The following is a 72,089-nucleotide window of genomic DNA, read 5'->3' as shown; positions in this document are numbered from 1 at the left end:
AACCTTTACATGAGATTTTTTCATATTTGGCTCAACCACAATCAAAGCATTACCTTTCAAGGCGCAAGCATAACCTTTTACAGATTTTACAAAATATGTGAAAGAATTTCTCAAGAGAAAAATATATGATAATATAATGATACCAATTATTCTTTTGAACAAAAGAAAGTTACAAGAATGAATGAATGAAATACTCAACTCTCTTATAAAATCTGATTTAGAAACATATACATGAAATCTCACCAGATAATTACTCAAAGTGAAGAAAAAATGAATCATGAAGAATACTCATTCAAGCACTTGAAATTGGCTTGAAAAGAATTAGGCTTGTTGTGTTTAGATTAGCTCTATGTTATTCGAACATAAGCTTAGGATCATCAGATCAGCAACAACCATTCTATCTTTCAGTCATTGCGACAGCAATGGCTCTATGGAGCACTTGGCCTTTTATAAAAACTTGAGACTTTAATATAGCATTGATACTTGCACATATTCACAACTTATTTGATTTAACTAATAACAATCAAATTTGTTAAAAACCATATGCATAATATACGGATAAATCATTTAGCACATAATGCATAATCATATTTATCAATCTTTTATAAGAGAACAAGGTTAGACTTCATAGATTAAAGAATTAAAACTCTAATGATCAAAACTGTCATCTTCTTGTTCTTTGAGTAACGATTATAAATTTCAAAAACAGATATTAGTTACTCGACTAACTCATAGTCTTACTTGACTAATATAGAGGCATACTCAATTGGATATATTAAGTAATCGATTATATAGAAACCTCACTCGAGTATGACCAAGTCATTACTCGACTGACTCAAAAGCTACATAGACTTTCCATTAAGCACTCGACTGCCAAACTAAGCTTACTCTATTAACGAAAACATATACTCGAGTACAAACATTTGATACTCGATTACATTTAAGACCAAAGACTTAGCCAGATTCCATCCAATCTTTACTCGACTAACATATATAGATACTTGATTATAGAAATAAATTAGTCGATTGATGAAAAATATATTTGAAATTTTGATACAAGAAAGATACTTGATTAAAAATATTCCTTACTCGACTAGTTTTAGAAATACAGAGAGCTTATATAATATACTCGAGTAGAAAATCTTAATAATCGATTAAAAATAATTTTGTTGAAAACACTTAATCAACTAATTTGAAAAACACACAAAGCATTACTCAATTGAAAATATGCTTTAGATCTCATAACTATTAAAGATACTCGATAAACTTAAAAACTTACTCTAGTGATGAAGAAGTAATACTCGATTATACAAAATACGATACTCAATTATAGTTTTAAGAAACTTAGCGTTTGGTAAGAACATACTTGAGTAGGTTTTTGAGATAGTTGACTAAATGACTTCAATACTCGATTGATTCAAAAAGCTATTTTTTTATTTAAAAAAGTGTAGAAGCTTTAAAATAATACTTGAATACTTTACCTTCAAAAATTTTAATAATATGAGTATATATTCAAAAGGCTTTTTCATACATAGCCGATTTTCAAAGAGTTTTTCTCTCAAGCATTATGCATATACTAAGAGAAAACCATACTTGATTATTTTGAAATATATATATATATATATATATAAGAAAGACTGAAGTTCTCCAATTTAAAATAATTTATAGAAAAATTATAACGACCTGTTGTTGAGGTCAGGATTTAATTAGCATGGTATGGCACTCATTTGCATGAGCGTGTGGGTGTTTGTGTTTTGGATTTAAGGGCCAGAAGATGGTACCCGAATACATGCTTAGTTTTGGGCTTTGGTATTTGAATAGAAGCATGAGATATCCGAATGGGTGTGCTTGTTTTGGCCTTGGTATCCGAATAGGGCTTGTTATATTCGGATATGCTAGAGTTTTAGAGAGGCATCCGAATACCTATAGGGCTATTCGGATATTTCCTTTGAAATGGCATGGTATCTAAATACAATGCATGGTATTCGGATACCCTAATAGATTCTTGGGTCTCATAATTGGATAGGAAGTTACGATATTCTGATACCCCTATGGACTCTTGGGTCTCATATTTGGATAGAAAGCCATGGTATTTGGATACCCTAAGGAATTATTATCTCTTGTATTCAGATGGTTGCCCACATATTCGAATATGCCTTCCCATATTCAGATATCACCTATTATATTCGGATGAGCTTTTCTATAAATGACTTCTCAGACCATTTCCTTATTCAAATTGACCTTTAGTCAGTGGTGAAGACTCTACATCCGATCTTATCAAGTGTTTACATCTATTTTCCTCTGCCTCTTGCTATATAAACCAAGTGATCGTCAAGAAAAGATGAGATATTTTCAGAGTGTTCGGTCGAGAGCAGGAAGAAGAAGAAGAAGAAGAAGAAGAGAAAGTATGAGAAGAAGAAAAAGAAGAAGAAGAAAAAGAAGAAGAAGAAGAGGAAGAGGAAGAATAAAGAGGGTTCGGCCAAGCTTCTAGGGTTCGGTTTCCTTTTCATTTCAAGCAAACTCTTACCCCTCTTAAATTCTATAACATCCAATGTTTAGCTTGTGAGAGACTCCAACACTTCAATGTTCAGTTATTTCCTTAGTATTGAGTTATGGGTGGTTTTATTCGAGGATTTTCTAGTCAGATAGGCTTGTTACTTTCTAGTGTCCCCTATCTTGGTTGGACCCTTGCTTAGTTGGTGGGTCTTTTCTAGTGTGCTTTAAAGGGTTCGATTCCCCTTCTGTTTTGTTGTCATAATGAAGCTAGGTTGTTGCGTGGGTAGGTTCTCGTTGGGGGTAGTGCAAGGATGTTGTTGTGGCCGAGAGTATAATGCATGTGATTTTTTTGTAATTTTCAATACTTTATCATTCCAAATGCATGCAGGGGCTTGGGGTTTATGCATTTGGGGGAATCCATGTGACTTGTGTGCTTGGCCACGAGCATACTAAGTTGTTTTAATACCTAGGTTAGTTGGACACGAGCACTGCATTGAGTGTGACTTCCTATATGCGCAAGCAGAGCTTGATGCATGGTTTTATGGGGGCTATGTATCATGTTGATTCTCATTATGCCACTGGATTATATTTGTGCATTGCATGGTTCCTAGCGTCGTTTGGTTGGAGAGTAGTTGCTTTTCGGGCGGATATTCCATGCCAAGGTTTGGTTTATGGACGTGGTTAACGTGTTGTTTAGGATTTCGATAGCGTCAGCCCGAGGGAGCTTTTACTCGATGAGTTGCTTATGTTGCCTTTCATGGCAGTGACAGGTTTGTGATGGATACTTGGGTGTTGTGTGTCTTATGTGGGTCCTAAGGATCGGTATGTGCATACTTTATTATGCGACGTTTCTCTATATTTGTCATGTAATTCATGGACATGTGATGTATGGTTGTTGCACGTGAGGTGCAGGTTACTCTTTAGTTTCCATACTCTTATCAACATTTCATTTCTTATATACTTGCTGAGTCTTGTGACTCACTCTTGCTTCTCTTTATTCCAAGTAAAGGCGAAGCTAAGTGTGGGGGTGAGTCTAGCAATACTTGAGTTATTCCGATAGATGGTGTACATGGAAATCCTAACAGATCCTATTTTGATGTGTATCTTGTGGTGTCGTGCCATGGTTGTTTATCTTTTGAGTATTTGGCATTGTTCTGTATCTCTTTCTCTCTCTCTATATATATACCATGTAACTCTATGGGCCAGTTACCTTTTCTATGCATGCCTAGTATGTGAGCTATGCTTCTGTTGCTTGTTTCTTTTGTATGTGTTCAGGTGATCCTAGTTGAGCATGAATGGCAGACCAGGGTGGCTTCTCTTCTGTTTCATTTCCTTTCTAGGGCTCTTGCTCGGGTTCTTTAGCTTGGTTGGGGTATCCGGACAAGGGTTCTACAAAAATATTTTGGAAATCATCAATAAACCAAATTTATGAAAATATATTTTTTAAAAATATTTTTCTCCATAAATTAAAATACAAATTTCTTAACACTTATGCTACACCGCAAATAAGGTTTATACTTCCCCAAGCTCCTTTCTTGCACCCCAAAGGCACGCTGGCATTATTCTTTGAAACAATCGTTCTTTATTTTTGGGACCTCAAGTTGTACCTTCGAATCTTTCATTGTAAGCCCGAAACATTGAAAATTGAGTAAGGGGGATCTCAAACCTTTTTGTTAGTGCGACGCCATGAATCCTCAAAAAATGGGTTTGTCCATCAAGTTAGGTGGATGTGCGAGAATGACATACCCTTTGATTTGACTTAAAAGTCAAAGCAAAGAGTATGGGGCTATTATTGTGCCATATATTTGTTAAACGTCCACTTGATAATATTTTTAATTAATAAATACAAGTGGGTATATTTTTTTCAAGAATAAATTATAAATAAATAGTAAGGAAATAATTAATAATGTTAATAATATTAATAATCATGATTTTGAGGGTAAAATTATTTAAGAGAAAAAGTGGCCATTCAAACTATAAATAGCATAGTAATGTGAACAGTAATGGGACTTTTTTTGATAGGGGAGAAAGGAGAAAAGACGAAGCCAATGTTTCCAGAAGTTGAGATTTTTTTCCCGAGCAGTTTGTCTTTATTCCCAGAAGAGTCTTATTTCTTCCCGGGTAACCTCTCCCCGGACTCTCATCTTTCTCGGGCAGCTTATTCCTTGAGAGAGCCTCTTCTCGAACTCTCCTCCTTCCCGAGCAACTTATTCTTTGAGAGAACTTCTCCTTGGACTCTCATCCTTCTCGAGTAGCTTGTTCTTGGATATAGCTTCTCCTTGGACTCATGTTTTTCCAGGACTTAGCTTATTCCCAGGCTAGCTCCTTCCCATAATCTTTTCTAAGCCGTCTCCCTTGTTAGGCACCTATTTCTTCCCGGATTGCCACGTAACGATTTTTTCTTCCCGAGTTACCATGTGGTAACGCGTTGTGAAGCCTCCAGTCCCGCTTCAGGATGCCATGTGGGGCCCCCAAAATGGTCGCGCTCTTGACTTGAACCTGTGACCAACTGCTTACTCTTATTTGCGTGACCACTCCATCTGCAAGCCTCCTTATTTATTTATGCCCAAATATTAATCTTATACTAATCCAACTCTCAATTTTCAGAATTACATTTAGACCTCAGAAATTACCAAACACTCCCAATCACCTCCATCTCTCGCACATTGCAACCTACATGCATGTAATCCCATATGGGCCTTCTTAGCTAAGCTGCGTGGGTGCCCCTAGGCTCTCATATTTTCAATTAGGTTGCATGTGGAAGCTTCATGTGTTATATAACATCCTGCAATCTTTACTTGAGCTTAACCCCTCTCGAAAACATCAGGCTAAATTTAGAATAATAAACAACACCTGAAGGCATCCTTTGACAACCCAAAATGTTGCCCAGGTGGCCACCTAGAGCCCAAGAACATGCTCTAGCAACTCGCCGCAATGCCCACATTCTTCCAGAGGATTCCTTAGGCCACTTAGTCCTTTGTGGGAAGGGGGGGATTCCTCTTAAGTCCATCTAAATTTCACTAAAGACCGTAGTCCTTATCCCCAACGCATGCATGTTCATCCTTGACATCTAGTAAAAATACTATAAATAACTCATTTCTAGTTAGAAATGAGTACATTTTTTATATTCATTAAATTACATCCTTTATTTACTGCGCACTTGATAGAATCTCTACTAGTACCCCCGGATAACTATTTTCTTTCACATACTATCTTAAGCATCGAAGGGCACACGTGAGGTGAGGAATCCCCGGCCTTCTAACTTATTTTTGTGAGTGCAGTTACTCCCTAACACACTAAAAGATATTCCTGAATGGATTAATCCTCTATTGGAAATGCACCCGAGAGCTTATTCGAGACTCCTATCAGGTAATCGAAGACCGGAGCCACCCGCCATATATTTCCATGAGCAGACACCTACTAGTTGTTTGCCTCGCTCCACCTCGGCTGCAGCATTCCCTTACTATATTCTCACCCGCCACATATTTCCATGAGCAAACGCCTGCTAGTTGTTCGCCTCGCTCCACCTCGGCTGCAGTATTCTCGTACTATAAATCTCAATGTTGTATTTTGACAACAACAATTTTATAAAAGATTATAGATATAATCTGTCTAGGATTTGCTTAATTAAATGGTGGCTAACAGTATTATAAGATGATGATATTTTAAAATAGAAATTACCTACAGATAAGCAGTAAAAAGCAATTAGCGGCGAGTGCATAGGAAACAACTGATCGAGAAAAGGAACAACCGACGACTACTAGAGAGAGTGATGACCACAAGATCGAGACTCGATTGACGGTGACACGAGCACCAAGCAGCAAGAAATAATCGGTGGCAAATGCGAGAGGGAACGACAATGAAAGGAAACGACTAACTAAGAAAAGGAATGACCATGAGAGGGAATGATGATAGTGAGACCGATGCTGGATCAACAGTGACACGGGCACCAAGCAAACAAGAAGCAATTGGTGAGGGGTCAATGGTGACTATGTTTAGAATTTGGAAACAAAAATAGATTTAGGGCTAAATTACTAAAGGAGAGACAACGTGAATGTGAAGAAGACTAAAGAAGAAAAGGTCCACTGTTTCAGAATGATATGTTATATAGTGGCTGGTTAAAGATAGAAGCAATTTCGTCTCTAACCATAATCGATAGCCAAAAATACGTTTTCGATGATTTTCTATAATTTGTGAAACATCTTCAAAATGTTTTATAAATTATAAAAACGGCCCAAAAAAATTTGGAGTCATCTTTAACGTTTTCGGGACAAGAAATATCTCAAAAATACCAAAATAATATCTTCAAACCCTTTTTCAAAGGGTAACTTGATAGAGCATATATAGATAGACAATTTATTTTTGTCCCTCGTTGCAACACAACATTTTTTTGTTTCTAAAGTTGCGTTTGTTTTGAGGTATTTTCTAGCTTTTGGAATCATAAAAATACTCAACTTGAAGACATTTTTGGGTCAACAAAAAACACCTTCCAATTTGCTTAATTTCGAAAAGCAATTTACCCTTTTCCTCAATACTCTGCCTCCTCACCTCCATCGCCGTCTGGCTCTCGCCGGTCTCCCTCTCCGTCTCCCGCTCGCCGGATCTGCCTCTCCGTCTCGCTTTCTGGCCGGATCTGCCTCTCCGTCTCGCTCTGTGGCCGGATCTGCCTCTTCGTCTCTCTCTCGCCGTGCCTCTCTGTCGCCGGCTCTCCCTCTCCGTCTCGCTCTCTCGGCGGCTCTCCCTCTCTATCTGTTCGGCTCTTCTCCCTCTCTTTCTGTCTGTCTCTCGCTCTGTTTCCATTAACAGCAAGGCATCGGAGTGTGAAGGTTACAGTCAAAACATCAGAAAACATGGTTTAGAAAAATTATTTTCTGAAATTTTGTTTCCTTCAAAATTGCATTCCCTCGTAAAAACACTTTTCTGCAAACAAACTGAACCCAAAAGAAGTTCTGGAAAGTTTGCTCAACGAAAACGGATCTATTTTCCTTAACTCCCTTCAGTCATTGCCCAGGAAAAATAATAAAAAACTGGTACTGATGCAGCTGAAATAGGGTGTTCATTGACTAGTAAAATGGTTTACTTGTTGGTTAACATTGTTTTATCTTCTTTTCTTCCAATGTGGTGTTCTCTTATGTTATACCTGTCATGTGGGTTTGCTCATTGTGAATTCTTTTTATTACAGAAGATCAAAAGTTCTTTGTTGGTGGATGTTACGATATGGCAAGAATAAGAGACAGAACCGAAGATTTTAAAGATGCAATACACCGAACAGCTTTGTCTATGGGATATAATGAGGTCTGTTTGGCTTTTGTAACTGGTATTAAGATACTAATTAACCTTTTATAACTGTGAATCTTCTTATTATCTTGTTGGACATAATGGTTTTATTGAAAGGCCTTCTTCAAGGATGCTGGAACTGTATAATATTGTTGTTATCCTCTATAGATTTTTCTTTGAAATCTAGTTTCCTGCTTTTGTTTTTATGTGCATCTCTGGTGATGAGTTAAAAAGTACCTTTTAGTGATTCAACAACAGGCCACCCTAAGTTTGACACTTCGCCCACCTAATCCCAAAGATAACAAAATGAGTCTCCCCAGACTTGGTCTTTCTGAGAGGTTGAATTCTTCTGAAGGATGGTAGAGTAATTGAACCAGAATAGGTGATTTAGCTAAATCACACAATGAACAAGTCACCTTTATGCTTTCTTTAAAAGAGGCAGATTGTGAACATGCCTTTGATTTTGTATTTAATATATGTCTGTATGTGTATCAACATTTTGGTGGTATTACTTTGTTTTTTTTCTTTCTCACACTGAATGAATATAAAAACAAACATGAAACTGTCACGGTTTTATCTGTGACTTTCCTTAGTTTGGGAGAATTGCTTTGCTGAAGATTCATATTTGGGAAAAGAAATTTGAGGTGAGAGGAGAAACATTACATGGGTTCAAATCATGACTCAACATTACTTCAAGAACTATATACCCTTCCCCTCCATTTGATTGCATAAGGTCAAAAATAGAGTTTCTAAATCTCCTTTGGTTGGTTCATGGCAAGACCTATGCTGTCTGGGGTTACCAAATGGCATGATGAATCCTGTCATGACTACTAAAAGCACATTTAATGATGCTGACGGAAAAAAAGGCATGCTGGAAGTTCATGTTTTTTTCTTTTTTTAGAGGGGGGTGGGGTACTGGATAATCTAGCATCCTTTACTTTTATATGTTTCTGTGGGTTGCTTGATATTGAATCAATTTTGTCTCGTGCTATCAAGTATTAGGTTTAATGTTAAAACTTGGGTTGAATTGGTATCACTGTTACATTTTGTTATGTTTTAGAGACTAGAACACATCATCATCAATTGCACCTTATCCTTGTTGGTTCCTTTCTTGTGTATAGACTCTTTTCAGATATATTTGTATTTGAATGCAAATGAGATATGCAATGTAGCCAATCAACAACAGCAAGCAATAAGAGGATCCAGAAGAAGATTATAGTGGTTGGTGTTTGCATGCTTATGTCGACTCTGCACCACCTTGTCTTCCACTATCAACACTTCCACCAAGGTTTTCCAGAAGCTCACATCAGAAACTTGTTACAAACACCTAGATTTGATCAGTCTCTAGGAAGCCAACAATCCAAATAAAGATTTATACAATTTATACAAGCTTAAAGTACACACTTGGACAAATTTATAACAATGAAGAACAATATCGAACAAGGTAACAAATCTTACTGAAATAAATTCTTTAAAATGCTGGTTGATCAAGACTTTAAAGATATTTCTTGAGTCCCTTAAATGCCTTGGTTGCCTTGATTCACTTTGAGAGATTTATACTTGAGAGCTCTTTGATGCTTGAGAGTCAATAGCCTTTAACGTGCATTCAATCTTTTTCTTGTGTTTATGAAGTTGTATTTATACTTTTAAGACCTCATTTTGAATGTTTTCAACAACCACAAGTGCATTTAATGCTTGAAAGAAACTCCTACACAAAATCTTAACATGCAAACAAACTAGCCGTTACAGCAAGGTAGTTGACTATTTTTAGAGTAGACGACTATTTTAGTATCCCTTAATTTGAATTAGTTCGCCTAATCTTGGAGTAGTTGACTATTCTGTTCCCTTACTTTGAGACAGCATGTAAACTTTTTCACCTATTCCAAATTAGTCAACTATTGATTCCCCTATTCTTAGACAATGTGTAAATTGGTTCATCTATTCTAAAGTAGTCGACTATTGGTTCCTCTATTTTGGGACATCGTGTAGATTTGGTCGCCTACTCTATGGTAGTCAACTGTTTAGTGGTCTAAGGATTTAAACGAATGGAATAGAGAAACACTTGTTAAATGTACCTATAATGGTGTTCAATTATTTGAAACAATTTCTGAAAAATCGGTTCATTGATGGCATTTGGATAAAGATCCTATTTCCTTTCTGCCTGATGTCATAGACTGAGGGTGTGATTGTAATTAGAGTCAACCAGTGGCATTGATGTAATAAAATAGTAAAGGAATAATTCAAATTCCTTTAGGCGCCAGGCGCACACATGGGCAGTCTTTAACTGCTGCGCCAACGTGTAACACCCTATAAATACCAGAAGGTCGAGGATGGGGAATTATGTGAGGATTATTCCACAGTTTCCTTTCCCTCTCATTTCTTAATTCTCCCTTCTCTAGTTCTATTCCTTACTTTCTCTCTATTCTCTCTCCTCAAACCTTTCTTGCCACAGTTCTTTTTTCCAAATTTACATAAGAACTCTTACTGTCAGATTAGTGCTTGACACCTGAAACTTTGGCATAAATTTAAGCCACAATGTTCTTATATAGATCAAATGAAAAAGAAAAAGAAAAAGAAAGGGGAAAAAGGTGATTTTTGTTTTTCCTAGTGTGGGAAAGCAATGTTTTAAAAACCAGACCAGACCAGTTTAACTAGGAACCGGTGGCCTATCCAGTCCGGTTTGCCTTAAAAAATTGGATGCCTTTCAACCCGATCAAAATGCGGTCGGACTGGTGAACCGAGTTGACCCTGATTTTTTCACTCCCATCACTCATTTTTAAATTTTTAATTATTAATTAATTCTTTAATAACATATATAACAATTATATATAAAATATTAGTTGTATATTAGTTAATAATAACATTTCTCATAATAATATATAGAATACTAGTATTTTAAATATATATTAGAATATATATTATTTAATTATAAAATATATATATGACATCATCTGATCGGACCACTCCAGTCCAACTGGTCAGACCAATTGACCTGTGACCCAGTTAATTGGCCAGTTCACTATCCGGTCTGGTTTTTAAAACATTGTGGAAAAGAATGAAAATTTGGCCACCTACTTCTAGTAGTCAACTATTGGTTCCCCTATTTGAGGCAAAATGCAAAGTTGTTTCCCTATCCTATGTTAGAATGATATTTTACTCAACTATGATCCTGTAGCTCACTGTTTCTTCAACTATTATCCTTTTGAAAACATTTTCAAACATATATAACCACAAAATTTACAATAAAACTTTGTGTTTGGATCATAGTTACCTAATACGCCCCTCCCCCCCAGGAACCACGTTCCAGTACGCGCGCACTGGAACGCGGTGCGTTTGTGTCTTGGAATGCTTGGGGACGCATCCCAGTTCCCCTGTAATGAAGACCCGGATCTTTGATGCCATTAATTTTGGCCTACACTCAGGCCCGCCATTAACCCTTCCTCAGACCCTCTCTCGCTCAAGCGCTCGCCGCCCACCCCTTCTGCCCTTCTCCTCTCTCGCTTCGCTCGTTGCTGGCTGCGGGCTGCCGTCTCTCGCTCTCACTCGCTTCAGCCTTCGTGCCTTCGTCGGACGACTCGGACCGTCGCTGAGGTCGCTGACTCGCTCGCCCTCCTCGGTCGCTCGCCTCGCTCAATCGCTCTTCCTTGCTGCCTCTCTCTAGCTCCGTCGCTCGCCTGCGCCGCCTCGCCCTTGCCCCCCTTGCCCTCGATCATCGCTCGCCCTCGCCGGCCGTCGGCTCTCCCCTCGGTCTCTTGCTTGCTGCCTCTCTGGCTCTCTCACTCCGTCGCATCAGCTGGTGGAGACTCCCAGTTGCATCAGCTGGTGGAGACAATAAAGCTTAGCCTCTCTCTAGTATTGTGATTTCATTTTTTGGCTAAAGCTGGGACTCCACATCTCATTCTATTTTTTTAAATTTTATAATTTTATAATTATTATATTAATATTTATTTATTTAATATTTTTATTATTATTAATATATTTAAAAAATTAAGTGACGAACCGGCGAATCGAAGAAACCAACCCCCCACGTACCACGTTTCGGGAAAAGTGGCGTACCACGTTCCCGTACCGCGTTCCGCGTACCGGACGTTCCACGAACCAGGTAACTATGGTTTGGATCATATTAGTTTTGTAAATCATTAAAACTTAAGGTCAATTGTCTTAGAACTGCAAGTTGGCTCAATAATCCTAACCAAGTTAGGGTTCGTGGCACAACATTCATAATGTCAATTGACAACTTTTAAAAGTCACATTGAGAATACAAATTTATGTAAAAGAACAATGTGGCAAAATTTTATGTTACATGCTTTTCTTAATGCAACCCTCTTGCGAGGGAATGATGAGGAAAAGTTGTAACACTAACTTCATATGGAAAAGTTTTTTGAGATAGCGGTGAATGAATTTAATTGATGTAGTTATGTTTCATCATGTGGTTGATATTGTGAATCCAACCTATACAACATGGAAACATGACTAACTTCATATCCTAGAACGATTGTACAAAATCCTGTTCAGGGCATTGATCTGACCTGATCATGCATTTCAATTGCAATTTTTAGATGATGAATGTATTTGATGTACTCATTACAACAGTCATGATATTATGATGAAGAACTATATCTCATGTTAATATGACTTAGATCCGACACCATTCTTTTAATATTATTATTTCATATGTTAGTATTAGTATATTAACTTAGCTGTGTTGTGATTACTCTTGACAGTCCAAACTGGCAGCTGTATTGGCATCTTTCATCATGCATAAACCTCGGCAGAGGTCATCTTTTACCATAACTGCACTAAAGACGGTATATACTTTCAGCCTAAAAAGCCAATTTTCCGGGTTTTTTTGTTGTTGTTTTTTGATAGTTTTAAATGTGAGAAAGTAAGCTAGAAATGATGTTGCCACACACTCCTAGTGGAACACTTCGCCTTTGATCTTTCTATTTATTTCAGAAGAGTAAATATATGTACAGTTAGTTTTGCTGGTGGATTATACTTCTCTTCTTTTTTCAGCTCGAAAGTATTAGAGCTTTGGAACAGTTCTTGATAAAGCACAAGAAGGATTATGTAGACCTGCATCGCACCACTGAACAGGAGAGAGATAGCATTGAGCATGAAGTAAGTTTTGGGAACGTAGCTCTTGTGGGTCTTTGTGTTATTTAGACAAGCCATCATTTGTTAATAAATGATTTTATATTGCAATTAACAACAATCTTGAAAATAAATCATGGTTTTAGTTTATTAATTTTTGTTGCAGGATACATGTAACTGGTTTCTAATATTAATCATTCACCTTGTCATTTGATATATTTTACTTGTTAAATTGTTTCTGGCCAAAAGAGTAAAAAATAGTGCAGTGGTAAAATAAAATGTTTTATCTGTGTTTTTCCCTTTGGAAATGATCATGAAAAGCTAAGATGGAGGTTTTGACATGGTCAGACGGTTACTCTGTCTTGTGTTCTGTTGTATATTTGGCATGAACGGCGTAATAGGGATTTTGAGGATATATAAAAAACAAAAAAAAACTTTTAGTCTTGTATTGCAGTGTAATAGTGGCTAAGGTGAGGCTGCTATGGCTCATTTGTGGGTTTGCCTGTTTTTGGCATTTTTTTATATTTACATAATTGTTGCTTATGGAATGAAAGAAAGAAAATCTTCATGCTTCTTTGTAGAATTGAGGAAGGATGGTTTTTGCACATTCAAAGCAGAAATTTATCTCGTAATTTTTCCACCATAGTTTAAAGCAGTTAAATGAAGGTTTCACAACACCCCCCCCCCCCCCCCCCCCCCAAGCACACACACAATATATATATATATATATATCATTCTAATATTGTAAGTCCTGCATCATTTTTCCACACTGTTCTTTTTTGCTAATCCCAATTTTTGCAGGTTGCAGTTTTTGTTAAGGTGTGCAAAGAACAAATAGATATTCTCAAAAATAGTATAAACAATGAAGAATCAAACTCAAGGGGATGGCTTGGCATAAAGGGTGACCATTCTAATGCGGATACTATTGCACACAAACATGGAGTGGTAAGATTACACGCATATCTTTATCCTCTCTAATCCATGGTTTATAGGGAGGAGGAGGAGGAGAAGAGAAACATGGCAGAAAAAAAGAGGGAAGAATTCAATCCATTCTTGAGTTTTGTTTGAGAGGGAAAGTGACACTAAGAAAGGCGCGATAAGTATGCAAGTTAGTTGTGTATTTGTACCTTGTGGATGAAAGATTTTGCTTGTTTTGTTGGGAGACTACTCTTTTTTAGATATTGTTTCCTTTTTTTTTTGGATTGAGTTTTTTATGGTATGGGTTATTTATATAAATATAGAGTTTTTACGGTATGTGTTCATATATGTATGGTTGGCTGATAGGGGTATTTTTCTATTTTGATTTAAAAAAGAAGATTATTAGGTTTTATCTTGTTCTGTTTTGACTTATTATAGTTGTTTAGCTAATAGAATTTTATTTGATTTAGGGATTAGATGGAGTTATATTTGATTTTTGTTAGCAAATGAGTTGATTTGTCCTGATATTATTTCCTTTTCTTGGTTATATTATTTCCTTTTCTTGGTTGATTGATTGTAAATTGTAATCTTTTATTTGATTGTAAATTGTAGATTAGAATCTTTTATTTTAAGCAGCTTCCTAATTTGTTTAAGGAAGATTGCTAAGTTAGAGAGTTGTCTAACTCATTTAGGCTAACTTAGGAAGGTATCCAACTTAGGAGATATCCTAAACTTGGCAACCTCTCTGTATATATGTTGTGTTCGGTTTTGCTATGTTGAAAAGATTGGAAGTTTTTCCTGGTCTTTTGACATGGTATCAGAGCCATAGGGTTTCGGTGATTGTTTGTAGCCGAGATACCTTGATCCATTTTTCCTTCCAACCATAGTATGGGCGACGTTGGAGAATCGGAAGGTACGACCGAAGTCACAGCCATAGGTGCTGTTACGGGGGAATCCAGCCATGGGATAAGTACTGGAGGAGAGCTTCCGATTATTCAAGCGGCTTATAGGTTGAGCGGAAAAAATTATCTCAAGTGGTCTCAATTAATCAAGACCTTCTTGAAAGGCAAGGGAAAATTGAGCCACTTGGAGGGAATCGGGCCTTAAAAGGAGGATCCCACGTACGCTGCATGGGATGAAGAAGACTCATTAGTCATGTCATGGCTTTGGAATGCTATGAATCCAGAGATTAGCGATACCGTAATGTTTCTAACTACGGCTAAGGAGATATGGGATGCTATGAGGGCTACCTACTCCAAAATCAATGATGCTGCACAGATTTATGAAATCAGAACAAAAGTGGCAGCAACAAAACAAGGCAATCGATCTGTTACTGAGTACTCTAATCTGTTGCAGATTTTGTGGTAAGAATTGGATCACTATCAGTGCATCCAGATGAAGTGCAGCGAGGATGCAGTCATTCAAAAGAGATTTGTGGAGAAAGAATGGATCTATGACTTCTTAGCTGGGCTAAACTTGGAGTATGATGCTGTTAGGATCCAAATCCTAGGTAAATCTGACCTACCTTCTTTAAATGAAGTTATTGCTATTATTCGAGGGGAAGAAGGTAGGAGAGGAGTGATGTTAGAGAATCCACAGTTAGAGGGATCAGCATTACTCACTATAAAGGGGGCTGGTCGTGGAAGGTGGATTAAAGAAGATAGAAGACAGGTGGATTCAAATGGAAGTACCACAGATAGAGATAATTTGTGGTGCACTTTTTGCAAAAAACCGAGGCACACAGTTGATAAATGCTGGAAGCTCCATGGAAAACTAGTTAAAGGAGGACAACATCCACAATCTAAGCCTAATGGGCAGTCATATATGGCTAACAGTTAGCTGGGATCGGGAGAGATCAATGGCCGACAACAAGTGGAAGGCGAAGGCATTGAACAAGCTGAGTTTATGGGGCTGAAACAAGAAGAAATTGAGAAGTTGAGGACCCTATTAGGCTCACTTGAGAAGGAACTAGGAGCAAGTTCTTCAAATCTTGCTCTCACAGGTATTACTCTCAATTCTTCCAACTTAAAAGTTTCAGATTTAAGTTTTAAACCAGATTGGGTTCTTGACACTGGTGCCACCGACCATATGATCTATTCCTCCCAAAAATTCCTATCCTATAAGCCTTGTCCAAGCACCAAAAAGATTGTTTTGGCTGATGGATCCCTAACTACTGTTGCTGGAATAGGGGACATCAGTGTGAACAATCATTTGATCCTAAGAGATGTTCTTCATGTTCCTAAACTTTACACCAACCTCATCTCTATTAAAAAACTGACTCAAGATGCTAATTGCCTTGCTATCTTCTCTCAAACCTCTTGTGAATTTCAGGAAAGGAACTCGAGGAAGATGATTGGGCATGCTAAGGTGAAAGAGGGGCTATACTATCTTGAAGGATTTAGTAAACTGAAATATGTTCCTCCTATGTCTTTTTTAGCTAAATCCAATAAGGATACCCTATGGCTTCATCATTTTCGCTTAGGGCATCCATCATTTGTGGTTCTTCAATCTATGTATCCCTCTTTGTTCAAGGGATTAGATAGTAGGGAATTTCAATGTGATATTTGTCAATTTGCTAAGCATAAAAGAGCTTCATTTCCTCTTAATAATACTCGAAGTGTTCTTCCTTTCAATTTAATTTATAGTGACATATGGGGTCCTTCTCCTATCCCTAACATTTCGGGTGCAAGGTGGTTTGTGTTATTTGTTGATGATTGTACCCGTGTAATGTGGTTATACCTTCTTAAAAACAAATCAGATGTTTGTTCTATTTTTCAAAATTTCTACACCATGATTAAAAACCAATTTGGTGTTGAAATTAAAAGAGTGAGAACTGACAATGCCAAGGATTTTTTCAATCAAACTCTCTCCCATTTCTTTCAAGAGAGAGGTGTGATCCATAAATCATCATATGTTTATACTCCTCAGCAAAATGGGCTAGCTGAGAGGAAGAATGGTCACTTATTAATCGTTACAAGAGCATTGTTGTTTCATAATAATGTGCCTAAACACTATTGGGGAGAGGCTGTTCTAACTGCAGCTTATCTTATCAATAGGCTTCCTTCAAGAAACCTTGGTCTCAAAAGTCCAATTTAGCTTCTTACTCAAGGATTTCCAAACTTTGTTCCCACAGATTTGTGTCCTAAAGTGTTTGGCAGCTTAGTTTTTATTCATAACCATTCTCCTCATAGGGGAAAATTGGATCCTAGGGCCTTCAAATGTGTCTTTGTTGGCTATTCTCCTACTCAAAAGGGTTATAAATGTTTCCATCCTCCATCCAAAAAATTCTTTGTCTCAGCTGATGTTAAATTTGTGGAAGATCAGTCATATTTCCAGAATTTCTACACTCATGGGGAGACTGATTTCTTAGGTGGAAATGCAAAGGAGTTATATCTTCCTACTCTTCCATGTTCCTCTTCGACTTGTCCTAGATGTTCCTCCACTCTTTCAGCTTGTCCTAATCCTCAGGATTGTGCTAATACTGATGTAAGAGAAACTATTCAGTCACATCCTAAACCACTGAAAGTGTATACAAGAAAAAGAGCCCCAGAACTTCCATCTAAGCATGCTGAATTATCTAACTTAAGTGCTGATCAGTGCAGTCCAACATCTGACTCCCACCAGAATTCTATTCCATCTTCTCCTGAAGCTAAACCTACTTCACCAGCATCTCTTCCAGTTGACCATCAGCCATCTACACTCAATTTAGATGATCTAGATGTCCCAATTGCCCTAAGGAAGGGAACCCAAGCCTGCACCCAGCATCCATTACACTTGTTTCTCAGTTATTCTAATCTGTCCCCAGTTTACAAGGCCTTCTTAACCAATGTCTCTTCCATACCAATTCCAAAAAACCTATCTGAAGCTTTAAGCAGTGAGAATTGGAAGGAAGCCATGAGAGTTGAGATGAATGCTCTTGAAAAGAACCATACTTGGAATCTAGTAGAACTTCCTAAAGGCAAGAAACCAGTGGGATGTAGATGGGTTTTCACTGTCAAATACAAATCAGATGGCTCTCTAGAAAGGTACAAAGCTAGGCTGGTGGCCAAAGGTTATACCCAAACATATGGCGTGGATTATCTTGAAACATTTGCTCCGGTGGCCAAAATGAACACTGTTCGGGTTCTATTATCATTGGCAGCCACTTTAAACTGGCCTTTGTATCAATATGATGTTAAAAATGCATTTTTACATGGTGACTTAGAGGAAGAGATTTATATGGAGGTTCCTCCTGGATTTGGGTTTCCTAATCAAGGAAAAAACTTAGCATGCCGCTTGAACAAAGCTTTCTATGGATTGAAACAGTCACCAAGAGCTTGGTTTGGGAGATTTGCCAAAGTAATGTTGGGTTTGGGCTATAAGCAAAGTCAAGGGGATCACACATTGTTTATCCACCACTCTCCAACTGGTAAACTAACTGCTTTGCTAGTGTATGTGGATGATATAATTGTGACAAGTGATGATCAAGATGGAATTGTAGCCTTGAAGGAGTGTTTGACTCAGGAATTTGAAATAAAGGAGCTTGGGAACCTAAAGTATTTTTTGGGCATTGAAGTGGCTAGGTCTAAGAAAGGTATTTTCATTTCTCAACATAAATATGTGTTAGATCTCTTGCAAGAAACCGGTATGCTAGGCTGCAGGGTTCTTGATACTCCAATTGAGCAAAATCATCAAATTGGTGAAGACATGGAGGGAGGTGCTGTTGATAAAGAGTCTTACCAACGGTTAGTAGGAAGGCTAATCTATCTCTCTCATACTCGGCCGGATATTGCATATGCTGTGGGAGTAGTAAGTCAATTTATGCATAGTCCAAAGGAGGGTCATCTTAAAGTTGTGCATTGTATTCTTCATTACCTTAAGAGTGCTCCTGGTAAAGGTATTTTATTTAAGACGGGTGGCCCTATGTCTTTGGAAGCCTATACGGATGCCGACTATGCTGGTTCCCTTGTTGATAGGCGGTCCACCTCCGGTTATTGCACATTTCTAGGTGGCAATCTTGTTACTTGGCGTAGTAAGAAACAAAATGTGGTGGCAAGGTCTAGTGCTGAAGCTGAGTTTCGATCTATGGCATTGGGAATTTGTGAGTTATTATGGCTCAAGATTATTTTAGATGACTTACGGATTCGGTGGACAGCTCCTATGAGATTATATTGTGACAACAAATCGGCCATTAACATTGCTCACAACTCGGTTCAACATGATAGGACTAAACATGTTGAGGTGGATCGACACTTCATTAAAGAGAAGCTTGACAATGGCTTAATTTGTACTCCTTTCATTGCTACTGGTGGACAGCTTGCTGATGTCTTTACCAAAGGCTTATCGGGTGGTGTTTTTCACAAGATCCTCAGCAAGATGGGAATGTATGACATACACTCTCCATCTTGAGGGAGAGGGTTAGCAAATGAGTTGATTTGTCCTGATATTATTTCCTTTTCTTGGTTATATTATTTCCTTTTCTTGGTTGATTGATTGTAAATTGTAATCTTTTATTTGATTGTAAATTGTAGATTAGAATCTTTTATTTTAAGCAGCTTCCTAATTTGTTTAAGGAAGATTGCTAAGTTAGAGAGTTGCCTAACTCATTTAGGCTAACTTAGGAAGGTATCCAACTTGGGAGATATCCTAAACTTGGCAACCTCTCTGTATATATGTTGTGTTCGGTTTTGCTATGTTGAAAAGATTGGAAGTTTTTCCTGGTCTTTTGACAATTTTAAAGATTATAATCATATTTTGATCAGTTGTTATCTTTAGATAAGTTATATTTTAATTGCCTATAAATAGTCAACATAATATAACCTTTTATTCTGCTTTAGATGATTGAATAATATGGTTTCCCCTTTCTTGAGTTTCTCTGTCTCTCTCTCTCTGTTCTCTTCTTCCTGCTTCTTCTTCTTCTTCTTAATCTATCCTGTTTCTTCCCTACTTTCTGCAATGGCCGCACAACAACATTCCTTCATCAACTGCCATGCAGAGTCCATGAAAGCCACCATCACCATAGCAATGGCTAAGAATCACAATCGTCATCACTAAGCCATCAAGCCATGGAAACACAAGTTTATCTTACTTCAAGTAAGTTGATGATGACAACAATACTCAACTACTAATGGCACAAGTCTAGATTCAACTCAAGGACTAGTTTTTCTCCCAACCAGGGAGAATGACAGCGATACTTTTCTATTTTGATTTTAAAAATAAGATTTAGATTAGGTTTTATCTTGTTCTATTTTGATTTATCATAGTTATTTAGATAATAGAATTTTATTTGATTTAGGGATTAGATAGAGTTATATTTGCTTTTAAAGATTATAATCGTATTTTGATTAGTTGTTATCTTTAGATAGGTTATTATTTAATTGCCTATAAATAGGCAACATTATGTAACCTTTTATTCAGCTTTGGATGATTGGATAAATGATTTCCCTTTCTTGAGTCTCTCTCCCTCAGTCTCTCTGCGTCTTCTTCTTCTTAATCTCTTCTGTTTCAACCCTACTTTCTGCAATTCTCTCTCTCTATCTCTGCTTTTCCTTCTTCTTGCTTCTTCTTCTTGGCTTCTTCTCTTATCTGGCTTCTTCTTCTTAATCTCTTATCTTCCTATAGTCCCACATCATTGGCCCTCCTTTTGGCCTTCATTAAGGGTGTAAAAAATGGAATTTTCATTGTTCCTAACTTTTTTTTTTTAAATGTCCTTGAAATGTAAACAAACAAATGAAAGAGAGGAATTTTGAAGTTTTTCCCTTTTCCCTTATTAAAAGCAGCATAAATGGAATTTGAAAAGCCATCAAGTCTCTGCATTTTCCATTTTACTCAATGTGAGACAGTACATCAATTTCGTAACCTAACAGAGAGAATGCGTATATTCCAGCTAAATTTGTTATAGATCAACCCCCAGTTCTGTTGCTTGATTAACTTTGATTTATTTAATTGATGATTTATTATTTCTAATTTGGAGACTGTTGGTTTGGATAGACCACAACTTTAAGAAATCCTGTTTGGATTAGGATGAGAAAACCATAAAATGCCTTTTTGAACCAAACCTTTTATGTTTGCCCTTGATTATGTTGTCCAAGGAAGTAGTTATCCTGATTATTTTTGTACCACACTTTGCCTGTAACTTGCCCTGGTCAGGTTTGGTTTGCTGAACTGTGCCAAAATGCTGTCGAGATAACTTACCCATTATGTCCTCAATGATAATCCTCAAAGGGCAGTGTCAAAAGTTCATTGCTATAAGGATCTGACAGTGGTAGGGGAGAAAAAGGAATGGGATACTGGGCTTGGTCTGGCATTATTTCCACATTTAAGCTACAGTGCATACAAAATTAATTGGATTTTTTTAAAAACAATTATAAGGATAATGAGATATCACAAGCTTGGAACAAGTGAAGACTGCAAACTTTAATCTGCGAACTTGCTAACTAAATGCATGTGAATTAGACTTGTTCACACATCTGCAGAATTTCATTTTACTATACGGTGATATTTGTGAATAATTCTTTTGTTCCCTGAGTCTAATTTTCAGGTGTTGATATTAAGTGAAAAGCTTCATTCAGTTACATCTCAGTTTGATCAGCTCAGAGCCATACGCTTCCAAGAAACCATCAACCGAGCAACGCCAAGGAGAAAACTGAAACGGACTCCTGCATCTCATTCTGTGAACAACCATGATTCTAACAATATTGAGCTTAAGCAAACTGACAACCAAGAGCTCAGGGAACCTGCTGAGGTTCAAACTGACCCAATTAGAGTCCAGCAGCAATTTTTGGATGATGAAACACGTGCCCTTCAGGTAGTTAACAGCACATTGGTTGGCTGAAAAGTTCTCTTCCAGTTTATGCATCTGGTTCAACAAGTGATAAATTATTGTTAATGGGATCCTAATAAACCAAAGCCACTCCTTGTTGCCTTTATACAGGTGGAGTTGACTAGTCTTCTAGATGCTGCTCAAGAAACTGAAACCAAGATGGTGGAAATGTCTGCATTGAATCATCTCATGTCAACGCATGTTCTGCAACAAGCTCAACAGATAGAGCTTTTGTATGAGCAGGTCAGTCTGCTAGTGTGTGTTAGCTTCTGCATACATTTCATCTCTCTCTTTCTGGAACAAGTACGGATGTCCAGGATTGATTTATTTTGCAACTCCACTCCACCACATCTTGTCTCAACTATTGCAGTTAGCGACCTAGTATTGCCTATCTGAACAATATACTTCTTAGCTGCCTTTGCCAAAGCTACGGGGTGGAGCCTAGATCCTCTATCATGTGTCTTGAACAACCAAAAACAAGTAAGGGAATTGTTAAAAGTCTACAGTAAACAAAAAAGAAAAAGGAAAACGAGAAACAACTATTGTCAACTTTCTTTAGCCAATGATTGTAATAAGCTAAATTATGCCCGGCAAGAAGTGGTTGATCAGTAACATACAAGTTCAAGTGAAATCAGGGACGATCACTATTTTATTTTCCTACATCACCTGCCTCGGTGTACACTGAATGTTTTCTGGGCTCTTATAGAAAATATATTGAGCAAATCCTTTTGTTCTTCCTTTCACTATTGCATTACCATTGTACTCAATATCGTCAATTGTTTTTAGACGAGTATCAAGCACTTGATCCAGGATGAACGTATTCCAAGTTTATGAATTTGCATGACTTAAACTGAAGGCAAACACACATGTTTAGGACAGCACATTGCCTGCACATTCTAATAAGCAGGTGAAAGCATGAATTTTTCTTCTCAGAGTCATTAATGGTGAGAGTTAAATGCAATGTCAACTATATTTTCAAGTCTACACTGTCACTTTATTAGAGGGCAAGCCTTGGTAACAATAGTAAGGCTGCTCTTACTGTGACTAGAATGTCATGGTTCAAAATTGTGAAAACAATCTCTTTGCAAAGTAACGTAGCGTTATGTACCAAAAACGATCCTCCCAACTGGGTTACCCCTTTTCATTTCCACTTGTTAAATTTACCCTTGATTCATATATTCTTCCTAACACCGCTCATGTCAACAGGCGATTGAAGCCACCAAGAATGTGGAACTTGGAAATAACGAGCTGGCGCAGGCCATCCGACGGAATAGCGGTAGCAGGACTTTCCTCTTGCTTTTTCTATTTGTACTTACGTTCTCAATCCTTTTCCTTGATTGGTACAACTAGATGGAGGCAATGTAAAGAATAACTAGGCCCATTGGGCGAATGAGTGAGTGTTCAAGTTCTCCGGCCAGAAACTGCAGCATGGGAATGCTTGTAGATTCTTCATTTGTTGAATTTTAATCACTGTACTGTACAGTGTACAGATCTTGCCATAATTTTAAAGGTTTCGTAAGATCCAGAAAAGTTATAGACCACAAGCCAGCCAGCCAGCCAGCTTCTCTGATTGTATCTGGGAAGAAACTCAACAGTAGATTGTTGGTTTCCAATGGGAATTTGAAGTTGAAGATGTTCAATGGAAGTAGATTTTCAACTTTTTGTTGGGTTTCATTCCTCTTTGCTTTGTTATATCCGTGACAACTTTTTGGGATATTATTTAGGTTGTAATACAATATGAAATAAAAATGGGAAAATGATGTCTTTCAAATTCAAAAAAGTAGAAAACAGAAATGTGGAAAAAATGAGTAAATAAAAAAATATAGAGGTTTTTTTATAAATATAATTTTTAACGTATAAAATTATAAAAAAATAATTATTTATTTTAAAAATAAATATAAATTTCATAAATATTTAAACAACTTTAGAAAAAAAATTAAAACTTTTGAGTCCGTGAACGGATTTAAAAGTGTCTTTGATATTTTTTTAATATTAAATAATTATTTTAAAATTATAAAAATAACTTAAAAATAAAAACGTTTTGAAAATATTGAAATAATTTTTTAGAAACGTTTTTGTGCTAAGATGTTACGGTAAAGTGAAAATATTAATGTAAATATGATATCATAATTTAATAATAATATATCTTATATTAACATCTTGAATGGTTAAAGATAAATTTTTTTAAATTTATAAAAAATCTTCAATTATCATCTATTAAGAATTTGAATAAGTAACAATTTGCTACTACATTTTTTTTATCTTTATGTTTGGTTTTATTGCATATTATTTTATTTTATATCTCACTTCTCTTCCAATAAGAGGGTAAATATTTTTAACAAAAATAAAATGTAAATAAACAATAAATTTAAAATTCCCAAAAATACTGATTAAGTTTAAATATATATATATATATATATATTGGTTTGAAAAGTTTTTCAATTTCATTTTCCGAGGAAAATTTATGCTAAATATGGAAGCGGACACGGTTGCCTTTTCTCGGTTTTGAAGCTTAACCCGGTTAAGGAAAACTCACCGCCAGTTGCAGAGAGGCATCGAGTCCGACGATAGCGATCATTGGCCAGGGAAGGGAGAAAGATGAGCGAAGAAAGCGGGAAGAGCCGAGGCGTTGCCGTCGCAGTCGGCGGTGAGCTGCCGCCCTCGCAGTACTACTATGGCACGTTTCAGGGTGTTGCGAACTACCAACACGTGCCGCCGCCGCCGCCTCCTCAGTTGGTCGTCGGTTTCCCTCCGCCCGCCCCTTCGCCCGGCGCCTCTGCAAATCCTCCTTATTATTATTTCGGATACCAAACTGTTCCAGGTACTTATCGTCTCTCTCTCTCTCTCTCTCTCTCTCTCTCGTATATTTAGGTGTGTTCCCTCGCTTATATATTAATATGTTCGGATGCACGGATTAATTAGATTTTGCTTTGATGATGATTCTCGGTGTTGTATTCGTGGGATCGATCAATTATGGAGGTTTCGGATCGTTTTTATTTAACTGTTGGTATTTTCGGAGGCTCCATATCAATTATTTCGCTTAATTTATATAAAAAAAGGGACGCTTGGATACATTTTGTTGATGATTCTTCACTCTGATGGAGGATTTCGATCAAGCTTGATGCTCAACTTGTTTGATTTCGGTTTTGGGACATTACTACCTGAAGGTGGATTTTGTTTATATCCACGTTAAGAAGACCGTGGAATTGAAATGAGGCATATGCAGGTGTACGGTGTACCTCAAGAAGATTTATCTGCCAGCATCAATATCTATATGTGACCATAAAACTGAAATGAGCTATATGCATGTGTATGTATTTAAGCTGGCAACAGGAGTTCTACTGGGGAAGGGAAATTAGTGTGTCTCAAAGCAGGGGGAGGAGATTTGGTGCTTGGTCTACTATTTTTTACTTGGACCTTGGCATTTGTCTGGGAGAGTGCTAGGATCGAATGGAAGGGTAAAGAGTGGAATCAAACGTAAATTTTTTTTGTCCTCATTTGGAAGACAAAAAAAAAAAAAGGTTTTCCTTCATTTCCTTCTGATCATTTCTTCCCCATTCAGGGAGAGAAAAAATAGTGCTTTTGATGGAATCATGGAAATTGATGGAAAGTGTTTCAACCCTTTTACAGTTTATTCCATTACTATTGTCTCTCCCAAACAAAGAGAATCCTCTTCCACCTACTTCCATTCCATCCTCCTCTTCCCTGTCAGTAAGTCGCCTACATGCCTAATAAGTAAGACAAGGCTTGGAATTTGCTCTTCTCTGTTTCTGCTGCAAATGGGTTATGCCATCTCCAGTAATGAACTTATATGGCTAGTGCAATTCCCAATGCCAAAGCAGTAGGTGAGGTGAGCCTAGAGGTCTCCCCCGTATAGAATGAATTACTTAAGCTATGATGTGATTCATAATTGAAATCCTTGAAGGGGATCATTTTCTTTTCTAGTTTTACTTGTTTGAAGGATTGCTCTTCATGTACATCCTATTTTACTGATTTCCTGGACGAAGGTGTATGCCACCAAAATGGTAAAAGAAGATATGATTTGTGAATAATAGTGTCTTATTGATAGTCTATCGGCATTATGTAAAATTTGAAAGATTTCACTTTCATGTTTTACTGTGAGGTACAGAAAAAACATGATGTAGGGTTAGGATGAGATTGAAAATTTTGTAGGATTGGTTGGTGTTAGTGAAAGATATCTTCGTAAATTGAAGGAAGGCAGTTGGCTTATAAACATTTTATGATGACCATTTGTACCATGCATTCACTTTGAAAAATACAAGGACATAGGTTGAAATTGATTTGGTTTTATGTGTGTATATATGTATGGATGTATGTTGTTTTATGTATAGTGTTTTCTGCCTCTATATTATTTATATTGTTTTTGTTTTGCTTTAGGTTATGCTGCTGCTGATATGGGATTCATGAGAGAGCATCGCCTTCCTTGCTGTGGTATTGGTATCGGCTGGTTATTGTAAGTTCAAATGATTAAGAGCAAACTGAGCATTCTCTAAGCCCAGCACTTCTGTTTATACAGGAGCATAGGCTTTGTCTGAAGCAGTGATAATAGATAGCCCTGTTGTGGTCCATCTTACAAGTAGAAATGCTTCAAAAAATTATATAGTAACCATACATATTAAACATGATTCAGTAATGGTGAGCATTGGATCTGCTCCCAACCAGAATGTCAGATTATGAATAAAGCATATATTCTTGATTAGAGTACTAGTACTCATGCCCAATTATCCTTTCTTCCCTCCAGTCCTCTCTCCCTTCCCCCTTTCTATTTGTTTCCTTCCTTTTCCTCCATGTATCTTTCCTTTCTTTGATCGTCAGTGGTTAACTGTGGTTGACAAAGCCTTTGTACCATGTAAGACACTGTGAAGTGGAAAAATGCCTGAAGATTCTGTTGCATGCCTATTGTCACATTCCACATTGATTGGAGATGGAGAGCCACTTGGGAATACAAGATCTTGGGTCAGCCATACATGATAGCAATTGTTTTAGGATGTGATCCTATGACACAATTCTATCAGAGTGGAACTTAAATGTGTCATTTTTCTACCATCATTGTGGCCCCATTGGAGACACCAGATTCTTATCTCCTTCACACTGCCTCTGTTACATCCCTTTCTGTCTCCATAGTGGCCTCTAGTTGGATTTTCCTCCCTAAGAAATAAGAAAGAAATAGATGAAGTTGCCTTTTGGGACTTTCCTTTCTAACCGAAATTGCTCTTTCTATTGATGGATAGAGCGAGGCAAGAGTTTCATGAAGAAGGTGGACAAGCTGACTATGTTCAGGCTAGGGTAGGACCTTCCACAACCTAAGAAAGTGTGAGCTATCTTAACAAGAGTGTCACATGTTTGGCCTGAGAGAATGTCAAGTCCTACATCAGTTGGAGATGGGATGCCACATGGGTGGCATATAATGTCTTGGGTCAGCCACATTTACAGCATTTGCTTTTCAAATGTGAGCCTGTGACACTTACGGTTCAAAATGATTGCCATGTGACATTGTAAGGATGTACAGGATAATGTGAAAGCAAATGGAGGACTGGAGTAGCTATCCTTTAGTTATTTTTCCTTCATCGAATTATTTTTATGTTGGCCAGCCCATTCAATTTATGTAAATCCAAATTATGGCTATCTTTGCTAGATGGCTTATAAATTTACTTGGCTGGACCATCCTTTGATTACCAGCTTAGTTTTGAATTATATATGCTCTGTGCAGAAACATAAAATCTTTCTTATTTTTTAATATGCTGTACAGAGACCATATTTATACACAAAGGTCTACCTAATTAAGGAGATTCCACCTCTCTATCAATTTCTAAAAATCTGGGATTCCTAAGAATCAAAAAGTCAACCGATCTAAATAGTAAATATACAATCTCCTAGCTGTACATAGCTATTCTATAAATAAAAAATAAATTTACATATCTACAACATGCTCATTTTGTAACACCCTGACCTGAGGATAATTCCTTTAAATGCACTTCATTTAATTTCCATTTAGCCTAACTAAAGTCAACTTCACTCACCCAAGGTTCATTCAAATTTGATAAGCTTAGCAATTATTTCTAGCAATACTCTTCCAAGCCCTTGGCCTCACTTGGGTTTTGTTTAGGTTCAGTGTTAAATCTCATAATCTCTAGTGGGCTTCTGTCAGGAACCTAATATTTGTATAAAGGTTTCTTGGTACTTTTGGCATGGTAGTTATATTGCACTGTAGCTGGCTGTTCAAGGTTGTACCTTTGTATTGGCAGCCTACTAAATCGCCTAAGGATTGGTATAAAAACCTAATCCAGCTGAATGAAAGGATATCGAAGTATATTTCTAAGAATACTCTGTTTTCTCTCTCTTGATCTTGTTTCCTCTCTCACCTAATTCTGTTTTCCCTCTCCTCCGATTCTTTCTCACATTTCTTCCTAAGTTCTGCCCTAATTCTCTTAGTTAGCAGCTGTCACGACCCTAGGGGGTATTAACCAACCAAGAATATGATCCACATACACCAAAATGAACAAAACATACTTGGAGGTCCTTTTAATGAACATAGAAGCATCAGAAACAGCCCTAGCAAAACCCCAATCCTGCAAGGCAGATCTTAGTTTTGTGTACCAAGCTCGAGGAGCTTGTTTAAGACCATAAAGAGACTTTTTCAGTCTATAAACATGAAAAGGAAACTAAGAATTCACAAAGCCTTTAGGTTGTGACATAAAAAGCTCTTTAGTTAGGTCACCATTAAGAAAGGCGTTATTAACATTTGCTTGTTGGATATCCCAGCCAAAGGTAACTAATAACCAAGGAGAACAACTCTCGAATAGCAGGGGCCTTGATGACAGGGCTAAATGTTTCAGCATAGTCAATCCTAGGGAGTTTGAAGGAAACACCTAGCCACTATTCAGGCTTTATGCTTGAGAACTGACCCATCAAAGTTATACTTGACTCTAAACACCCATTTGCAGCCAATAAGGTTCATATCAAGAGAGAAGGGAACAAGTTCCCATGTATGATTATGCTACAATGCAGAAAACTCCTCTTCCATAGCTCTAACCCAATGAGAATCTAAGAGAGCCTCATGAATTCAATTAGGTTCTAGGTTACTCATGAGGAGAGGTGACAAGCTGCTTAGATTTAGATCTGGTGACCATAGGATGAATAGAAGGAGTTGGAGTAGCTTTATGTTTGGGTAACTGAGGTTGAACTGACTGTTGATCAGGATTAGTGGCCAAGTGATAAGTAGAAGAGGAAGGACCAGCGGAAACAGAAGTAGATCAGGTAGGAATAGAGGGCTGTGCTACTCGAGAAGAAGAAGAACTAGAAGATAAGGAAGGAACAGAATGCAGGAATTTAGTAGAAGAACTATCGGAAGCTGGCTTGAAGTGAGAAAAAGAGCAAGGAGTTGTCGAAAACAAAATAGGAAAGGGGTACTCATCTAGATTAAATTGCACATGTCTAGAAACATAGACTACCTCCTAGCTTGAACATGGCTATAACTAAGAAACACACTTTGTAGAATGAAAATCAAATTTATGCTTGTTATAGGATCTAAGATGAGGAAAACAAGCACATCCAAAAAGCTGAAGTTGCAGATAGTTAGGTTGTTTGTGGTAAAGGAGTTCAAAAGGAGAATGAAACTTGAGAGGTGAGGCTGGTAACAAATTTATGGTGTAGACAACAGTTTGAAATGTGTTTACCCAAAATTTCAAGGGCATATGTGCATGAGCTAATAATGTAAGACCCATCTCAGCCATATGTTAATGTTTTCCTTTAGCTACATCATTTTTTTGGTGTGTATGAGGATATGTAAACCGAGGCTGAATGCCATAGGTATGAAGATAAGGTAAAAAGACTTTAAACTCTCCACCATTATCAGTTTGGAAAGTCTTAAGTTTGGATTGGTACTGTAATTCAACAAATTTATAGAACATTTTAAAAATGGCCAAGGCATCAGATTTTAGTTTCAAGGGATATAGCCATACATACCTAGTGTAAGCATCAACAAAAATGATATAATATCGATACCCTTCAGTAGAAGCAATAGGAGAGGGACCCCACAAATCAGAATAAACCAATTCTAAAGGATTTTTTGCTGTAATTTGTCAATTAGCAAAAAGAAGTTGATGTAATTTCCCAACTTTACAAGAATCACAAAAGGAAAGATTAGAATTTGAACAAGGAATGTTGATTTTAGTCAAGATGAACTGCAATACATGAAAACAAGGATGCCCTAATTTGGCATGCCATTGTTGACATACATTGTTAATGTAGGCTACATTGACACTAGGAGACAAATTAGGAGAGAATAGACTCTGACTTTTACATTTATTCAAACAAGTAGAAACATTAGCAGCAAAGGTTTTGGGCTTGACAGAGGGAACAACCTTGGATACAACATAACCAAATGTTGTAGCCAACTGATAGAGTCCATCTTTAAGAAGTCCTCAAAGTAGCACCAGCCCTGAATTCTTGTCCTTAACCAAACAAGAATCAGAATGAAACTCAGCAACAACATTATTATCTCTAGTAAATTGAGAAACACTAATAAGATTCTTCTTCATATGAGGAACATGAAGAACATTAGGTAAAGAAATGATGGAAGTAGGAGTTGTTTGGAGTATATAACTGGCTAAGACCAACATTAGAAATAGGAAGTCTCTTATCATTACTAACAACAACTTTATCAACACCGTTGTATGGAAAGTGAAGAGATAGGTTGTTAAGACTGGATGTAATGTGGTTTGTGGCTCCAGAATCGACAAACCAGGAAGGTGAGGAGGATTGAGACTGTCTCTGAAGGCTGAGGCAAATAGCCATAGTGAGCCCCTGCTACAGACCCTACGCCACTCAAGAAGACTTCATTAGACTCATTGGGAACAACTAAATAAGCATGCGGATCTGACTGTATCATTTTACCACCTTTGCCAAAATTTTGATTTGGAGTTCTTTGAAAATTTCTATCAAATCTATGGCAACATTTGCCCACAAAATGACTAGGTTTACCATAGTTTAAAGAATTTTAAATCAGATGAAACCTAGACATGCCAAATGGGTTGGGCCAACCTAGCCTGGACCCATCTTTTAGCCCTTGTCCAACAAGTTGAGCTGAGTTGGCTCTTTAGTGGAATAGGTCGAGCTGGGGACTCAGCCCATGAACTTGACTTGCCCAAATTGGGCCAAGTCGAGCTGGGTCGGGCTGTTGGGCTCTCGAGCCAAGCTGGGACCAGCTTCGCGAGCCTTAATGGGCTGAGCCCTGCAGAAGCCCATTGGGCCGGCTCATTCTTAAAACAAGTTGAAAATAATTCTTAAAAAATATGTTTATTTAATTAATATCTAATTCTAAGAAATAAAAATATTTATAAAAATGCAAATTCCACTTGTAAAATAAAAATTTAGAACATAGAAGTTAAAAGTTTGAAATTTGAAACTTTTAATAGTTTCCAATTCCACTTTTAAAAGTGGTATTAAATTTTATAAATATTTAGAAGTTATAAAAATGACTTCATATTTCCAATTCGAACTCCAACGGTTGTATATGATATATATATATATATTTTATTTATTTATTTATTTATTTATTTATATATTTAGATTTTATTTAAGGTGATTATTGCATTTTGTGTATGCTTATAAATTTTCTTGTAAAAAGTGTAAAATCATGTGTGAGATTTAAATTATGAGATTTATTGATTGTCATTGTGAATTTGTGACATTGTCTACATAATTTTAAAGTATTAGAGTTATTAAATTAAATATAAAAAATTCAAATTTAAAATTGAATTATTTATAATTTTATTTTTTTATAAAATCAAAATTTGGTCGAGCCCAACAGGCCGACCCTTTGAGTTAGGCCCATGGGCTCAAGTTTTTTTTAATAAGTGTAATTGATTGTATATCTTTGATTTTTCTGCAAGGTTTCTAATCGGCTTCTTTTTGGGTGGCATTCCCTGGTATGTTGGAGCTTTTATTCTACTTTGTGTTCGGGTTGATTACCGTGAAAAGCCAGGACTTATTGCATGCACTATAGCTGTAAGTGTTTCACTATCCACCAATTTGTTTGTTTGCTTTAACATTGTGCTTTAATCCTACATTTTTTTTAGTCAATTTGTTGTTTGAAGTCCTCAATGACAATTTCAGACTATCTGATGTGAAACACCCAAAATAAAAACACAAGAGTAATCCCAATTACTCAAACCAATTCTCAAATTCAATGCAATATTCAAAGTCTGCTTCACAATTCATCTCTAAGGGGTTTATATAGACTAGAGATCCTAGCTAATTAGAAACATATCAAAGATCAAATTGTATCCTAGCTAGAATAGAAATATAATCTTCCTAAAATTACTTAAGAAAAAAATAAACAATGATATTCTAAAACAAATAACAAAATATATTAATAATATAATATAAACTATCCTCTAACATATTCCTATTTTGTTACCCCATATCACTATTCCTTCCCCTTCTCTCCCATTCTTTAAAACAGTTATTGAAAGCATGGAAGATTGGGGCAATGTGTCTCCTATATCACTGTGTCTTGATTGACTGAAATCTAAAACTGTTTTGATATTTTTTTTTAATGAAAATATGTGAGTGATGATTTAACTCAAAAGAGTTAGTTAATGCTCTTGGTTTTCCCCTTTTTAAGTTGTAATTTTAGAAAAGTGATTTGAAGCATGTTATTCGCACACACACAACTTTACAAACTCTGTGATATCAGTTTTGAATCAAACTTCTGAGTCAAACAATACAAGAAAAAATCAATTTGTATATGATTTATAATAAGGTGACTTAAATGTTAAAATATGTTGATATATGATTTTGAAAGGTGTTAATGAAAAACTTATGTTTCCCTTTCTCTTATAACAATTAGTAAGATTAAATGAAATGAAATAAAGCAACACAACAGTAAAGACACTCGGTTTTTATGGTGGTTTCACTCAACACCAAGCCTACATCCACTCCTCTAGATCACCTAGAGGCTTTTCACTAAATTGACAATGAAGTTTTCATGGTGCACCCCAAACTTTTACCACTTTCAGAGACTCCCCACTCAGACCTTGTAAAAACCTGTGGTTTTCTTGGCTCACCACACAACCAAAACAACATTGAAAGAAATGTAAGTTTGATGCACTTATGTGTATCTCAAACACAATCTTTGACCTCTCTTACAGCCCAATAAATGAATGCGAACTCTGTTGTTAAGATCTTGTAATGAGTTTGAAGCTTAAGGAGAAATGTAGGCATGTATGGTCTCATTGGAACACTTGAAGCACTTGAGAACTTGAGAACTTGATAGCTTGTTCGTATCTTGCATTTCTAACTCTTTCTTTCAAATGAAACTCCATTTATGGTAAACTTGCTAGAGTTTGAAAATTTGCCTGTTGGAGGGCCTTTTCCCTTTTTAATGTTTTTGGGGCCAAAGTTTTAAACAGTACATTAGTATGGTTTGAAACATGGATATCTTTGTTTCAAACTTCTAGCTTTTTCAGACACAAAAATTGATCTAGAATTGGCCAATCTGCAGGTGTAATTATTACCAATTCAAAGTAAATTCAAAATTTATTTCAAATGCTGGCTTATTCTGCCAAGAGATGAAACAATATATTTTTTCAACAAATAGCAGCAGTGTTTTGAAACAAGGATTTTTACAAAAGAACTTTTTTCCAAAACGTGACACTTTTTCAAGCATTCTGAAAATTTGTTTGGAAACGTAATTGAGCATGTTTCAGAACTTAGCATATCTGAAAACTTTCTAGAAATCTTTTTCAAAACTTTCATGATCAGGTTTCAAAACTTGGTTGAATTTCTTAAACAAACTGTCATGCTGGATTTGTTTTTTTTTCCAAAACCAACATGAGGATGTTTTCAAAACTTGGTTGAATTTCTTAAACAAACTGTAATTCTGGATTTTTGTTTCAAAACCAACATATGAGGATGTTTTGGAACTTGACTGATTTTCTTAAGGACACTGTCATGAATTTTTTTTCTTAAATTGAACTTAAAATCCTGAAGATTTTTAGCACAAAGATTATGATAATTTCACTGGAGGGGGGTGAATTGGGAAATCTAAAATTTCAATCTTCTTTTGAATATAGGAAAACAGTTGATAGATATACTTAAAACTGTGAGGTAATCTTGCTCCTTAAGAGTTTACCACACTTTGACTGCTTTTTGAGAAACAAACTGAGCAAAGAAGAAAAACAGAACTGATTTGATATAGGTTTTAGTTTTGAATTAACTTTATGAAATTCTTCAAACCTTTTCTACTTGAATCTGTGATTTTGGATACTCTTGATGAAGGACTTATCTTCTTTTTAGTTCTTGGATTGATTTATAAGAATAGATGAAATGAAATAGAGTAATTAGTCACAAACACGCCTGGTTTTATAATGATTCAGCTTAATTCAAGCCTGCATCCACTCCTTATTATCCCTTAAGGCTTTTCCACTAAAACAACGAAGAGGTTTTCAAGGCACACCTCAAACCATTACAACCAAGTGGTTTTCAAAGGCCCACCATTCAAACCTTATACAAATCAATGGTTTTCTTGGTTCACCATACAACCAAAACAACCTAGAATCAAATATGAGTTTGATGCACTTATGTGTATTTCAAATACAACACTTGACTTTCCTTGAAGGTCCAAATCAAATAATACTTAGAACTCAAACGAAATAACAAGCTCAAATAAGAAAGATCTGTCTATAGTCTTTCAAAGAATAAAGAGAAGATACGAACTTGGAAGCTTAATGAAGGATTTGAATCACTTTGATAGCTTTGAGAACTTGAGAGCTTGTCTGTGTGTTGAGAGTAACCCTTTCTCTTTCAAATGAGGGCCAATTTATAGGCAAACCTGCAGGGATTTAAAATTTTGCCCATTGGTGGGCTTTTCATCTTTCAAAATTAATTTTTTTGGCCAATGTTTTGAATCCTGTTTAAGGAAGTTTCAAAACATATATTGGTATGTTTTTTTCAGACAGATTGTGACAAATGGGATAAAGGCTTAGTGTGTTGTTGTAACTTGTAAAGATCAGCAATGTTTTGAAACTTAGTGTGCTTATCCGGTATCAGGGCTTTGTTTCAGAACTGAACCATTTTTTAAACATTCGGGAAAACTGTTTCAAAACATTTGTGGGTGTTTTGAAACTTAACATGTTTTAGGGCTTATTGGAAAAGAGTTTCAAATTATGGAGGCATTTTTTGAAACCAATGCTGGAAATCTAAAAATCTTGTCCTAAGAACAAAGTTTTAAAACCTCTCGAGACATTTCGGAATTTTGTCCTGTTCTAAAGAAAATCTGAAGTTTTTAACCTTTTGAATAGCATAAGATATTTTGATAACATCTTGAAAATGTTTCAAATGTTTTTTCCTTTCTTTTTTTTTTTTTTTTTCAAGGGGGGTTTTTGTCATATCAAAATCAAACACAGAAAATAATTGTATGCACCCATAATACTCAAAAAGCATATGTTTAAGGATTATAAGAATTTAAAAAACATTTCAATGGAATTTCTCATTTACTACTTTGTCAACAAGGGTTTTATCATATCAAAATCAAACAGAACGCTAATATGTGGAGCAATGCAAGTTTTAGAGAGGGGCCTTGATAGATAAGGGAAAAAGTAAGCTAGAGAGTAGTAGTCATGTCTGTTTGCATCTCCTTGAGGACTAGGCAAAGCACACGAGCTGGAAGCCTTCTTTAAAGTGACATCTTTCATAACAAGAGCTATGAGAGACAAAATTCTCTTCTTAACTCCTGTTTTTTTTGGTTTTTATCTTGACAAGAATAGTTGAGCTGTCATTTCTTCTGCGCTCTTGGAACTATATGCAGCAATCATATACCTGCATCAGAATTCCAGCAAAGTGACCTAGTAAAAGAAAAACAAAAAGCTATCTGCAAGCGGCCTATAATTTCTTGAGGCCAATAATTTCTTGAGGCACATTCTTTGTATAATCTTGATACCTGATAGGACTGTTTTGCTCTCCCTTACCTTACTCTTCTTCTTGTGCTTCTGTGCTTTGAGATCCAGGGGAAACATGTCTTATTTCTTTGGTTATCATGTTGTCCTTTTTATTTCACCTGCGACATTATGCCCATAATTTCTACAAACAATGAAGTTTTACTTAAAATTAATAAACAAACTGTGAGATCTTGAGGTCATTGCTCACTGCCAAATGACGAACTTTGTTGGTCTGCTGTCACTTGTATGGTTTTGGTCATTTTTTAGATGTCAACTACACTCTTATTTGACAAGGCTCCAAAGTGCTATACTCCTTCCTATAAGCTCTCATCTTGTGCATTCTGCTGATTTCTTGGCAAACATTTTAGGGAAGAAGAAAACTAAGTAGTAAAAAAAAAAAAAAAAAATTGAAAATAGGCTCTGTTTCCAAATGTACAATCATCACGGTGCAAGTACAGTTGTTGATATTGATTTATCCTGTTACGTTTTGATGTTTTCCCGTTACTGTCGATTCTAATTTCAATTGGCGTCATGTACGTTGGTTGTTAGTTGTCATCCCTGATTTTACAACATCAAAGTGCATCGCCTCTTCATTCACATAAAACGGCATCTCTGTGCATAAGTCGAGAATCGGGACCTTTTCCTTCACATAGGGCGTTCTCATTGCAAAAGAACCTCGTCCCTTACATAATGAAATAAATTCTGTTACTTGCTGTGAAGCGGCTGACCTATGTACTTCTAGTGCTCTTGTTTTGAGTTCTGTGTTTGAACACATGCAGGCTCTTCTTGCTATGATTGCTTTCAGTCTTGGTGTGACAAAGGCAACTCGGGTCTGGTGATGGATGCAGACTACTATTAAAGCTCATTGTATATTCCTGGTCAAGAGTCCTAAAAACATACATTTGTTTCACCGAAAATTTGATATGTAAATGTTTTATTGGGTGAAAGCTACTTCGGAACTGTAAAGGCAAAATCTTGACACTGAAGATGTTTATATCAATTTCATATCATTACTTGCATTGGCCGCCATGTCTCCGGGAAATACGACTATGACTACTGTTTTCTTTCGCAGTCGCTATTTAATCCAAACAACAGCGTTGCGCTCCAGCCTCAGTTTTTTTTTTTTGGATTACGCTTCATTACTGGCATTCTCAGCCACCTCGCCCCTAAAGCTACACTGATAAGATAAATCGAGAGATGTGCTCGACTGAACAGGGTGATAGACTTTGGCACCATTAATGTCACTCCTAAGATCATTTTTCGGAAAGAAGTATTCTGTTTCTCTCACGAATTGAACTCACACTGAGAGTCTTCAGATAAACTTTCAGCCTATTCTTTTGTCACTTGGCTATGCCTATGGAGCCTCCAATCTCTGTTTTTTGCTCGACTCATGAGCACATCTAGGCTAAATTCAGCGTGAAAACTCGTGAGCTTTTAACTGATTTAGGTCACTGGGCCAATTTCTTTTTAACTAATATATATATATTATTAATTTACTATGCTATGTTATATTATATTACTAATTAACTATTAGATAATTTAAATTTTAAACTCAAAAACAATTGATGATTTTATAATATAATTGTTTGTTATGTTATGTTATATGACCTTTGTTTGTTAAGAACTTTTGATCTTGTTAATCTCATATTAAGTTTTAAGTGCATGGATAACTTATTATATTGTAACTTTTAGAATGTAAGACAATTCATATAAAAATTGTTAATCTCATATTAAGCCATGCCAAAGAACATTTTCATCAAATGTAATCTTGAATTGGTTTACACCAAGGCCCAAGTGCAAAAAGGGATCACACAGATTCCACCAAGGCCCGAGTCTTAAGAAAGAGTTGCCGGAACACAATGCAAACCTAACCTCCTTTTAGGATGAAAAGGCATTTGCAACCCAAGCTAGCTTCAATCATCACATAGTAACATGCTTAAATGTGTGCACATCTCTATACACTAGATGTTGGGAGGATTGTTAATTGGAACAGTTTTTTTACTTGAAAGCAGAAGTAGACTGACTACCTACAAATCAAACATTGGTATTAACTAGAGGTGCAAACTGAAATATCAATGGGGAAAATTATGGCTTCGCTTCTCCATTCCAGCCTGGAGAGAGTGAATTTTTTGCTGAAATCTTAAGATCTGCCAAAACAAGAAAGAAATATAAGCAACTAGCCCTTCTGGTCTCGGTTGAAGTATTAAATTTAGAACCAATGAATATTTGAAGAATATTTGATGTTATTGAGTCAATTTTATAATATACATAGACTAATATATATAAGGCAATACAAGAAGCTATTTTAGAAAATAATAAATGTACAATATTCTATGCTATAATTAGAGAAAATATCCAACAATCACGGGATTTCCTCTAACACTCTCCCCCAAGTTGACTAGTGAATGTCATGAAATGTCAATTGTCACTTAAGTAATGGAATTGCTCACTTTCCAAATGTTTGGTGAAGATATCTGCAAGTTGATAACCTAATGGAACATATGATGTTGAAATCATGCCAGCTTGTAGTTTTTCCCTCACAATGTGCAATTAATTTCAATATGCTTCATGCGCTCATGGAAGACGGGATTTTTAACAAAGTGAATAGTTGTTTGGTTGTCACAAAATAAAGTCGCCGGCTGATTTTGTGGGACCTTAAGATCTTGCAAAATATATCACATCCACGTGATCTCCAAACATGTGAAAGCCATAGCTCGATATTATGTTTCTACGGATGAGCGAGCCACATTAGTTTGTTTCTTTGACTTCTTGGAAATTAAAGCATTTTCGAAGAAGATACAAAATCACGAAATAGAATGTCGAGTCATTCTGCAACCTACCAAATCTTAATCACAATAGGCTTTTAATGTGAGATCATTAGAGGAAGGAAAAAATCATCCTTGATCAGGATTGCCTTTAATAAACCTTAAGACCCTCAAAGCAACTTCCCAATGTGGTTTCCATGGATTCTATATAAATTGACTTAGGTTTTGCACAGAGTATACTATATCAGGCCTTGTCATTGTGAGGTAAATCAATTTCCCAACCAACCTAAATTTGGTGGGATCATTCAATAAATCACCATTATCAGGATTCAACTTTGAATGCTCCTCAATAGAAAAAGAATTAGGGTGAGATTGCAATAATCTCGTATCTTTCAAAATATCTAATGCATATTTTCTTTGGAAAATGAAAATTCCTTTTTGGGATTGAGAGACTTCAATGCTAAGAAAATACTTTAAATTACCAGGATCTTTGATGCAAAATTATTGTAAGAGAGATTCTTCGAGAGATTTAATTGCTTGCTCATTATTTCCTGTCACAATAATGTTGTCAACATAAATGACCACTGTAGTAAATGAGTTGCCTTCAAATTTGGTAAATAAGGAATAATCAGCCTTTGATTGATTGAATCATGCCCTTTGAATAGCATGAGATAATTTCTCAAACCAACTACGGGGAGCTTACTTCAAACCATACATGTAATACCCCATATTGGCATAAGATTGCCACATAAGTTAAGTGAGTTTAAAATATCAAAAATTGGATTGATAGTAAAAATAAGTCGTTGAATCGACCGCAGGAAGTGCCCTAAAACTTGATATTTAAGGAAAATGATATGTTATTGACGAGTATCCTGAGATTAGAGCCGGCCCTATAGTAAGGCCAGCTAAGCGGCTGCCTGGGGCCCCCAAATTAGGAGGGCCCCAAATTTTAAAAATCTGTTATTTATATAAATTTTTATTTTTTAATAATAAATATTTTATTAAAAAATTAAATACAAAATACAATTTGATAAAAATATCAATGATAATAAAACAAAATCTGTTGAAAAATCCTTTAAGTTGATTATTTTATGTACACAATTGATCAAGTCATTTCTTCACTTCGAAATAGGTTTGAGTAATTTGGAATATATGAAAAAAATTTATGCAATTTTAAGAAATTAAAATCAATGGATGAAGATGTCTTAAAAGGATATTGTTTGAATCTTAAAAATGTTCTTAAATTTGATGGACTTTCTGATATAGATGGTTTAGATTTATTTTTAGAATTAAGAGTGTTAAGAGAAACTTTTTAAAAGAAAAAAAATGGTACATTGAAAATTCTTCACTACATCAAAATAGTTGATTATTTTCCAAATGCATATATTGTTGCTTATAGAATATTATTCACAATTCCAGTTTCAGTGGCTTGTGCTGTGAAAAAATTTTCAAAATTGAAATCGATAAAGTCATATTTGAGGTCAACTATGTCATAAGAAATATTAAATAGATTAACTATATTATCTATTAAACATGGTTTATTAGATAAACTTAATTATGGAGATTTAATCAACGATTTTGTATCTCAAAAAGCAAGAAAATTTAATTTTACATAAAACTAATTATAGTTCAACGCATATTTGTGGAATAAAATTTGTTCATTATTGGTGAATTTTACCTTTTTAATGTTATCAGTTTAATACTTTATTTTATTTTCTTCTATAGGAAAATCAGGAATGTATAGTTTTTTACTCGAGGTGCATTAATCTTCTTAGAGTTTCAAGAAAAAATTAGTTTTATTTTTTCTTTGTTTATTGCAGTAGGTTGTTTAGCATTTTTTAATCTCTGAGATATTATATTTTAGTTAAAAATTCACTATCATTAAGAAATTATCAGATTTTGTAGTTGATTAAACTTTAATTTTTTTTAATTTAATGAAATGATAAAAAATTTTAGTAAAAAAATATATTATTTATTTTTTTATAAAAAAATTAATACTCTTAAGAAGGCCTTGATAAATTTTTTCGCCTAGAGCCCCCAGATTGGTTGGACCGGCTCTGCCCGAGATAATATTTATGGTATTAAAAAAATCAGAATCGAGACTGTTTTTGGTACAGTTATGATTCAGGCTAAAAAACTGAATCATCACGGGGACTTCCAGAAAGTTAACAAAATCCTGAGGGAGCTCCGATTTTATGCAAGGATCAACCCTGAAGCGGTTTTGGGATGAAACAAATGTCCTGTGAAGGCATAGAGACAAAATGTACTTATCGAATAAACTTGGGATTATTAATTTTAGATTTTAAGTATCTCGATGATTATTAATTCGATATTTAAGGGTGTAATAGCAATTGTGCAAAGTCTAAAATGGGATTATGAAATTAATTAAGGGTATGGCCTTAAGGTGATGTGAGGTATGGTGAAGTATGGTAAGGTATGGTGAGTTAGTAAGAGTTATGATTGTGGATTTCAAAAGTTAATATGTTCTAGTTTTGGATCACTTTGGAGTCCAAGCCTATAAATAAGGTCATGGAATTGTTCTCAAAACCATTCCATTTGAGAGAGATTGAGGTGGGGGATTTGTGCTTGAGAAAAATAAGAGAAATCTGCAAAAAAAATGAGAAAGGTCAAAGCAAAATCGAGATTGTGCACGAGAATTGAGGTGGTCTGAGATACGTTCAAGGTGAGAGTTCCTAATCGGAGTTTTGTTTTACTGTGAGTAGTTCCACTGCAAACTTGGTTTCCTGTGAGAGTTTCCACTTCAAACTTGGTTTATCATGAGTGTTCCTAACCAAACTTGGTTTATTGTGAGAGTTCCTAACCAAACTTGATTTATTGTGAGAGTTCCCAACCGAAGTTTTGTTTTACTGTGAGTAGCTCCACTACAAACTTGGTTTCCTATGAGAGTTTCCACTTCAAACTTGGTTTATCATGAGTGTTCCTACCTAAACTTGGTTTATTGTGAGTAGTTCTACTAAAAATTTGGTTTTATTATGAGAGTTTTTACTTCAACTTGGTTTATTTTGGGCGGTTCGACTCTATACTTGATTTGTTTATGCAAATGATTTGACCTGCAATAGGTTAGTTTCATGTGGGAGGTTCGTCCCAAATTATTTTATACCTATGCATTGAACTTCATGCGTTATAAAGTCATGCATTGAAAAGTTAATTTTAAATGATGCATGTTATGTGTTGCGACATTGGCATGTTTATGTGTGGTCCATTTGAGATATGAGTTGTTAACCTGTGTTGTGGTACTTGAGTGATAACATTCGGGATACGTGCCAAGGATTAATGTTATGCGACCCACTTGAGATGGAGCTGAGACAAACTTCACCCTATGGTACTCAAGTGGCGGGGCTGAGAGTGGACACCACCATAGGTTCCTTTGAGAAATAATATTATTGCCTAGGTGGACGTTGATTCCGGGGATAATGTTGATTCTCTTGTGGCTAGGGTTGTGTTGAGATCCGAAATACTTTTGAGTTGGAGCTTAATGCTTAACATAATATAGGGGTAATACCTAGGTTCATGGGTTGAGGTTCTTTCTATAATATCCCAAATTTTCTAAAGGGCTCAAGAGTAATTTTAACTTGGGTTATAGGTGAAATTATCAAAAGATTATGAGCTTAAGTATAATTTCTTACAGTTATAAGTACTGAATCGACTGCAAGGAATGTCCCAGAGTATAATTGCCTAAGAAAACAAATATAGTCTCGATGAGTATCCCGAGATAAGATTTATGGTATTAAAAGAAATCAGAATTGGGACGGTTTTCAATACAGCAAAAATACAACTTCAATTCAGGTTGAAAAATTGAATCATTGTAAGGGACTCCCGAGAAGTCAACGGAACCCTAAAGGGGGTCCGATTTTTCATAAGGATCAATCTTAAAGTGGTTTCGGGACGAAACAAGGTTCGGTGAGGGTGCATGGATGAAATTGTCCTTATCAAGTAAACTATGAGTTATTAATTTTGAATTTTCGATATCGTAATGCAAATTAATTTGATGTTTAAGGATGTAATTGTGATTAGAGAATTGCACAAGTGAAATAGAGACAAAATTGGGATTTAAATATGTACTTTTTCTATTATTATGAGTAATATATATACTAATATATACATAATTATAGTTATGCATGCGTGATGGCAAGAGTGGCAGACAATCGATGATAAATATGCATGCGTGATGGGGGTAAACTTTGGATCATTTGCAGGCATTGGGATGAGAAATTGATAGACCAATTTGAGGAGGAAATTATTGAGAGTTATTAATGTATAATATATATAGAGAAAGAAGAAATGATGAGGAAGAAATGAAGAAATAGAGAGCTTGAGGGTGGCAGAGAGTTCGCCAGAGAGAGAGGGAGAGCTTAGTCGTGAAGGTGGCTGGAGGCAACTGGATCGGGCCGCAGCAACAACAAGCGGCCATAGCCACAAGCTCCCAAGCGGCTATGGCAGCAAGCTCAGGAGGTTGTAGGTGGCCATGGCCGACACAAAACAGGCGGCAGGCAGCAGAGCAGCTGTGGTGGGAGTCGACCGGCGACGAGGTCTTCGCCAGCAATGGCGCACGATGGTGCTCAAGGTGGCTGCCCATGGTGGTAGTTGCAGCGATGGGGCTGTACGTAGGGGCGCCAGTGCTGAAGGCGACGGTGGTTGCAACCGATGGCGGTGGTCGCATAGTAGTAAGGAGAGACTGGCGATGGCCGCGAGCGAGCGGAGGCTGCCGGCGGAGCTAGGCGGCGGTAGTCAGTTGCTAGTGCAGGGTGTGCGTAGGGGTAGTGCACCGGAGGAAGAAGAAAAAAAAAAGAAAAAAAAGAAAAAAAGGAAAGAAAATGGAAAAAATGTGAGAATATGCTAGAAAAATAGGAAATGGAAATTTATTAATATTTCAGAGATTTTGGAGAGCAAAATTGTTCAGACACACATTTCGAGATCGGGCATGAAAATAGAGGCAGTGCACGAAAATTGAGGCGATGCACAAAAATTGTGATGGTGCACAAAAATCGATGGGTGCACAAAAATTGGGGTGTTGTGCGAGAATCGAGGATTTGCACATGTTTTGATGTCAGGGCACGCGTACTGAGAAAACCTGATAGGCTAAATCAAGGTAAGTAAAATTTTCTACAAAATTTTAGAAATTCAGGATTTTTATTTTATGAATTGTTATAGTGAAATATTTGAGAAATATTTTGTTTAGATTTATTGAGGAAAAATAGGAAGAAATAAAGAGAAAAGTAAAGAAAATGCAAGAAATTATGAAAAAATAAGTTTTAATACTTATTTAAATAAATATGATGATTAGAATGCTTTGAGGTTTAAGTTGAAGTGACTTGTGTGAATTTTGAGGTTGGCACGTAAATTGAGATGATGCACGTATTTTGAGATAATGCACGAATATTGAGGTAGACCGATAAGGTTGAGAAGGTAAATGGTTCTACCCAAAACTCAATTTTATGTAAATGATTTTATCATGCTGTCATGCCTTGATGTGAATATGTCATATAGATTGCATTTACATGTATTGATGATGAATTACGTATATGTACACGATGATATTATTGATCATGCATTCGCATAAGGATTTGATAGTATGGGCCGGGACCGCTGCTCTTCCAAGTGTGCACCCATACACCTCGACCTGGAAATGAGGCTATAAAAATGGGGAGTAGTAATGAAGTACAGTCGGGTCAAACCGAAATGAAATGGAAAATAACATTTTGCATCCATACACGAAATATCTTTATTGTATTCTTACTTAAATGATTCATCATCTAAGTTGGACTTTGCCCCTGAAATATTCAAACGTTCCAGATAGAGATTGTAGTAAAAACGAGGATAAATGAGGCATGAAATGACACTTAGCAAAGTGCATGATGAATTGAATATATGTAGCCCATGCATTTAAGTTCTGCTACTTTGAATTCTGAACATTTTGATGAATGATGATGTATAACTTCATTTATGGTTAATGATGATGTATAACCTTATTTGTGATTAATGTTAAGATGTTAGGTTCGATTCTAGCTTTCACAATTGATGTTTATGATGATTCTCTTTCGAGATAAATGTATGAAAATTTTGGGATGGATATGAGGAATGATATGGTTTAGCATTAGTTTTGAAAGAAAAAAATTTATTATCTCAGAATTATCTCAATTTATAACATGCTCGAAAAAGTGGGGTGTTACACTCCCTCTTAACCCTAACCGGGGAAAATGCAATCTCTCTAAAGGCAACACAACTACATTGACACATTGGCATAACACAATCCTGCCTATGTTAGGATATGTCAGTTTGTTTCATGATTTTGCATATATTCATGAAAATATTTTGAATTCTCACTTAAATGATTCAACATCTAATTTGGACTTTGTTTCTGGAATATTCAAACGTTCCAGGTGAAAGCAACGGCACTAAAGGAAAAGGGGTTATCGAGATGTAGTCATCATTTACGTTGGTGATCTTTAGAGTATATTTTGCCTATGTTAGAGGTGTTTAGTAGTTGTTGTTGAGAGATGAGTCTCTATGTATTTTGTGTTGAAGATGTCATGTCAAATGATGGTTCGATTTCTACGTTATGAATAAAGTGAATTTGGTTATGTGAAATTTAAGGTTTTGATTCTGCTTCCACTGATGTGATGATATTACTAGTCTTAGCTTATTTTTTTAAGTTAATTTGCTGAGATGGCAGATCGGGATTGTCAAGGTTTGAATGATTGTTGAAAAAAAAAAAATATCCCCAAAATCTCGAGTTAACGCACGCTTAGGAAAAACAGAGGTGTTATAGTTGGTGTCAGAGCGAACTAACAAAAATTCCCGATTGGAGATTCAAGGGTACTATTGGGAATTGAGAATGATTAAGTCATGGATGGTTAGTCTGATGTGACTTAACCTAGCTGTCAAGTTAAGTTCGTGAATAGGTGATATGAATCATTGATGTTCGAGTATAGGAATGATTTGGTATTGATCGAGGATCCTAGGGAAATGAGAAACCTAGGGTGATTCGATTACTGTTATTGAGAATAGAGTTTAAGGATTTTGAAAATCGATTTTGATGATAGAGATCTCGAAGTAGATGTTACGAGGATTGAAGTAGGGTTACCTCGAGGAAATGACTCATGGAACGAGTCAAGTATGTTTGGTTTAGTATCGACTTAAAGATGATATGGCCAAGGTATAATCTTAAACCTCGTAGATGTTTTGAGTTGAAAATTTTGACGGTTCATGATTTGGATACATGGGTAGGTTACCCCTAAGACAGTCGTGGGACCCAAAAATCGTTAACGAGATTGAGGTTATCTCTAAGTAAGTTTGGCAGTGGCTAAGAAAAGTGTTTTCCTTTTTCAGATAGTGAAAACTCGGAGAATCATGGATCTCAACGAACGAGATGAGAACGATAGTAGTAGCAGTCATCGCAGTCATTCTACGAATCATGTCATGAGCAATGGACGACAAGAAGAGCGATCAAGTCCTAGTGAGAATAGACTTGATCGAATGGAAAGGATCTTAGAGAATATGCTAACTTGTGTAGCAAGAAACAAGCTGCCAAGGCACACCCCTTATGTGCTGGATCAGTATCGCCGGCAAAGACCCCCTGGTGTTTAGAGGAAGGGCGGGAGATGACCCTAGTATGGCTAAATCCTTTAATCTGTGTATAACCTTTAGCAATAAGACGAGCTTTATACCGTTTGACCGAACCATTAGAATTTTATTTAATTTTGTAGAGCCTTTTGCAACCAATAAGTCTATGTCCTGCAAGTAATGAAACAAGCTACCAAGTGTTGTTGTGGATGAGAGCATCAAACTCAGCCTACATAGCCGTTGTTATGTGATAATCAAAGAGCATTATACATAACAACCAATCTAGTATTTCATGAATGGATAAAACACATTTAGATTGATTGTCGCATTGTTAGTGAAAAGATGCAAGCAGGCCTAATCACCCTCTCGTATGTACCTACCCGTTTACAGTTGGCAAATGTGTTCACCAAGGCGTTGGGCAAAGATCAATTTCACACATTACGCAGCAAATTGGGACTTCACGACATTCACTCTCCAACTTGAGGAGGGGGAGTATTAATATTTCTTTCTTTTTTTCTTAATATATATCTTTCCTTATATTGTAATATAGTTTTACTATTTTCAACCTAGTAAATATTCTCGATTTACTATAATAGACGAGATTTAAGGTAATTAGTCTAGAACCTCTTGTATATATAGGCAATCAATTGTAAATAAAAAATAATACAGAGATATTTTCTCCATAACTTTTCATCAAATTCTTTACATTCAATTTCATCTTCTTGCTTTTCAACATGATTTGCCCAACTGTTTGTCTTCTGGTGGTCGGCGTACTGTTCACCATTTTTTAACGAGTAAGGTGAATGAGATAACTGCTGGATTGTGATCCACAGCGGCATCTTCATTAACTGGTAGATTAAGGGTAAGCTAAACGATGTCATTTTGTGAACTGATATGTCAACGAAAAGTATTAAAAAAGGCATCATTTTATATTTGTGTCAACAGTTTGACATATCAGTATGCCACATCAGGCATACATCTAAACAAATTAAGATACTACTGAAATTAATCTTAAAGTATTAGGCGTAAATTGAAACAATTCTCAAAACAGGATAAAATTGAAAAATAACGAAAAGTTCAAAACAAATCAAGCTATTGACTTTTTTTATAAATAAAAGTGAATAATAGAAAAAATCGTAAAACGTCTACAATTTACATTAGGATGTCTTTTGAGCAATCACAAAAAAAAAAAAAAAAAATTAAACAAATAAAAAAGAAAACACTAAAAGAACACAAACAAAAGGACAAAACTATCCTAACCACAATAATGAGAACATGTAGAAGGCTAGCACCATTAAGCTGGATTAGTAATAACTGAACTTGTTGTACCAAATCTCTTCTTTACTTTTGCAAGAGCATTCTTCTTCTTTCGCTCCTTTTTCAATTGAGATTTGAATTTCATAAGAACATATCCCAAATTTGAGCTACATGTTCTATCGAATGCAGAATTCTTCTCCTCTATATTAACCCTTTTACCTTTATTTTCTATATCTATCTCTGTCTTATCCACATTCCCTTCTACAATGGGGGGATTCAATTTTTTAGGGGAAAAAAAATATCGATATCTTCCTCCTCTCCTCTATATGAACCCTTTTATCTTTATTTTTTATATCCATCTCTGTCTTATCCACATTTCCTTCTACAATGGAGAGATTCAATTTTTTAGGAGGAAAAAAATATCGATATCTTTCTCCTCTCCTCTATATGAACCCTTTTACCTTTATTTTCTATATCCATCTCTGTCTTATCCACATTCCCTTCTACAATGGGGAAATTCAATTTTTTAGGGGGGGAAAAATATCGATATCTTCCTCCATAAGTGAGGTGTAACAAAATTATTTTATTTTCAAATAATATGTATATTGTATTTTATTTTAAATGTTTAAATATTTCCATTACTTAGTGATGATAAATACAATTTTTTTGATAATGGGATAAATACACATTCAATTAATAAGAGCATTTAGACATTAAAAATAAAATATATTATTAGACACACATATAAAAACATATTATAATTATTACATTTTAATTATCGCCTTTAAATAACTCTTAATATAATTAACATACATACATATATATATATATATACACACACATCAAGCAACTTGCAAATGCAAGAGGTAGGCAAGCCAGCAAGCGTACTGTACGGACACATAAGTAATGTTTGTTTATTAAGACTGCATGGTCCTCCTTACATGCCTACGTCGTACTAATAATAATGCCTAACAACACCCACGTTAATTTCTCCTAGCACCATACCGAGATTCCCGGCCACCTAAGCTTCCTCTTTCATCTAACTCATCTCATCTCTACTATTGTCTCTTTACTCTTACACATTTATAATATATTATTTTATATATATACATATATAAAAGTGTTGTATTATATACAAAATTTTGTTAAAAAATTAAAAAAAATCTAAAAATCTAAAATAATTTTTTTTTGGACTAAAATGTATATTTTTTTTTTCTATTCAAGAGTCTTGTATAATGCTTAAACTGAATAATTCATCGAAAATCTTAATTCTAATTCTAAGATGAGAATGATAGACATAAAAATAAACACCGTTAGTAATACTATTTTCAAGTTTTTAGTATTTAATTTAAATATTAAAGTATTTGTGTGAGAATTTTTTTTATTTTTTATTTTGCACCATCACGAGTGCCCCCTTGATGCCCCACTCTGAAGGGAGGAGATAAATCAAGAACCTATATATCAAATTCGATTCCTAGCACACCTATAAATGTGAGGGCGAAATATTCATTTCTGAACTGTCCTTCCTATGATTGGAACTATGTCTCGTGAGCATTTTTTTTATTTTTTTATCATTCTCTTTCTAGTAAATTATAATTAATTGATAATAATATTTTTATTTAATAAATTTATTATTATATTTAAATAACATGAGAAAAATAATAATCATTTAATGCATAGTTGTGGTATATATAATACACAATAAAGTATGAATCGAAGGGTTTGCATCACAGATCACGGGGATACATTAGCTGGGCCACGTAGCATACACTTGGACCAATGGGGAATGGTTGTGTTCTCAACACGACACTGACATGATGCATGTACATATATTCTTCCCCGCGAATAGTACCCTCTTTTAGTCCATCTCTAAACAGTGTCCGAGGCCCTAAAAATAAGGGTAATTTGACCCAAACTAATAGAGGCGTGTCCAAACAAAAGAACAAAATAGATTATCAGAATTTTAAATTATATTTTCATGTAAATAATTAATTCAAACTAAGATAATTTCTAACACTCAAAATGATACAAAACCCAGTTGATGTATGTATTCTCTCTCTCTCTCTCTCTCTCTCTCTCTCTCTGCATATATCTCGCTCTTGTACTTGGAACCTAGAGATAGGGGGAAGCAAGAAAGAACCCAGAAAGCTCTCCACACTTGTTGAAGACGATACAGGCAGGCAGCAGCTAGAGAAGGGGGCTTATAGGGTCAGATTCGGAAAATCACTTCATGTGGGTTCACCGGCGATGCGGTTTTCCGGCGACTGGAGGCTTCTGTTCTCTTCTCTCGCCATCCTGCTTATCATCTCCCTCTTCCACACCTGGCTTTGCTGCGACTGCACCGTAGCCGCAATACGGACGCACCCACCGGACGCCGTCGTAAGAGGCGCCGGAGATATTAAACCAATGAAGGCTGAGAAGATCAACGAAGAAGAAGAAGAAGAAGCAGCGGCAGCGGCCTTGCTTCAAAATCACTTCAGTGATGATCTGGGAAGCAACGGTACTACTACGGCTTCTCAAAATGGATTATTCCGAGAAAGCAAACGAAGAGTTCCCAGTTGCCCAGATCCCCTCCACAATAAGTAGCCTCAAATTTTTAACCTACTTGTATGGAATTTTAATTACTTAGAGGATTTCAACCAAAATACCCACTGTTTTCTCATTATTTTTGCCGTCTTGTACTGAGCTTTCTGTAACTTCCTGAGAAAACTGGGGGTATTCTGGTACTTAAAACACGCTTGATTTCTCCTCCGCGTGGAGCTAGCTACAGTGGAAGCAATGAAAAGCCATGATCTATACAGTAAGATGAGTTACTTTCCTATTTTTTACTTCTTTTCAGGTGTTTTACAGTTCTTCTAAAAAGTTGGAATTTGTGTTGCTGTTTAAATACATCTTTGTATCTGTTGCTGTAGAACCAACTGCTTTTGGTATCACTTATTAGAATCAATCCTACAATTAAAAATCAAGCACAAGATTTTAATTTTAGCTAGCTATAGGGCAAAAGCCAGTTGCAGATAGATAGAATACGAAGCAAAGATTGATGCCGTTTTGGCCACAATAAAGGCAGGAGGAGGCTTCTTCTTTCACCATACTGGAGCCATAAGCTTGAGTTGGAGGCTTTGAAGAATGGAACTTAATTTGTTGGGTTTTGAGAAGTTGCCGATTTTGTCTTTATTGATCAATAAGTGAGGAGTGATGAGCAGCAGCTTTCATATTTTGGTATTCCTTCTGGAAGTGTCAAGTCCCCCCCTTTGACACTTCCGGCAAGTCTTTCTGATATGAATCTGCCGCTGCTTTTGCATTGAGGATAAAGTGGTTGTTTTTGTGTATCTTTTCTTCAGCAGAATCTTTGTTGCAGCAGCTGATCTCAGCCGTATGATCTTGTTGACGCCTGGCCACACTGGGGTTGACTTTGGAAACCCTAATTAAATTCAAGCCTCGCTATTGAAAATAATAAAGGTAAGTTGATGTTTTAGTCTTCACACCCTCTTGAATTAATCATAATTTTCTTGAACTTTGGTCTTTTAAGAGGGTGTTGTGATTATTTTTAAGCCAAAAAACTGACCCAACTGACTGACACTATATATAGGGTCATCTTATCTTTTATTGTTCAAGTCTATAAAGTGGATACTGAATCATGAAAGAAAAACAAAAAGAAAGAAAGAAAGTGGATAGTTGAGGGCTTTTCAGTTCTTTGGTTTATAGTATTTTGTCCAAAAGATGGACTAGAAATGGAAGCTTTGAATGTTCTAAAGCACACTATTATCTCATAATTTAATCATCTTTGCAGGAATCTTTGAACAGTAATAATCTTTCTTCTCTCCGTATGTTATTCAAACGTCATATTTTATATAGATTCTCTCTAAAGATGTCTATTTCGATTTTAGATTGTTTATAATTGTTGTGTTTATGTTATAAGTAAAAACCCATTAAAAGACTAAACAAAGTTTTAAAAGTGTAAAATAATTTTTTGGGTTAAAAAAGTATATATATTTTTTGTAAATGGGATCCTGCACAATATGCAAAGTAGATAATTCTAACAATTGAGAATTCTTTACCTTATTGTAGGAATTTTAATCATACTCTTTTATAAATAAATTGAATTTTATCTCAAAAAAGATACGTTTTCAATAAAAATTTTGCTTTACAGTTTTTAACATTTTAAATTTTACTTTACAATTTTTAATATTTTTAGATCAGAATTGTTGTGTGGGTATCTCTCTGCTCCCTTTACTATTTATTTATTTATTTATTTTTGTATAAAATTACCCGCCCCCCACCAACGCGGCCCACGCAGTGAAGAGAACAAATCTCTATATTTATATGTGCATGCAGATAGTGTATAAGACAGAGATTAATTAATTGATTGATTGATTAAACCATAATTGAAATCACAGTACAGAATCCATGGAACAGTTAAAAAATTGTGTGAAGGTCAGTGCAATGTGGAAAGTGGACGGCTATTTTATTGTATTGGCTTCTTCCAGAGAGCGTTCTGTCCTTTTTAAGCCCCAAAAAAGTATAAGTAGACAAAATCTGGCAACAGTGTGGCGGTGAGGAGAAAGGCATGGGATTGGACTTTCCTTCTCGTTTACTGGGTGTGTTTGGACGGAGAGAAAATGTGTGGGAAAGTGACAGAAAAGAAAAGAAAAAAGGGCAGAGAAACCGATGCGGGAAAGAGCCACGTACAGTGCGGCGAGACGAGTTAAAAAGCTGGGCGGTAAATGGGGGTTTGTCGGCTAGCGGCTTGGATTCGGAATCCAATTGACTCTCCCGTGTCTCCTTTAATGACTCCAAACTCCACTCTTTAACACCCTTCAGTTCATCGATTAGCTCCCCATCCACACAATTATTAAATGCCCACGTGGCCTTATTGTTGTTAAGTACCAAAATTGTATAATTACTCTCTACTCCTTCCCCTGCCCAAGACGTAAGCGCATGTTTGATTGGTCATAGTTTTTATAAAAAATAATAATTATTTTTTATGTAAATTTTAATTTTGATGGTATTTAATAGGTCATATTTTTTAAGTACTTCAAATTTTCACTTTTACTCACCTGATGCCCAATTTTTATTTTTACTAAAAAACCAATTCTTAGGAGGGTTGGAAAAAAAATTCTAGACATTTGGATAAGAAGAGAAAAAAAAAAAGAATGAAAGCACAAAGGAGAATAAGAGGGGAAGCACGATCAGCAGTCACGAGGAAGAGGGGAAGCGTGGCCGACGATCACGAGGAAGAGGGGAAACACGGTCGGCGATCGGATATGGCAGCAACGGCCAATGATGGTCGTAACGGACTGAGCGAGAGAAAAGGCGAGCAAGAGGCAGTGAGCAAGTGTGATGGTGAGCGACGAGGGCAGCAGCGATTGCTAGTGATGACGACGACAGTAGCGACGGTGATAGCAATGGCAACTCCTTTAACTTGAAGCTATGTGTATGTATATTTGTGTATATATATTTGATTTTTTGAATATTTTGTGTAGTATATTTGATTTATTTTTAGGTAAAAAATTAAGTCAATCAAACGCCTTCAATTGATATTTTTTCTAGAATTTAATTTTAGCTAATTTAATTATTTGGAATTCATTTTTTTTCTACCCAAATTTCACCATTGCAATCAAAAGCACTCTTAAGTATCTTGTAGAATACAAAATGTGTGTTGTATAATATATATGATGTATTATACCATAAGAATGATTTTTGTGACAAAATTAGATTGACAATAAATCATAATGAAATTAATTAATTACATACGAATACAAAATTTTAAGTAAAAAACTCAAATTAAAAAATATATATATTAGTAGAAAAAATAAAAATATCACTAAACAAATAATTATTAGTACAAAAATAATATTATCGCACTAATTTTATATGATCTGGACACCTATTTATAAACCTAAAATTATTTATAGATGTATACAAAATCATATTTTGATCAGAATATTTATTCAAATGAGATAAATTTCAATTAAAATTGAATTTGACAATATTATAATCATAGTCAAATTTAAAGTTATAATCACGATTAAATTAGAAAATCCAAACATATATAAATAAGAATTTTGAGTCATGATTATCATAAATTTTCACTTTACACTTTAAATCTACCAATGAAATTATATAAAATTATTTTTTCTAATAAAATCACAAAAAATTAATATTTTTGACAAATACTAATCAAATCCACGATGCTCTAACTTTGTAATAGGCAAAAACTTAATCAACATATCTATAATATTATTATGAGTATTAATTTTTTTCACAATAATTTTATCATAAATAGTAATATCTTAAATAAAATAATATCCCACGTCAATTTGCAACCCACCAAACACCTTTCACTTCATCCATTAAACAAACCCCCCACCCCCATTTCCATACAGTTATTAAATGCCCACGTGCCCTTATTGTTGTTAAGTACCGAAATTGTATAATTACTCTCTGCCCCTGCCCATACCAAAGACCTAAGTATCTTTCGAATTAAACGATGAAATCTCTCACCTCGAGAATTTCCACGGCCCAGCTTTAAAATAAAAACTTGTAAACATTTATTATATATTTATTAACGTTTTATAATAAAAAAAATATTAAATCTATATAATAAAGCACATCAGTAAATATTCTATAATCTGAACAAATTAAATATCAAATAATATATATTAGTTGTCGACTTGTCGTCGGCCGCCATGGCCGCGACCATCAATCGGGGAGAGGAAACCCTAGTTCGTGGTTGGAGAACTTTGGGTTCCCGACCGTGAGTGATCAAGAACCCTTGTGTTCCCAAACCTTGGATTCTCTTATCATGCGTGATCGAAAACTCTTTGATTTTTATTTTATTTTAATTTAAAAAAAATTATTATACTTAAAATAAAAATAGAATTAATAAAATAAATTATTTTTGAATATTTGTATCTTTAAGGAACTTAAGAGGATAGATTAACCAATTTTACATTTTTTTAAGTCTCAAAAATTCAATAACTAAGTATAAAAATATTAAATTTTGAATTAAGCTTCCTACTTTGAATAAAGTTTTATACTAAAAACAACATTTGATAATCAATGATTTAAAAAAGAGATTTTTATTTTTTTTTAATTGAATCGTTCATATCAAATTTTAAATGTCAAATTCTTGTACATTAAAACTTACACGGTTAGTTTTTTTTCATTTAAAAATTTTCAAAATTAAGTATTAAAACATATATGATATTTCAAAAACTTACCTATTGATATTTAGAGTATTTAAAAATTAATTATTAAATATTTTAAAAATTAAAATTTAAAAAAGTGTCCCCAACCTTGGTATAAAAAAATTACAGTTTGTTGTTCTTTTTTAAAAAAAAAATTCAAATAAAATTAAGTATTGATATTTAAAATTTTAAAAATTATATATTAATTTTTTTTAAATTAAAATTTTTAAAAAAATTTGTAGTCCCAACTGCCGTTGGTTGGGGACTCCAAAGGTCCCCAATTTTTGAGCCTTTGTCAAGCACCTCGAGACCCAAATTGATTTTCAGATTTTTTTTTTTTCAATTTTTTGACATTTTCTCCCTTTTTCCTATTTTTTCAATTTCTTTTTTTTTCTTTTTTTTTCTCCTTCTCCCTTCATCTTCTTCCTCTCGCTTCTTCTTACAACGCACGACCACCGCCTGCACACAGCACCGGCCACCTGCTGGCCTGTCCTTTGCCGATTACTGTCATAGCCAAAGCTGGTCATCCTTAGTCATCATGTCACTGCTACCATCAATCGTTCGCCACCGCGGGTCAGCTCCCACGTCTCTACTTGCGCACACAAACCTTCATCGGCCGTGCCTCGGACCGTTGCACCCAACCACTGCATCAGCTCTCCATCGCGAACCCACCTCTGGTCGCTTGCTACTTCAAGCTCCATTGCCGCTGCAATCGGCCAATTGCCCATCGATTTGGCCTTCAACTCCTTCGCCCACTGCTTGCTCTCTGTATATATCTATATATATATATATATGTAGAGAGAGAGAATGGGGGTCAACCATTGTGGGTATATATGTGTATATATGTATGTGTGTGTTGGGGGGCGATGGCGTGGATAAAGGTCTGTGAGAGAGAGACAGTGAGGGAGTGGATGGGTGGATCTGTGAGAAAGGGAGAGATAGAGAGGCTGTGAGAGATGATGGGACGGTTTTGAGGGTAAAAAATATGTTGATATTTGATCTCAATTATTGATCAATATTCAAAATTCATCTCAGTCATAGGATTAAAATATATCTTAGATATTTTCAAAAATCATTATGTTTTATTAGATAGATGTATTATACCATAAGAATGATTTTTATATAATACATTATTTTTTGATATAATTAGATCATACGCCATTTTTTCTTTTAAAAACTAATCTTTACATGTAATTCTAACACGTGCGACTCTTAAGATTAGGTGGGGTCTTAGGTGATAATTATTTTAGTGGTCATTTATTAATATAAATAAATAATAAAAATTATTAAAAAATTATATTTCTTATTTCTTAAGATGTAAATTTATTAATTAAAATTTTATATTCAAGTTTAGAAATCAAATCTTTTTCAATTGACAATATAGTTAAATTATTTAATCTTTTTATGACATAGTTAAAGGTAAATAAAATTTTATTAATTTTAATTTTAAAAATTTATTTCTACTAAAATTATAGTAACATGAATGGTTAATAGTATTCTATAAGCTATTGATGCATTTGAAAAATAATTTACCCTTTTATAAAATTAGGTATTGTAAGTGATGTTTTGATTTTTATTGTTATAATTTTTTTAAACTTTTAATTCTAAAAATAAATCTAAACCATCAAAGAGCATGTCTTATTTAAAAAAAAAATAAGATTAAAATATTTTTTCTTCAAATTATGAAAACACTTTAACTAACCATGGACAGTAACATAATTGTATATAAATTAGATTTATTTGCGCTAAAAGTGAAATTGGACATGTCATTTAACAGATGGAGTATATAAATTAGAATTTATTAAAAATTAGATATCTTATCTCGTCTAGTCTTCAGGAGAGAAAATAAATTATAATAAATTTAACTTATAAATGTAACATAATTGTAGTTTGTATAATTATAACTCCAAATTTATTTATTAATTTTGATTGTTCACACCACTAATGATCATGGCTAATCACTCTTATTTTCGAATTTTATATTATTCTAAATTAGGTAGACTGTCTTTTGTGTTAAAACCAAGTTAATGTAAGAAATGTATTATTTGATGTAACTTCGATCAATACGAGAAATATACTATTTGATATAACTTCTATCAAATTAAATCATTTTTTTCTTGTTTGCATGCTCTTCTCATTCTTTGAAGGCCTCACCCTTTTTGTAGGCCCTAGGCATAGGCCTTCGTAGCGGCCTATGTCTTGAGCGGACACTAAATTATAGAAATAATAAGAATTTTGTGTTAATACCAAACAAACATTTAAGTTAGGCTTGATCTATATCAATTTGATAGTATGGGAAATCAGGTAACCAAAACCTATCCCATATGGTTCCTAGTTGAGGATGACCAGAGGGATGGGTTTGAATAAAAAAAATTCAACGAATGAGAGAAAAATATGCAATGATATGGTTGTCGAGTCAAAAAATGAGTTTACATGTGAATTATACGGAAAAAGAAACAGAAACGAAAAATGAATATGATACAAAATAAGATTTGAAAAATAATATTTTTTAAAAAAATATGAAGCAAAAATACAAGAAAACGTGTAAATAAAAAAATATAATAATCTTTTTGTAAATATAATTTTTAATATAAAAAATAATTATTTCACCTAAAAATAAACATAAATTCTATAATGCATTCAAATAAATTTTGAAAAATATTAAAAAATTTCAGTTGCCAAATCTTTCGTAGATGGAAACGTGTTTTTAAATTCGAAACACGTTTTTTATATTTTCTTAATATTACGAAATGATTCCTAAACGTTTTTGAAAATTATAAAAACACCTTGAAAACATTTTTTGGCGTTTTGAAAACGTTGAAATAGTATTCCCGAGACATTTCATGTATCATAGGTTTACATGACACTCACTTCATCAATCAAATTTAACTAATGTGATGATATAATAGTCCAAAAATAAAGTGTAATTAAAAGTTGTTAACTAATAAAATTAAAATTTAGACTATTCAAAGCAATGTGCACTTTTTTTAATAACTTGCTCAGTATAGAATGACCAGACTTTTAAAATAAAATCATAATACTTTTTATTGTCTCCAAAATGGTTAATTTTTGCCATAGAACCAGCCCAGGCCCATTTTAAAAGACTGGGCCTATAGCCCAAAAGTAAAAGGATCCAATGGGGCATGTATTTTAATGGCCAAGCCGTTATACCGACACAGGCCCAAGAAGCCAAGTGCCATCTCATCGCGTGGGCTAAAATCAAGGATTTGGTAATGGACTATGCTTTATTTATGATGAATTATTGCTCTCTTTTCATATATCTCATTAAGATACAATCACTAGTTATAATAACAAAATTTAAATCAATATGTTAATGTTACATTAAAATAATGAACTGTATTATCTATATCTTCTAGAAAATTATTAAAGTAATTAAATTACATTAAAATAATTTAAATACGTATTCTTTCATTCTTCTAGTTTTGTGATTTGTAGGCTTAAATAAATTAAAAGGAATTTGTAAAGTTATATCAATTAAAAATTATTTAAAAAACATTAGTGAATAAATAGAAAAATTAATTAATGTCATAAAATAATAAAATTTTAATAAATAATCTAAAATTAATGTTAATCTCAGTTTTACTATTAAATTACTTTAAAATTATTTAAATTAATGATATTTTATTGGAAAAATTAATAAATCACATTAAAAGCTATTAAATGATAAAAAAAATTTGTAGGGTATGAAAAAAATTAAAATAAATTTGTAAAATTATAAATTTAAAAATTATTTAAAGGACTTCAAATAAGTAAATAAAATGGCTTTGAAAAATTTATATATTGTCTTCAAGATTTTTATATTGTTCGAATGAGTTTAAAACCACATTAATTCACATTATTATTAGCTCCAATAATAATACATTAAAATAATTCTTTTTATTTCTTCTCTTTTTCTATTATTCAAATAAATTTGTTGAGTTAAAATAAATTGAAAATAATTTTGTAGCTTTATGAATGTAAAGAAATTTATTTAAATAAAAAACTAATTACTACTATTTTAAACAATAAAACTCATTTTACCCATAAAATAGGAACCCACAACATAGGCATTCTTCTAATCACAATATCAAACTTACGATCGTTAAATTAAAATCTCATCCATGTAATATGAAAAACAACTCAACAAATTAAATGTCTACCTTTTCAAAACATGTTATATTATATAAAATAGCATGTCTTCTAGCCACCTTGAATTAAAGACTACTCTAATGGCCTCCATTAGTGGTAAACATTTGAAAATATAGAGATTAATGCATGTCATGAGTTTCTATAGCTTAGAAAGAATTCTATGCATATTATAAATGTACCCTTATTTTCCAAGATAGTGCCTCTTCTTTACAAAGAAAGTGACCTTTATAGTCACTGTCTTCAAAGCAACCTCCGTTTGCTTTATAGGGTAAAAGTCTTTTATGGATGAATTTTGTCATCCTATAAACCATGCACCCCAAATGCTCATGATAATTATATGGCATAAAATAATATGGATCACAATCAAAAATCACATGCTATGGATGTTATGCTATTGTGCTTTATGCACATAAAATGGCATAAGGAAGACTTATTGTGGTCTCTGAACCCTAAGATCTTTGTCTTCCTTCCTTAGTCCTTTACCTTTGGAAGAAGTGCTCTCCTCAAGGTCCCAAAACCTCTCTTTATTCTTCCCTTTTCCTCTTAATTTTCTCTAGCTTGCATGCATCACAATGAGAAAAAAAAATCCTATTCTCCAACTCTTATATAACCCTTTGCAATTTACCTAATTATATTTATTTTGATGTCTTATTTGTCCTTTTTGTGGGGGTATTTTAGTCCATATAGATTTTTCATTTTTTTCAAGTTTTGTTGCCCGGGTAAACATCAACCCTAATCTCTTCTTCTATCCTTGTAGCCCACTTTTCAATCCCCCCCCCCCCTTTTAGTTGATTTGAATGTTAATCTCTTTATTTTCTCCTCCTTCATCCCTTAGATTTTGTCCAAAATTTTCAAATATAAATATTGGGAGATTTCTTGTCCCATCTCCTTGATTATCCTCTAATTTCTCATTAATTTAGCAAAATCATGAATCACCATAATTGATCAATCTTAATCCTTAAACTTGTCCCGTTAATTGGTTATTGATGTCCAAACAAGGCCGGCCCAAGGTCCAATGGGGCCCTAGGCAATAATAAATTTTTTTTAAGGGAGGGTAGGGTGCTGTATTTGTTGGGGGCCCCTCAATTTTTTTTATTTTTTTGGGGGAGGGCAATTTTTTTTTGGGAGTGCGGAAGGTTGCTTTGTTCTCTGTTGTATTTTTCTTTGTGGGGGGGGGGGGGGGAGGGGATGCAAATTTTTGGGGGCCCTAGGCATAGGCCTCAGTGGCCTATATCTTGGGCCGACCCTGTGCCCAAAACTGTCCCTTAAAATTCCCAAGATCATAGCCCCAAAGCCAACTTTAATTAATTTCAATTGTTCATTAAAATTTTCACTAGTTTTGTCGACCAATTTGCCTAGTCTAGTCAATTAGACTAGTCGAGTATGCTAGGTTGAATTCTTTTGTCTTAGTTTTGCTAACCAATAAATGATTCAATTTGGTCGATCGTATTGGTCTAATGAGCTCGACTAGTTCTTTCCTCACAATTTAGTAGACCAGAACTTCTAGATTTTCATTCTTAGTCGATTGAGGTGTCTCTTATGGTATTTTTTCTCCCACCTTTTATATTCATTTACTTAATCTCTTAACCATCTTTTAGGCATCTTTTATGCATGAGTTTTCCTAATGATTACCCCCTTCAAGATCCTATTGAGTCTATCTAGTTTTTTCAAGACTAAACCTTATTAGGCTCAAATATCTCTCAAAATTTCCCATTAAGAGTTTTAATTAATTAGATAAATAATACGGGTTGTTATATATTTCCCTTAAGAGAATTTTGTCCCCAAAATTTGAAGTGAGTTAGACTATAGACCACAAATATTGTCATTAAATTACTTCGAATATGGGAATGATTTTTAGTTACATCTAATCTATGAAAATTATATCATCTTAATAAGTTTGGACATTTCTCCCACATCTCATATTCATGTTTCCAAGTGGCCTTCTCCATCAGTTGATTCCTCCATAGAACCTTCAGCATGGCTAATATATATATATGCTCTTGTTTCATAGCACCTGATCCTTCTTATCTAAAATTTCCATGGGTCTTTCATCATAGGTTAAGTCTTCACAAATCTCAACCTTGTTGGGGGAATATTCTATGCGATGGGTCAAGCTCATTTTATGCAATTGATACATGGAACACCTCCTGAATGCGTGATATCTCCATAAGTGGTGTCATTTTGTTTGCCACAAGACCTATGCATTCCACCTTGTCATAAGGCTTAATGTACCTCAACCTCAATCTACTTAGACCTTCCCTGGTGTAGTAACTCATTGGGGATGAGCTTAAAAAACACTTGATTAACTCTAAGTTCTTTCTTCTTTTATCATATTCAGACTTTTGTTTATTTAGGTAATAACCTTGAGTCTTTCCTTCCCCACATGAATCTTTTTTTGTGGTTTCTCGTGATTGTGCCAGTTCTTCCTAGTGGAAAAATTTTTCGCCCAAGGGTGCCTGGGTAGAATGAATTTTTGCTCGAAATAAGAAGAAGAGAGTTCCTCCAAGTGGAATGAATTTCCACCCGACACGAGAAATATGCATTTCCTCCAGGTGGAATGATTTTCCCTTGAGCTATGGGTCGAGGTTGTGCGAGGCTTGACTTGTGGGTTGAGGCCAAGCGAAACCTAACCCATGAATCAATTCTCGGGTATCATCATTTGTCTTAGTTACAATTGAGATTCAATAACAATTACAATCAAAATCAAACTTTGAATCCAAATGCAAAGAACCTCACACAATTGCAAATGCCTAAATGAAATTCGACTCCATATTTTAAAAATCCAACACAATCCCAATTGCCTCAAAACGCAAGAACATTAAACAACAATCATGAGCAGTCTCCTATCTGGTGCATTTGAAATATAGTTTTTTATTTAATTTCAGAATTAGGATTTACTTAGAAATAGAGTTAACACTACATAATAACTTATTTGACCTTTGTAAAAATGTAATAATTTATTTTACACTATTTTCTAATGTTTTTGTGTACAAAATATGAGAAGAAAAGGAGCATTAATTAATTATAAATATATATATATATAGTCGTAGTAATGCTGTGCTGTCCAAGCACACGCAGACATCTGTGCATATGTGGAAGCAATATAGAGAGCGAAGGAAGATTAAGCAAGCAAGACGTTCGGTGGCGGTGGAGCTCCAAATGCGAGCGGGCGAGAGGTGACGTTTCTTTCGGCCCGCTGTTTTGGCTCTGTCGCCTGCGGCGAAGCCCAATTCTTTTGGCCTCATTCAAGCGCACGAGGAAGTCGCAAAAATGGAATAATCGATCACGAGATTGCTCATCTCCAAAGCACAATACTACCATAAGCACCACGCCATAGCTTCCTCTTAACCCCGCTAATGCCGCCACTCTCCTCCACTTTTAACTCTCTCTCTCTCTCTCTCTCTCTATATATATATATATAATTTGTTTGATAATATTTAAATATATAATATCTCTGCAATAAATATTGCCATTTTCATTTTTATCTGATAATTGAAATAATAAGAGCATTTGAAACTTGTTGGGTGCCAGCCACATTGTTTAATTTGTTGGCTTTCCTATTTTGGAATCATTCTCCCTCATAAATGTATAATATATATATATATATATAGATGCATAAGTTGCAAATTCTAAATAGATAAAGATAGCATATTTTGGAATTCCGGGAGGAGAGAGAGAGAGATGCCATTCGTCCTCAGTTTCTTCACAATACCCGGTTTTTATTATAACACGAAACAGCTGCGCTAGCCAGCTTGTTCCCTTCCTCCTGATATAAATACCGCACTTCCGCCTCTCCTTTTCTTCTATACTGCCTTTCCATCCCTAAATTCCTTAGAAAGTCATGAAAATGAGTTGCAATGGCTGCAGAGTGCTGAGAAAAGGCTGCACCGAGAGGTGCACTCTCCGGCCATGCCTCGAATGGATCAACTGCCCCGAAGCCGAAGCCAACGCCACCGTCTTCCTCGCCAAGTTCTACGGCCGCGCCGGCCTCTTCAACCTCATCAATGCAGGCCCCCCGCACCTCCGCCCCTGTATATCCACCCCCACACCCTTTCCTTTTCCACCCAATCCGGCAATTACTGACGGGGAGAGAGTCTCTAGTCTCGTATTTACGACTTTCTTTGAGCAACTGAATGGGTTGTTTTACTAATTCAGTTTCTGTATTTTTGGTGTTTTGCAGCGATCTTCAAGTCACTGCTGTACGAGGCTTGTGGGCGGATCATCAACCCGATACACGGGTCGGTGGGGCTGTGGTGGTCCAGCAACTGGCATTGCTGCGAGGCAGCGGTGCAAGCCGTGCTCAGCGGCTCGCCGATCATACCGATCCCCGCGGACGACGCCGCTGCGGCGGCTCACCCTATGATGCCTATCGTTGACAGCGATATCCGCCACCTCAACAAGGACCCCAGATCGGAGAACCAGCGGGCCCACGTGCAGCCCCGCTTCAAGCGCACCGGCGGCCGCGGCCGCAGCCGTAGCCAGCAGGACACTGTGGCCGAGTTCGCCGCCGAGCCTGGCCGGTTTTCCTTTTCTGGATCCGGCAGTAGCCACTCTGAGGGTCTGAACCAGTTCTACGCCAGCGGCAGCCAGGACGACTCGATGTTATCTGAAAGCCAAGCTGAGGAAAGCCAGGCTGATTTGGAGCTGTCTCTGGGTTTCAATCCTGTTTGGCGAATCCCTCGTTCCAATGGCGGCGGCTCAGATGGGTTCTGAAGACAAGCTTATAGTTATCAGTTCAGTTTAGCTCAGTTCAGTACTTCAGTTCAGTTCAGTTCAGTTCATGTCCCCTTTTTCGTTGCCTTGTTCTTGCTTGTGTTCTTCTTGCCTTGTGTATATTCAGAAGCATAGAGATCCATATTTAATTAAAGAATATACACATATATAAATATATAATGCAATATGTAAGATGGTTTTCAATGTTATTTTGGGTTGTAAATCAATGTGAAAGTGTGTTCTTTTTAAATTTGTTTACTTGATCAGCCTATGCCTATCCCTTTTTTCACTAATATTTATATATGATCTAACTCACAGATGGAGTACACTGACTAATTACACAACTCGCACACACTCCTAGCTAGCTAGCTTGATAATCATAGTTTACTTGAATACGAGCGATGACGCACGAATCATGTGGTAAGAGAATTATGAGTGAGATAACGTATGAATCACATGTTTAGAGTACTCAAAACTCAATGAATGCGTGTAGTAACTCACGGACCACGTGAATCGGCTAATCACAGCTCAGTTCATTAAACGTACGTACGTATACCATGACTCACAAACACCAAATAAGAACAAAACCTCATTAAACGTATACAATATTATATAATCCCTATTTGTATATATAATCGATAAATATATATATATAGTACTATACATTTATAAGGAATTAGTAACATTTTATAAATATCTTTTCACAAAATTATTAATTAGTTCTTGATAATTATAAAGGCTTCAACCATCTAATTAAAAATCCCAATTCCCGCAGAGATGTAATCAGTAATCAGTGAGAGGGAGTGGACGAGTGGAATAGGAACGGCGCGCGGTGACAGGAGAGCTTGCTTGGATGGAAGGAAAAAGCGGCGGGTGAGCACGTGAGGAGCATGCGCAAGGTGTGAGGTGACGAGCACTGGGAGCTGCTTTACATGCAAGCTCTCTTGTCGCCACTTGGAATTTCAGGCTTTTTTAGCTGTCGTGAGGATTCATCGCCGTTTGCCGATCGCTCGCCGATCGTATTGTTTTCATTAATTTCGAAGGACTCGTTACGAGAATTTTAGTATTTTTAAAAATTTTGAATGCCTTTAAGGTTGGAATTCTTTTTTTAATTATTATTATTATCATTTATCTTCACAATAGAAACGTGTAAAATTTGAAATTTCATTTATCTTCAAACTTTAAAATTAGAACATATTTTTAATATGATTTTAGTTAACATCATATTTTATTATTACATTTTTAATGATAAAATATCATCACTATATATATATATATGTGTGTGTGTGATGGTTACATAATCTTTTTGATTTTTTTTTATCACGAGAAATCAAGGATTTCCCAATACACAATAGCCTTTGGCAAGGGACCGTCACACTTTTCCTATAACTCCCTAGTCTCGCCCGCACGAGTACACAAGCGAAGCGAGTAACACTGGATCGAAACCTAGGCACTGATCCCCTGAATAGATTCAAATAATACACATGGTCAGGCAAAAGTGCGAATTGAATGATGAGGTCACAATTTACTCTATCAAGTGACGAGACGACAAATCGACAGCAACTTCGAGGCTCCAAGTTGTATGTGTAGACTCCCATTGGAATTCTTCAAGCTTTGGAATCCGCATTCTCTCACGATCAATTGGAATCCAGTTAAGATATGTTTCTTAAAAATAATAGACTGTTAGCCGATGATGATAACGTTCTACAATTCAAACAAACCAAAAAAAAAAAAAAGTTTAGTGTGTAAATAAAAATATTATAAGTTTGTTCTAAAATTAAAACTAAATTAAAAGTTTAGCATTTTTTTGATAATTTACCCTAAGAATTATAATTCAATTTTAATTTTTAGTATTTTGTTCCAAACTAAATAATTATAGTTCTAATTCTATTGAAATTATTAAAACCATGGAATTAGAATTCTGATTCCACTAGTATTGGTTCCAATTCCAAACATGTAGAAGGAAGAGAAAGCTTGGAGCATTAAGGAAAGGATTTTTTTAATAACATTATTATTTTCTTAATTATGGTTATAACATCGAATTTATGTTATTTACCATACAAGTATCTTACGCGATCTGAACCTGCATCGAATAAGAGTCGTTAGTTAAATCAATGAGTCTAGGTCATGGAAAGACTTGCTAGTTATATCAAGTGGTCTTTCTTTAGCCTAGAGCCTTTGGGTCAACTTAAGGGTTTATGGGAATAATTAGCAATTAATTTTTACCAAGTGTTGTGATATAAATAAGGTTAACACAACAAGTCCATGTATATAAATTACCTATCTCCAAGATTGAAATCTGAGTACACAATTTAGACCATGAAAACAAGAAGAAGTGAGAATGGTAAAATTCCTAGGGAGGAGAGTTATGTCAAGTTGCAATTGATTTTCTTTTCTATTATGGGTTGTTGATTCATCTTACATAGAATGTTGTGTATAGAAAGCTTCAATCCTTGAATACTTCACATACCAAAAGATCTAAGTTTTATGACTAATCTTCCAGAGGGATTTAGGGATTTAAGAACTTAGGAAAGGGTTTGTAGAAGTTATTTTGAGAATAAAAATACAATATTAGAACTTACTAAGAAAACTTGTCAAGATTTGGGGAAGATGTCAGGTGTGAGAATGGTTAAGAATGTGAAACTAAGATAGAAAATTTTGGGGATACTAGGAAGGGTTTCTACGTGCAAGGAAGAATGGTTGAGCATGCCAAATTTGTTAAGTATTAGCATAGACTTGTTGGTTGAACTAAGGGGTATGTCTAGGCCAAAGAGAGACACCCTAAGCCATAATTCCCTTTGATGTCCTAATATATATTGTGCACAATGGCTTTGGTTGTCACCATCTAATGCCCCTCTTAGTAATCTTGTTTGTTTAGTGAAGTATGCTAAAACTTGAGCTTTTAGGGTACATTACAAGAAATTTAGTATATTGTGACAAAAATAATTATGATTGATTAAATTTTGTTACAAAAAGTATCTTTTTTGTCACAAAATAGAGTTTTCTCATGCCAAATTCAAAAATTGAGTAAGGTTGTGACAAATAATATTTTGACAAAATATTTTGTCATAATATAGTGATGTAGATAATTTATAATGAAAAAATAATTTTTGTCACAAAATTTTGTCACATCAAGTTGGCGCCAATTCAACTTACATAATATGACAAAATAATTTTGTCACAAAAAAATTGTCACAATATTTAATTATATAAGATGTAATTACAAATTTTTTTAATCACAATAAGTAATAATTTTTATAACAAAAATAGTTTGTCACAACATAGTATTATAAAAAAAATATGACAAAAATATGTACGTCACAAGAAATTCATTTTTTTGTGACAAAAATAATTTTAATGATAAAAATAATTTTATTAAATTTATTTTTTCATAAAAATACATCATATTAGACATAAAAAATAATAATCTGGTGACAAAAAAAATTCAAAATATTTTTTCATAATAAAAAAATAAAAGACATGTAGTGATAAAAATATTTTGTCATAAATTTTCAGCCCCAATATTAATTAGATATCTTAACAAACATATTAATAAATTATAAAAGAAACACTAGAAAATTAAATAATAAAATAATAATTAATTTTTGACTAATTTAATTTTCTTAAAAATTTCCTTCCATCATTTCCCTCTTTAAAAATTTTATTTCACATTTGTTGTTTTGATTTCACACAAAATATGGTGTTCTCTTTATTTTTTAATTTTTAATTTTCTATTTTGATAGTCAGTTTTTAGAAAATTGAAAAAGCGTTCTCTTTGTCATTTTGAAAAATTATTTTTTAAAATAAAAAATTAGAAAACGCGTTCTTTTTAAAATTTTGAAAATAATTTTTAAATAATATTTTATTCAATAAATTTGATTAGTTAGTAAATTAGAAATATTTAATGTTAATATATTATTAAAAAATATATACATTTTAAAGTTAATGAATTTTGTAATATTTTTTCTCATTACAATAATAAAATATGAATAAATAAATGTGTTTTGAGTTTATATTGGCACCAAATTTTTTATGCCAATATTAATTAGATATCTTGAAAATGAATAAAGTAATATTTAACTTTTGACAAATTATAATTTTTGTTCAAAATTTGCCCTTATCATTTTCTTCCTTAAAAGATTTTATTTCACCTTTGCTATTTTGATCTAATAACTTAAAAAGGTTAAATTTCTTATTTAATAACTAAAACTTTGAAATTTTGACTTTTGTTTAATATTAAGATATTTTGTCATAAAATATTGATGCCAAATTTTTAGTGTCAATATTGATTAGAATATTGAAAAATAATAAAATAATATTTATTTTTTGGTAATTTTAAATTTTAATAATTGGTCAATCCATTAAGATTACAAATTTACGAAGATGGCCATCACATGTTACTTTTTAATTAATTTAATAAATATTAAATATTAATTACTAAATATAATTTTTTTAAAATAAATATTAAATATAGAATATTATTATTTTTTTAAAAAAATAAATACAAATCTTCTTTTTATTTTTTAATCAATTAATTTATTTCAAAATTTTAAAAAATATATATTTATTTCAATTTAACTAGAATGGCAAAGAAATAATGATTGTAGTTCATCTGTCAGAGAATTACGTGTTAACCTTTCTAACTACAAATCCAAAGTTACACAACATCTAAGAAAGTAATTATAGAATATTCAAGGGGTACAACTTCATTATAGAATCTACAAAACAATAATCTAATTCACTTACGTTAATAGCTTTAGATTTCGTCAATGCTCACTGTTGATAATCACTGTTGATGATGGTTGCCGAACACGACGAATCCAAGTTCATTGATATCATTTGATAATGGCCACTGACTGCTACTAGTTTCGACTAGGTAAAGTTGCGAACTAGTCTCTTGAAAATAAGAAAACGACACATTTTCTTCTTGGATGACCGAGTTTTTAAAATTACAAATAGGGTTTGGATCATTCACGATGAAAGATCCATTATCATAATATGGGTTTGAATTGGCTTCTGGGTGAAATCAATTTTGAACATTGAGAGGGTTTGCATAAGAGTTAGCAAATAGTAATTCCTCCAATAAAGTTAGATGAAATTGAAAATCGACGACCTGCTGTTGGAGGGCAAAAATGTAGGATACATAGTCATATATAGGATCTTGAAGCCTAGATTGAGCTTCATACAATAGTATAGCAGCAGTCTCATAACGGTCACTTACCGAAAGTTGAGCTAGGAGTTTAGAAGCATTATTGGTACCAAAAACAGTGTGGATGGCTGCAAAATCAATAGGTCCTTCTTCATGACAGAAGTAAGGGGCCAAGACGCATAATTGGATACATCTTCTTCTTAAAACTTTGCAGGCACCGCATAGAGAACCGAGTCCTGACATTATCTTCTAGGAAGATCTAGTAGAATCTGGGTAGATGTAGCTAGATCTGTGTACTGGGTAGATCTGACCGGATCTGGATTGACGGATAGAGAAACAGATTTGAAGGCAGCGATGGATCTAGAAGGTGGATCTGGAAGGCGATGGATCTAGAAGACGAAGTAAATCTGGAAGACAGATCAGATCTGGAAGACGGAGCAAATCTGGAAGACGGATCAGATCTGGAAGACAGAGCAAATCTGGAAGACGGATCAGATCTGGAAGACAGAGCAAATCTGGAAGACTGATCAGACCTGGAAGGCAGATCGGATCAGATCTGGAAGATCCAGCAAATCTGGAAGACGAATCAAATCTAGAAGGCGATGCAGATTTGAAATATGGATCAGATCTGGAAGGCGACCGGTGGATCTCGAAGGCAATGCAGATCTGGAAGGCAACAGAGGCCGTGATCTGAAGGCAGTGACGACAGAGAGACAGATCTGAAGGCAGCGATGGATCTGTAGCTTGCATAGGCTTGAGCCGATGGATCTGGAAGGTGCACGGCGATCAAGAGTGACCGGTGGATCTAAAAGGCGATGGATTCGGAAAACGAATCAAATCTGGAAGGCAATCGGTGGATCTCGAAGGTGATGCAGATCTGAAAGGCGATGCCGGATCTAGGCGGCAGCTGCAGAGGCCGCGATCTGAAGGCAGTGACGACAAAGAGACAGATTTGAAGGCAGTGATAGATCTGCAGCTTGAGTAGGCTTGAGCCGATGGATCTAGAAGGTGCATGGTGACCGGTGGATCTCAAAGGCGTAGTTGAAGGATTTGGAAGGTGGTGGATCTTGAAGGAGAACAGACGCAGGGAAGAAGGAGAAGAAAGAAAAAATTCTGAAAAAATAGAAACGAATTTAGAGACGGAAAAAAATTCGTCTCAAATTTATAAATTTTTTTTATAATTTTTAAAAATAATATATAATTAATAATTAATTATTAAAAATAATATTCAATTTTTTGTGACAAAAATAATTTTAATGACAAAAATAATTTTATTAAATTTAATTTTTTTTCATAAAAATACATCATATTAGGGATAAAAAATATAAAATAATAATTAGGCTTTATCAAAAGGAGGCAAGGACACTGCAACAAGCACATCATTGCCAAACCTAAACCCGTTCCCTTTTGCAACTTGAAATAAGATATCAATATTTATATTTTTTACTTTAATTTTAAATAAATAATTAAAAATCCAAACTAATAGTTTTATTGATATTTAAATTATGAAAAATAAAATATTGATGCAAATCTCTCTCTCGTACTCTTAATAGTTTTGAGCTTTACCCCTAACATTTAGAAAGATAAATAAGTACCAATTGTAGAATAAAAAATACGATATATTAATTAAGCGACAAATTCTGAGTCCCTATGAGGTCTACTTAACGTGGGAAAGTGATTTGATTCTTCCAAATCTTCTTTTAATTGAGATAACCCCTTTAGAGAGATCCATTTGGAATAAAGACCAAACCATACTTGGAGATTGGGACATGTCATTATTGTTGTAACGACCCATTATTGAGTTTAGAATTTTAGAATGATATATTAACTTATTTTAGTTATTTTATATAAGTTGAGCAAATTTGATTCTTAATGTTGAAATAGATCTATGGGCTTGTATGTATGAGTTTAAATTAAATGGATGAGATAATGAGTTGGGCTTCAATTTATTTAAGGCAAGTGGGCTAAGAGTTGGGCTTGGGCCTTTAAGGAAATAGAAGATGGGCCATTTATTGGGCTTAAGCCCAATACAAAAAAAAAAAAAAAAAAAAAAAAAAAAAAAAAAAAAAAAAAACCATCTACGCATCATTATTTCCCAACCCCCATTTCTTTTTCTTCTTTCACATTTTCTTTCACTTCTTCTTTATTTTTTTTTCACTCCCTCTTTTACTTCTCCTTTCTTCTTTCACTCCTCCTTTTACTTCTTCTTTTTCCTTTACTCCTACTTTCTTCTTTCACTTCTTCTTTTACACCTTCTTTTTCTTCATCTTTATTTCCTTTTCTTCTTCTCCCTCCCGACGACTTCTTCTTCTTCTTCTTCTTCTTATTCTATTCTTCTTCTTCTTCTCCTTCCTCTTCTTCTTCCTCATCTGATACGCATTCTTTTTTTTTCTCCTCTACTGCTTCTATTCTGTTAAATTTTCTGTGGCAATTGGAGCTTCTGTGCGGGTGCTTCATCTTGATTTATTCATCCTCAGGCAAGTATCCCTTCTTCTTCTTCTTTTATTTTTCTCCCCTTCCGTGTATAGCATTTCTATTAATTTTTTTTTTATTTATCTACATAGTATAAAAATTCCTAAATATTGTGAGTCTATTTGATGTCTCAAAAGGGGTTTGATTCACCCCAATATTATTCTGTGAATGGCATTTTTCGCCTCCATTATGATGGGAGTTTGTTCACCTTCATTGCTCATTGTAGTATATTTATTGGTATATCTTATATGTGAATGATGTCTGGATAATTAATGTCTATACCCGAATGTCCCATGAAATTGTGGAAAAATATCAAGTTAATGTGTAAAAAAATTCGGATGCTATAGTACCATACAGTACCTATACAGTATCTCGATACAGTACCTATACAGTATCTCAATACAGTATCTCGATACAGTACCATACAGTACCTATACAGTATCTCGATACAATACCATATAGTATCTCGCTATAGTATAATACCGTATTCGTACAGTATACATACAGTATCTTGATACAGTACCTATACAGTATCTCAATACAGTACCATACAGTACCTATACAATATCTCAATACAGTACCTATATAGTATCTCGATACAGTACCATACAGTACCTATACAGTATTTCGATACAATACCATATAGTACCTCGCTATAGTATAATACCGTATTCGTACAGTATACATACAGTATCTTGCTACAGTACCATACCGTATCCGTATAGTACCCCGCTACAGTACCCATCCGAAAATTTTTATTAATATTAATTAAACATTTACTTAATGTATTAGAGCGATTGTATGGTGGAAAAATAACAATTTTTGCCATAACATTCTTCAATGGTATTAAATGTATATTGAGAACGAGAATTTAAATTTTACATTGCTGGTAAATGCATACATGATGCATACATGTACATGATGCTCATATATATATATGTTCTTAGCGCACTTATTATTTTGCGCGGAAATAAAGGGTACCCTAGGAGCGCCTGACGCGGGACGAGGTGGCCATAGCCCGGCAGGTTGTGCTCAATACATTATGTGTTGATTTACTGATATGATGATTAACGCATATTTTGCATCGAGGCTTATGAGCCTATGGGACTTATACTTATGATGTATGCACTTGTATGATTATACATGAACAAAAATTTGAAATTTATAATTCTATGAGATATGATTTCCGACTTCTATAATTGAATATTGATATGAAGTCGTTGTACACTCCTCTCGGTATCATCATGATTTCTCTTTCTTCAT

General features: G+C 34.8%; 3 protein-coding genes across 4 annotated transcripts; all 3 read left to right on the top strand.

Moving 5' to 3' along the window:
* Positions 1-6,940: 6,940 nt before the first annotated feature.
* On the top strand, positions 6,941-23,075 carry LOC127806339 (syntaxin-81). 2 transcript variants are annotated; one of them, XM_052343564.1, is made up of 8 exons: positions 6,941-7,247; positions 7,679-7,791; positions 12,498-12,581; positions 12,790-12,894; positions 13,669-13,812; positions 21,305-21,571; positions 21,698-21,829; positions 22,793-23,075. In XM_052343564.1, the coding sequence occupies exons 2-8, from the start codon at positions 7,714-7,716 to the stop codon at positions 22,934-22,936; spliced, it is 954 nt and encodes a 317-aa protein (XP_052199524.1). In that variant the 5' UTR covers positions 6,941-7,247; positions 7,679-7,713; the 3' UTR covers positions 22,937-23,075. The 2 variants fall into 2 exon arrangements, with proteins under 2 accessions (XP_052199524.1, XP_052199525.1); XM_052343565.1 differs by having other exon boundaries at positions 6,941-7,322.
* A 994-nt stretch (positions 23,076-24,069) lies between these two features.
* Positions 24,070-36,566, top strand: LOC127806937 (60S ribosomal protein L18a-like protein). The gene is made up of 4 exons (XM_052344561.1): positions 24,070-24,407; positions 25,985-26,060; positions 31,501-31,615; positions 36,327-36,566. Exons 1-4 carry the CDS (start codon positions 24,185-24,187, stop codon positions 36,384-36,386), a joined length of 474 nt encoding a protein of 157 aa, XP_052200521.1. The 5' UTR covers positions 24,070-24,184; the 3' UTR covers positions 36,387-36,566.
* A 25,767-nt stretch (positions 36,567-62,333) lies between these two features.
* LOC127805516 (LOB domain-containing protein 40-like) lies at positions 62,334-63,205 on the top strand. The gene is made up of 2 exons (XM_052342278.1): positions 62,334-62,523; positions 62,673-63,205. Exons 1-2 carry the CDS (start codon positions 62,334-62,336, stop codon positions 63,203-63,205), a joined length of 723 nt encoding a protein of 240 aa, XP_052198238.1.
* The last annotated feature ends 8,884 nt before the right edge of the window (positions 63,206-72,089 follow it).

The sequence above is a fragment of the Diospyros lotus genome, chromosome 7, assembly GCF_014633365.1.
Source record: "Diospyros lotus cultivar Yz01 chromosome 7, ASM1463336v1, whole genome shotgun sequence".
NCBI classification, from domain to species: Eukaryota; Viridiplantae; Streptophyta; class Magnoliopsida; order Ericales; family Ebenaceae; genus Diospyros; species Diospyros lotus.
This window is presented reverse-complemented; position numbering and strand designations above follow the sequence as displayed.

Excerpts from the sequence above, each read along its gene's own strand:
- LOC127806339 (XM_052343564.1), top strand. The coding sequence starts at position 7,714 with ATGGCAAGAATAAGAGACAGAACCGAAGATTTTAAAGATGCAATACAC. Across the intron at positions 12,895-13,668 it reads GAGATAGCATTGAGCATGAA|GTTGCAGTTTTTGTTAAGGT; the intron begins GTAAGTTTTGGG and ends CAATTTTTGCAG. Across the intron at positions 21,830-22,792 it reads TAGAGCTTTTGTATGAGCAG|GCGATTGAAGCCACCAAGAA; the intron begins GTCAGTCTGCTA and ends TCATGTCAACAG.
- LOC127806937 (XM_052344561.1), top strand. The coding sequence starts at position 24,185 with ATGAGCGAAGAAAGCGGGAAGAGCCGAGGCGTTGCCGTCGCAGTCGGC. Across the intron at positions 26,061-31,500 it reads ATTGGTATCGGCTGGTTATT|GTTTCTAATCGGCTTCTTTT; the intron begins GTAAGTTCAAAT and ends TTTTTCTGCAAG. Across the intron at positions 31,616-36,326 it reads TTATTGCATGCACTATAGCT|GCTCTTCTTGCTATGATTGC; the intron begins GTAAGTGTTTCA and ends GAACACATGCAG.
- LOC127805516 (XM_052342278.1), top strand. The coding sequence starts at position 62,334 with ATGAAAATGAGTTGCAATGGCTGCAGAGTGCTGAGAAAAGGCTGCACC. Across the intron at positions 62,524-62,672 it reads CCCCCCGCACCTCCGCCCCT|CGATCTTCAAGTCACTGCTG; the intron begins GTATATCCACCC and ends GGTGTTTTGCAG.